The 71,838-nt window shown below is 37.2% G+C and overlaps 5 protein-coding genes and 2 pseudogenes across 8 annotated transcripts in view; 3 read left to right on the plus strand and 4 right to left on the minus strand.

Moving 5' to 3' along the window:
* The window catches only part of LOC132630746 (RNA polymerase II C-terminal domain phosphatase-like 2), an 11,284-nt gene extending 4,606 nt beyond the window's left edge, over positions 1-6,678 (minus strand). The window contains exons 1-7 of one of the 2 annotated variants that reach the window (XM_060346322.1): positions 6,200-6,678; positions 2,970-3,440; positions 999-1,209; positions 491-648; positions 334-404; positions 148-253; positions 1-69 (exon numbers count right to left, since the gene is read on the minus strand). The exon at positions 1-69 is cut by the window's left edge and continues 21 nt beyond it. In XM_060346322.1, the coding sequence (XP_060202305.1) occupies positions 1-69; positions 148-253; positions 334-404; positions 491-648; positions 999-1,209; positions 2,970-3,440; positions 6,200-6,487 (1,374 nt within the window). In that variant the 5' untranslated portion in view covers positions 6,488-6,678. The remainder of the gene's footprint in view (positions 70-147; positions 254-333; positions 405-490; positions 649-998; positions 1,210-2,969; positions 3,441-6,199) is intronic. The other variant, XM_060346323.1, reaches the window with a different exon arrangement.
* Positions 6,679-16,944: 10,266 nt separating this feature from the next.
* LOC132630747 (clathrin light chain 2-like) lies at positions 16,945-33,098 on the plus strand. Its single transcript, XM_060346324.1, has 3 exons — positions 16,945-17,264; positions 31,472-31,625; positions 32,483-33,098. The coding sequence occupies exons 1-3, from the start codon at positions 17,044-17,046 to the stop codon at positions 32,825-32,827; spliced, it is 720 nt and encodes a 239-aa protein (XP_060202307.1). The 5' UTR covers positions 16,945-17,043; the 3' UTR covers positions 32,828-33,098.
* Positions 33,099-33,403: 305 nt separating this feature from the next.
* On the minus strand, positions 33,404-35,374 carry LOC132630497 (polygalacturonase inhibitor-like; annotated as a pseudogene).
* A 1,909-nt stretch (positions 35,375-37,283) lies between these two features.
* LOC132630498 (uncharacterized) lies at positions 37,284-38,392 on the plus strand (annotated as a pseudogene).
* Positions 38,393-41,543: 3,151 nt separating this feature from the next.
* On the minus strand, positions 41,544-42,826 carry LOC132630499 (uncharacterized). Its single transcript, XM_060346069.1, has 2 exons — positions 42,456-42,826; positions 41,544-41,766 (listed from the first exon to the last, which is right to left on the minus strand). Exons 1-2 carry the CDS (start codon positions 42,824-42,826, stop codon positions 41,544-41,546), a joined length of 594 nt encoding a protein of 197 aa, XP_060202052.1.
* Positions 42,827-54,358: 11,532 nt separating this feature from the next.
* Positions 54,359-59,668, minus strand: LOC132630748 (putative serine/threonine-protein kinase). Of its 3 annotated transcripts, none has more exons than XM_060346326.1 (7): positions 59,520-59,668; positions 59,177-59,290; positions 58,107-58,219; positions 57,348-57,558; positions 56,385-56,622; positions 56,150-56,300; positions 54,359-55,265 (listed from the first exon to the last, which is right to left on the minus strand). In XM_060346326.1, exons 2-7 carry the CDS (start codon positions 59,238-59,240, stop codon positions 54,906-54,908), a joined length of 1,137 nt encoding a protein of 378 aa, XP_060202309.1. In that variant the 5' UTR covers positions 59,241-59,290; positions 59,520-59,668; the 3' UTR covers positions 54,359-54,905. The 3 variants fall into 3 exon arrangements, with proteins under 3 accessions (XP_060202309.1, XP_060202310.1, XP_060202308.1); XM_060346327.1 differs by lacking the exon at positions 59,520-59,668 and adding an exon at positions 59,476-59,519; XM_060346325.1 differs by lacking the exon at positions 59,520-59,668 and adding an exon at positions 59,397-59,518.
* Positions 59,669-66,172: 6,504 nt separating this feature from the next.
* On the plus strand, positions 66,173-68,144 carry LOC132630501 (uncharacterized). The gene is made up of 4 exons (XM_060346070.1): positions 66,173-66,205; positions 66,293-66,432; positions 66,637-67,608; positions 67,715-68,144. Exons 1-4 carry the CDS (start codon positions 66,173-66,175, stop codon positions 68,142-68,144), a joined length of 1,575 nt encoding a protein of 524 aa, XP_060202053.1.
* The last annotated feature ends 3,694 nt before the right edge of the window (positions 68,145-71,838 follow it).

Genomic DNA, 71,838 nt, shown 5'->3' on the forward strand with positions numbered 1-71,838 from the left:
AACTTCAGGCCCATACATCCCCTCAGGAATAGGAGCATTCAGATTCCCAGATGACGCAAAACCAGCATCCTTAGAAAAGTAAACCAAACCCTCATCATGATCAGCATTCATTTAAAGTTGAAATTTAAAGAGATTTTAGATAAATACCTCGGACATTAAGTAGTTGCTCACATCAGGTGCCGAAGGTAAATTTACAACCTCATCTTCATAGAAGATTTCAGAGATCTTTCGGAGTAGACATTCATCAAACTCTCTGATTGACAAAGAAAATGGATCAGATAAAAACTACTTAATTGACTCATACTAAAATATTTCTTCTGAGAATGAACTTACTTGAAAAAACGACCTCTAACATCACAAGCAACATTTCTCGCCACACACAAGACTGGAACTGCATTGGCCATCTACTCAATAAAGAAGTTCCCATTCAGTTTTGGTGTGACCGGAAAAAATGATGATATTAAAATCATGTGAAATAGCGAACACACACCTCTGCTTGTGGAGCATAATATGGAGTGAAAGCAGGGACAACATGAACGCGAGGTTGATCTTTATCTTCCCACACTTTTAATCGGTCATCAATAACCATTGCCAATTTTGGATGACAATTGCCATTTTGGAAGACAGTAAGTAAAGACTTCTTTGCCCCTGTGGGATCAATATCATAGACGATGTTATGGGTTAAAGAAAAGACGTTTTATAATTAACAAGTTCAAGAAGAGGAAAGGAGATTAGTCCACTGATAAGAAGCAAGCAGAGTTGGTAGCCTTTTGGATATCACTCCCACTATAACATTAGAAGCTAAAGAAAATACCACCGATGAGCTTAGAACGACATAAATCAAACACAAGAAGACAAATCTTTCATTATTCTTCACTCTAAGAAGAGGTTGATCTTTCTCATGTCAGGGTAGAGAAGAGTTGTGTTACCGTGTATGGAAGAACAAAAGATTATTTTCCTAGGGATTCAAAAGGCAGGAAAGTATTCTAGGTCTTAACCTGATTTGACACATACAACACGGTCCATCAATTGTTTGACATTAATGAGGTGTGACCCAGGGTCGAGTAGCCTCCAAATCTCCAATGCATAATCTCTCTCCGCCATGGTGCAAACATGCACTTCGAACCTTTTCCGACCTTTCGCCGTCAAATAAGTTCTCAACTCATCCCAAGCAGGACGTAATCTAACTAGCACGCTGGTGTCCCGATTCTGCAAAAGAGGTTTCCCATGATAAGAAAATGCATAGAGCTAGAAATAATCTCAAGACGACCATAATGTGTTACAAAATGTCCAACTGAATTCGAGTTCAAATTCCAGCATTACACTGATAACTGTAGACACTGGAAACCTTAGATATTCCAGTGGCAGTTAAGCTAGAAGGCCAAATGTCCAGATACCATTTTCTTTTAAGCTAGAAGGCCAAATGTCCAGATACCATTTTCTTTTAACTATGTGAACATAATAATGAATAAATGAAAGAGCCATAAAAGAACAAAGACCGGAGGTGGATGCTTGCCACTCCTCCGAACGCTTCCTTCCAGCAATTTGCACAGGTAAGGATGCAGATCTCTAAGTGTGATCAGGCCATAGGGATATCCAACTTTGCCTATGCTAGTGGATTAGCAGATGTACATGTGTAAAGACCATCAGTGGCATCAAGTGCACGTATATAATGAACAAAAGAAACTCAAATCCATAGCAATTCATTAAACACCTTCTGCAACAAGGGACCAACAGACACCATAGAATATAATAGAAACATTTTTGAGTGAGGGAAAATGAAATGAGTCACTTAGCCAACAGTATGGTTCAATTTGCTCTTCTCTGCTCTCTTTCTCTTGACACAAGGACACAAGAAGCATCACTAACCTCAACATTGGAGCAAAATGCAGTATAAACTAAACCCATTACGCAAACACGCGCCAAATAAAAAACCAAAAAGGAAAAAAAAAACATGTGATTGAAGACCAACAAATCAGAACACCATGTCCTTCTAAGAAAGGACTATTTGAGACTGAAAGCATATCAGTTACATGAACTTCTGGACATTAGGTTCAAAAGAAAGGTTTTAGAAAGCAAATAACAAGTAATGAAGGGATATTAAGTTTGACACTAAATGGTCTCAGAATGCCTAGAAATGTTGCTTCATCCAAATAATTAAAACAACTTGGAAGTTCATTTAATTATCAATGGCACCACCAAGGGATAGACCAAACAGTATCTCAAGGTGAGATCATCAATAAACTATACACAAAACCTTGTCTACAAGATATCAAATAAGCTTTCTGAAAAGAAAGGCAGAATTGTTGAGTGATCACAGTTGTTCCAAAAAGTTGAAGGCCGTTAACTAATACATCGATAACAGGTTAAATATAAAGACAGGATGACAAGAAATGTTTAAGCACAGAACTTTCAGATACTATGAAGCTACGTAAATCATTTGAACTAACAATATATACTGATACAGGTTAAATATAAAGACAGGATAACAGCAAATGTTTAAGCTCAGAACTTTCAGATACTGCAAAGCTACGTAAATCATCTGAATTAAAAACCCAATCTACTTCCCCACAATAGTACTCCATTTTGTATGAGAAACCATAGAGCATCCTCTACTCAACTTCAAAATTCAATCAATCAACTTGCCTCAATGCACTGCGTACACTTTAATAATATAAACCTAATATACTAAGAAATGAACAGAATAATATGAAAATACAAGAAAATTGATGTCTACCTACTACTAAAAAGTCAATAGCCAAACCTTTACTCTACAAGTATATCACAACATGCAACTCATCAACTTCCACTAGCACCCTAAGGGAACGCGCAAAGCAGGGGGATATTCTCGATGATGCGAGAAGTAGAATAAATTGAGAAATATGCATGCCTTAGATGTGATCATGTGATAGGAATCAATAATTGCAAGGCATAACAGAGAAATGAAAGAAAATTCCCCATCTTATTACCTCTGGATTAATCCGTGTAAGGACCACATTCTTTTCCACCAACCTTATGACTGGCCGAACTACACGCTCTGGCCCTTCAGATAATTGTAGCACCTCCTCTTGCTGAGCTTTATATACTCTCCCACCGTCAACAACAGAATCACTGTCTGAGTACTGCTTCAACAGTGCACGATCATCCACGTACCTCTTAATCTCTGCAGACATTCCAGACAACCGAATTGGATCCGTCTCTCGTGCAAGCCAACCCCGCAAAGCCTCAATTCTATCCTCAAAAGACTTCATTGTATTTGCAACAATTAAAGTCTCGTCCAGATCAAAAACAATTGATAAACACCTCATATTCAACATCCGTAAACAAGCACTATACAGACCAACGGGCACTGAATAGCACCAAAAACAGGGGAACTTTTTCTGCTTACTCGGCATTGCTACCAAATGTATTTCTTCCTCCCCCAGCAAGACTACTGCAGTCTACAAAAAGATCAAGGAAAGTCAACAAAAGTGTCAGACATCTTATTCTTATGGAATACATTATAGCCCAAAACATCAATTACACATTACTTAATGTATAAATTTAGGATTTCGCAGTCCTCTTATCACCTAGTTGTTATGTATACTCCAGACAAAATCACATTTCTCACAATAGCTTTAGAACATATCTTTCTTTTGTAGTGCAAAAATATCAAGAGAACCTATTTACATCTCATATGAGAAATACCAATAATTTTCAACAGATACGGTTAAAAAAAATGCAATATAAGCCAAGCTGCCAAAGTCATCCAGCATCCTCATTATTAAATCATAATACCACAGAAGTTTTCACATATACGTCCACATGAAAATGCCACAGTTACTCCCTTACATATCGCCAACCAACAAACCATAGCCAGATCAGAAAATTTCCGAGTTATTTCGCAAAATAACTGCAAACACAGCACTGCTAAGAAACTTTGCATACACATCTACATAAAATGTCACAAACATTTCTCACTGACAAATATTTGAGCATCCAGTAAATTTCACAATAAATGTAAAATCATCAACAAGCATCATATCTCATTGTCACAAAATTCTGTAAACAACTAAACAACAACTAGCCTCTGGCAATTTCACACTAAATGTACAGTCAGTACTTCACATTAAACATAAAATCAACAACAGGCATTAAGTCTCATTAGCACAATTTTCTGTGTTAACAAAATACAACTACTCATACAGGAATTCGCAGTAAAAGTAAGTTCAGTATTCCACAGTAAATGTAAAGCATCATACAACTGGTAATAGTTCGTTATTCAATTAAAGCTGGCTAATGTCTATAACCTTGAGTTCATAAAGCAAGAGGCATGAAGATCTCAAAAAGCATAATATCTCATTGTCACAAAATTCCGTAAACAACTAAACAACAACTAGCCACTGGTAATTTCCTAGTAAATGTAGCATAAAATCATCAACAAGCGTTAAGTCTCATTGGCACAAAATTCCGTAACAACAAAATAACAACTCGTGCAGTAATTCGCAGTACAAGTAAGTTCAGCATTCGACAGTAATATAAAGCATCATACAACTGGTCATAGTTCCGTAAAACTAAAGAACACAATAAATATAAAATCATCAACAGCATCATGTCTCATTGTCACGATATTCCGTAAATAACTAAACAACAACTAACCGCCGCAAATCATAGTCAGCAAATCACATTGAACATAAAATCATCAACAAGCATTCGGCACAAAATTCCGTAACTACCAAATAACAACTCTGCATTAATTTCACAGCAAATGTAAAAGCATCATACAACTGGTCATAGTTCTGTAAACAACTAAACAACAAAATAAATATAAAATCATTAACAAGCAGTTATGTCTCATTGTCACGATATTCCGTAAACAATTAACAACTAGCCACCGCTTGTGTCGTATTAAATGTATAGACAGCATTTCACATTAAACAAAAACCATCAACAAGCATTTGGCACAAAATTCCATAATACAACTACTCAGTACACTAATTTCACAGAAGATGTAAAACATCATACAACTGGTCATAGAAGAACCTTGAGTTCATAGAAGAACGAGGCATGAAGACTGATCAATGGAGACTGAGGCAAACAACTAAAAAAACAACTGCATTTCAATATAAAATGTAAAATCATCAACAAGCATTATGTCTCATTGTCACGATATTCCGTAAACAACTAACCAACGACTAGCCACCGCTAATGTCGTATTAAATGTATAGTCAGCAATTCACATTGAACATAAAATCTTCGGCACAAAACTCCGTAACAACCAAATCACAACTCGTGCACTAATTTCCCAGAAAATGTAAAGCACTATACAACTAGTCATATCGTTTATTCAATTAAAACCTGGTTAATGTCTATAACCTTGAGTTCATAGAAGCACGAGGCATGAAGACAGAGACAGAGGTAAACAACTAAGAGAAAACAACTGCATCCAGTAAATTTCACAATGAACATAAAATCATCAACAAGCATTACGTCTCATTGTCACAAAATTCTGTAAACAACTAAACAACAACTAGCCTCTGGTAATTTCCTAGTAAAATTAGAGTCAGTATTTCACATTAAACATAACAAGCATCATATCTCATTGGCACAAAATTCCATACCAACAACATACAAATCGTGCAGTAATTTCACAGTAAATATAAAGCATCATACAACAGGTCATAGTTCCATAACCAGCTAAACAACACAAAAAATATAAAATCATCAACAAGCATTAAGTCTCATTGGCACAAAATACAGTAAATGTAGAGTCGGCATTTCACATTAAACATAAAATCATCAACTACTGGTGCAGTAATTTTGCAGTAAAAGTAAATTCAGCATTCCACACAGTAAATGTAGAAGCATCATACAACTGGCAAATATCTACAACCTTGAGTTCATAAAAGCACAAGGCATGAATATTGATCAATGCAGTAATCTCACCAGTAAAAGTAAATTGGTAATGTAAAACAACATACAACTGGTTAATGTCTACAACCTTGAGTTCATAAAATCACGAAGCACGAAAATTGATCAATGCAGTAATCTCACCAGTAAAAGTAAATTCAGTATTATAGAGTAAATGTAAAGCATCATACAACTGGTTAATGTCTACAACCTTGAGTTCATAAATGCACGAAGCATGTAAATTGATCAATGCAGTAATTTCACCAGTAAAAGTAAATTCAGTATCATATAACTGGTTAATGTCTACAACCTTGAGTTCGTAGAAGCACGAGGCGTGTAAATTGATCAACGGAGACTGATCAGAACCAATTGGCGAGGATTTAAACTCATTCGGTTCAAGCTTACAACGAACAGGTGATGAAATTGTTTGAAGAACAGATAGCGGATGACACCGCTCACTATTTGTAGATATATGATGGATCTGTATCTCGTTATTCGGAAATTGAAAGCTTTGATCCTTAACTGGAATAGCATCTAACTCTCCTAAACACGTTTCACCATGAAACACCACCGATTTGAACCCTAAACGACCCATCATTTAGGTTGTGGACAGCTCGATAAAAACAATTCAGTCGAAAAATACAAGAAAATTTTGGAAATGATACAATGATTTTTTTTTCTCTGTCTATTCACTCCATTGCTGTGTTCCTATTTTCTCTCTCTAGAGTCTAGCGCGCGCTCAGCTATGCTTTTTTTTTTTTTTTTTTCTCGCTCTATAAGAAGCGGTTTCGAATGAATGGGTTGTGTGTAGGTATTTATAGAAAGCAATAGGGAAGAAATTGCACGGTTTGCCCTTCAAATGGGCTGGTATTTCATGTTTTGCCCTTTCAAATGAGTTGGTCTTAATTTATGCCTTTTAAAATTGAACTTATGTCTAGCGAAACATAAATTATTTAAGAGTGTGAGGTTTAACTTGTAAAATTTTATAATACAAAAATATAAATTTATGATCTAATTTAAATTGTGAGAAATAAATACCCACTTATGCGCCATGTAGGCGCCACTTAAAAAATAAAAGAGGGAGGGGGGGACAAAGAAACTAACGTTTTGGGGATAAATATGATCCAAGGTTGTATGGGAGGATAAACATATAAAAAAATATAATTTTTTGTTCCAGAGAATACATGGCCAAATATGACCCTTTTTCGAAAAATTATAAACAAATACAAAATAGGGACAAAAGTGCAAATAACCCAAACGGTTAGTTTATATTTGGTCTGGCTTTGGTAAACTTTTACGGAAATACCGGAGGGTTTCGTTATGAGTTATTTGGTTTGAGGTACCGCATGCGATGCGTGAGGTTGCAGGGGGATTCTTATCCTACCCGCTGGTACACGGTAAAGATGGTATAGGTTATGATGTGGAGTGTTAATGACCGTCAGATCAATATGATTTTGATCTGTTGCTGGAGACGCGTGTATATTACTCCCTTATTGAGTCGAGGGTCTCTCGGAAACAGCCATCCTACCTTGGTAGGAGTAAGGTCTGCGTACATTCTACCCTCCCCAGACCCCACGTTGTGGGATTTCACTGGGTTGTTGTTGTTGTTGTATTTACTAGGGAAAAGGGTCAAAAATGCCTATCTACTTTAGGAAAAAGGCTAAAAATATTCTTCGTTTTTTTATCAAAAATATCTCTCTCATCATTAAAGTTTTCAAATATACCCCTATACTAACGGAAATCCCCAAATTTCCCAAAATAATCCAATTTCATTTTTAAATCCGCTCCATTTAAACCCGACCCAACTACATAAAAAAACTCATATTCGACCAACTTGTTCCCGAGTCCCACATCTAGAGCCACTAGGCACTGGAGAAGGTAAACCATATGCATTTTTTATTTAGTTGGGCCAGGTTTAAAAATGAAATCGGGCTATGCTAGGAATTTTCATTAAGACAGGGTTATATTTGAAAACTTTAATGACAGGAAAGGTATTTTTGACCCAAATTTATAATGAATGATATTTTTAGCCATTTTCCTAAAGTAGAGACGCATTTTTTACCATATTCCGTATTTAGTAAGTAGGAATTTTTTTTGTTAGGTTACTCATAAAGATTCAAGGGTAGTAATTTGCACTCCTAATATAGATAAGCCATTAAAGGGTGACTATATTTGTGTGTGTAGGTTTAGATTTATTTTTGCTTTCCTTCTTTGCATTGATATTTTTTCAAATAACATTGTCGAGATTCCAATTATATTACGTACAACTAATTAATTTCATCGTTTATCTAGTTGTTAATACTTTATATGTTACCCTAATCTGTGAAATAAACTATTCAAAATATTGATAAATCAGATTCGATTTTAGTTCAATCTCAATTTCGATTTAATAGGTAAGTTTTAGATTGACGAAATATAAATGAGAAGTCATTACATGATCGACTTCTAGCACGTAACGGTGGATGCAACCCTATTGTCGTATTTATTAGTCGAATTGATGGTAAATAGGATTCGATATCAACTTGAGTTTTACTTTGGATTTAATATGCATCCTTAAGATTACGAGGTATAAATGAGAAGTCAACATGCGGTCAATTTCAGCTTAGATTTATCTTGGTTTTCCTTCTTTGCATAGATATTCTTTTCAAATAACTTTGTAAATAATCAAATTTTATTATGTATAGCTAATTAATTTCATCATTTATCTGGCTATCGATACTTCCTATGTTACCTTACAAAAAAAAGCAATCAAATTACTGATTTTACGACACCTTATGTTACACATTATAAATTAGGCCCACTCGAAAAATAATGATATGCTCCTTTGTCTTCTCTTTATGGTTGCATAATATATAGATAACCCTTAAATTTGCCAGTAAATTTTATTAGACACTCGAATTGCGACATGTTTCAATTGAGCGTATGAACATATAATAAAGTGTTTCTATTAAACACTTCTCACTTAAAATTTTGAAAAAGCTTTTTCCCGTGTTATGAAGCATCCATTACTTAGATAAGTTAATCGCTTAAAAACGCACCAACTACAATAAGCTGTAAAACTTCATGCATGTTCCAACTGATGATGCTGATGATTAATTACGTAATGAATGATTGTGAAAATACACATAAACTTTTCGAAAATATGAGATGAAAGTGTCTAATAAACACAATTGATCATGTGTTCACGCGATCAAGCTAAACATGATATAGTTCAAATATCTAAATAAAATTTATTAGCAAGTTTAAGGGGTTGCCGATATATTCAATCTTTTAACATTTCAAGTTGGTAAGTTATAAGTGTTATTATCTATTTGTCACTCCCTCCGTCTCAAATTATTTTTCGTGATTACCAAAAATAGTAATATCAAATTATTTATCGTTTTAGAAGTTCAAGACATAATTAATTTTTTTTTTCCATTTTACCCTTAGTAGAATTTTGTATTAATGGAGATAACATATAAATAGAGTAAACATTTAATGAAGAGAGATTATAACTAAGAAATAAATAAGGGTAAAGTAGATCAAATATCCCTCTTAATTTATTTCTGAATGAAAAAAAAAGACAAATAATTTTTAACGGACAGTAAGAATCAGAGGATAAGTACATAACAACCACTTCAAGTTCTCTTTCTTAACAATCAGCTAATATGAGTTATTCTCGGACAAAGTTTATCGATATGAAGAACCTGTGGCACAAATAATTCAAGAACCTTACAAGTCGTTAAGTTAAAGGACTTTAGTTTATTTTATATAATATTAATGATCTAATAATGAAAATATGTTATGATCAGACACCTCCTGGTAGGATTTTGCAACCCTAATGTCTTAAAATGTCAAATGTGAAACATGTTTAACTAATTTAAAAGTTAGTCCATCCTGATCCGAAAATGAACTTAAACAAATAAAGTCGAGCTACATATCATGCCCGAATTCACAAATCGTATAGGAGGAAGAGTGATTTAAAAAATTGGGATTCTAAGTTCGCTTATGTTATGCTGGAATAATCCTTTTAAAATGATTGAAATTAGTTATTATCACTTTGTTTAGCACAAAAAGAACTTTGGTTGTCAATTATGCGGTTTCTCAGCAAGGAGGAGATCAACAATTTATAACTGGAGCAGTAGTTGTCAAGCTAGCGTTGCCATTTTCATACTATTATTCATACATATACTTTTTTTTTTTTTGTATATTATTTATATGTATATCTAATAAATTTTTTAGACAAAACGATATCATTCCTCTAAAAACATTAGCCCCTTAATTTTCCTTACATGATCTCAAATTTATCGATCTTCAAAACTCGTATTATTCCATTCTATTTCCCTCGAGATACATTTTAATTGCTTCACATCATCTATTAAATCTTGAGAAGCAATTAAGTGACATTATAATTATAACTCGAATTATACAGGCATTAGCTTGAATCAAATGGAAAAAAAAAAATTATGACATTGTTGAGAGAGAAGGGCAACCTCAACAATTTCCCCTCTTTAATTCTTTTTGTTCCTATCACAATTGGACCTTTTTTCTTTCTTTCTTTTGCAAACTCACAGATTCCAAGTCTGAAATTTATTAAAGCAGCTTGGCTGATTGTTTTACCAACTCACGACATGTCAAACTTGATAAATAATCCAGTTGACTTGTAATTGTAGATAACACAATCGGATACTTAAATTTGGTAATTAATGATTATCAGCATATTGGATGCGTGTTTGGTCTTTTTCACGTAGATAACATAATCAAATGAATTTTATTATCCTTCACGATGATACCAACACGCCAAGAGAGTAGTACAAGTTTGATGTGATTCCTTTCTTTAGATCTTTAATTAAGTTAATATAATAAGATCGATGACCCATATGTCAATGTTAAACTGTAAGGTTAGATATATTTTTTTCCTCTTAATTCTTTAATCTAAAATATCCTTTAAGTTTTTGTGTTTTGTGCTTTTAATGTCCTTTAAATTTGACCTAAGCATTGGATTTGCGGATGCGATCAATGGTTAATAAAGTGAAATAAAAACGATTTATTTCAAATTCAAAACCCAATATAATAAAAAAGTTATTAAGCATTTTTGTTGGCTACCTGAATTGGTTGGTTACCTGAATTTTCACTTTTTCCCACCTAGTAGTCCTCTCTTTCATTTTCCCTTTCTCTATCCCACGTGTAATAAAAAATAAAAGAATGAGATTCAAATGCGACCTTAGGTCATAGGTTACTCACAAAGTTAGAATATGTAAATAATTTTTTAAAACAATTACAAAGGATGATTTATTATTTTCTTTTTTATTTTAATAGCAAAATGCATTTAACAGCCAACCAAGCAAAGTCAATTGCGCTGCTAATAAGCTAATAGGAGCTTTAGAATATTTGCTAATAGCAGCCAACCTGCTTAATTTAAAATGAAATTGATCACCTCACATACACCCTTCACAGTGACTCATTTGGCAGTTTTTTTTTTTTTTAAATGACATGGCATTGTTTCCTTTTCACTGGGCCCACATTATTCCACTACAATGATCCTAGTTACACTCTCCGTACAACTTATTTCTTTTCTATTATATATCAATGGCTAAGGAGGACTAACACCACATGTATCAAAGCTTTAAAGTACACGCAATGAATGCTTATATCAAAAATTATATAATGCGTACACTTTATACAATTAATTTTTTATTTCATATGGACATATGTTATAGTACTTAATATTTATTTCTTTTCCACGTATAGATATATGTACTTCAATTTTAATTCTCCGACACATTTATTTTCTCCGTGCACTTTTATTTGTTCACTTATGACTTTTCACGTTCTTTCTGAATATTTATTCTCTTCTTACGTATAGACTTATGCAGTTCAATTTTAATTCTCCTACACAAATTTATTTCCTCCGTGCACTTTTACTTATTCACTTTTGACTTTTCATATTTTTTAAGAATTAATAAATGAAGTATTCCCTTTGTCTCATATTACTTGGCCACATTACTTGACTTTTCATGTTCTTTAAGAATTAATAAATGAAGTACTCCTTTTGTCCCATGTTACTTGACCACATTAAATACCCAAGGTGGATGAAAGCAACAACAATAAGTTGTACAAAAAGCAACTGAAATTATACGCTAAGCAGAGATTAATATTTGTACATTTCAGAAGTTGAATATTAAATCTACCTCTTTTGTGTTTACTTTTTAATTTCCCACGGGTCCGCAATGTCTTAATTGCCCTTTGATTTCCTTCATTTGGCATATACTCCCTCTGTCTCAATTTAAGCGTCTACGTTTGACTAGACATGTAATTAAGAAATAAAGATAGACTTTCAAATCTTGTGGTTCTAAATTTAAAATGTGTATAATATAATAAAAATTCTTTGAATCTTGTGATTATAAACTTGACATGTAGGATATTTGAATTGTCAACTTACTAAATATAAAAAGAAACTTACATAATCAAAATAAGATAATTTTTTTTTTTTTAACAACAAACTCCCAAGTGGGCGAACACAACAACAAGAAATTGTACGAAAAACAACTGAAATTGTACTCTAAGCTGGGAGTAACATTTGTATATTTCAGAAGTTGAACATTTATTCTACCTCTTGTATGTTTACTTTTTAAGTCCTCGCATGTCCGCAATGTCTCAATTGTCCTTTCATTTCCTTCATTTGGCATATACGGCCAATGTCTCAATTTAAGTGTCTACATTTGACCAAACACGAAGTTTAAGAAATAAAGATAGATTTTTGAATCTTGTGGTTCTAAATTACAAATGTGTATAATATAATAAAATATCCTTTGAATCTTGTGATTATAAACTTGACATGTAGGATATTTGAATTGTCAACTTACTAAATATAAAAAGAGGCGGGCATAACCAAAATAAGACAAATTTTAACAACAATTGAGAAATTAAGGGGAAAATAAGAGGAGAAGAAAAAAATATGGAGACTCACTAAGGAGAATCGCAGTATACTTTGCAAAATATACAAACCATAAAAATACTAAATTGAGTAATCAAATTAATCATGTTGGGTCCCGTGCATTGCACGGGCATAGTTTGCTAGTATGATACTATACATGTGTACATATGTTTTTAGTTGGGAAAAGGGTCAAAAATGCCCCTCAATTTTGGGAAAAGAATTAAAAATATTCTCCATTACAAATTTGAATCAAAATATCCCTCATGTCAATAAGTTTTCAAACATATCGCTGTCTTAACAGAAATCCATAACATAACCCGATTTCATTTTTAAACCAATTTCATTTAAACACGACCCAACTAAATAAAAAACGCATATGGGTTGCCCGTTCCAGTGCCTAGTGACTCCAGATGTAGGACTTGCGAACAAGTTGGTCGCATATGGTTTTTTTTATGTAGTTTGGTTGGATTTAAATGGAGCGAGTTTAAAAATAAAATCGGGTTATGTTGTGGATTTTTGTTAAGACAGGGGTATATTTGAAAACTTTAATGACAGGAGAGGTATTTTTGACCTAAATTTGTAATAGAGGATATTTATAGCCCTTTTCCCAAAGTAAAGGGTCATTTTTGACCCTTTTCCCTTTTTAGTTTGAAAATGTTTAACTCATTGCAATTTCATACATATTCAATACTTTCAAGTATTCCAAATTATAATATTTTTTTAAAATAAATATTTCCCATTGAACTAGTTTCTTGTAAACACCATCTTATATTCTCTCCTATATTTATTAATATATATGTTTTATTTAGAGTGACGGTTATCTTTATGTGTTTAAGCAGTAATTTAATAAAATTAATTTCTGTTTTAAAAACCCAAAAATATGAAAAACTTTAAGAACAAAAATGTAAAAGAATCAGAAAATGTTCGAGTTCACATGTTTCTTTATTGTTCTCAAGAAATTTAACCTCATCACAATTGCCATTAAGGTTAATGGATTAATTCCTACAAGGAAAGAATGGAAAATTATTTTGCAATAGCGGCATCGGTCAAAAAATATTATCAATTAGATCATTTGACCGAAGCCGACATCGAGCCAAGCGACAACAACAATGCGAGGAAGACTCTTTTCTCAACTCTTTAATAACTAGAAGAATCAATTCTACATATAAGCACATAGAAAGTGTTTTCCCTCACCAATGTGAGACAAAGTGCCTTTGCACAAATAAAACTTGTTTGAATTTCATTTTCCACCATTTCTCAATTCACATTACACTCATTTTTAAAGTCCAACAGTGATTAAAATAGAAGAGTCAGCCTTTTAGTCTTTACTCCGAATTTGAAAATCAAATTACAAAATTTTAAATTGAGATTTTCACATAAAAGTAGTACAAATAACAACCTTGTTATAAATTATAGTAATTATATTGAATTTATTTGAAAAAAATTAGTATAACATAATTTAACTCCCGCAATCTAATATTAAAAAAACAAGAAAATGAAATTATCATTTTAAACTTGGTGTACTATTCCAAAAGCCAAGGCCCTCTAGCAATTCGACACGTATTGTAATGACTAAGCTGCGATACACGTGATTACTACTACTTCCTAATGCTTAACAGCACTAAATTTCTTCTTTACTACTTGCCATTGAGAAACCAAACAAACACAACACAACTGAAACGGCGGTAAAGGACAAAAAAATAGGAAGAGTCGTCAGTACATGACTCCGACGCCAGAGACGTGTTTTTGTTTCGGAGCCGATAATGTCACACTCCTCAAGTTATACTTTTGATTCAAATTCAAATATATCCAATACTATTATACTTTACTCTGATTTACCTTTATTTTTAACACAGATACGTGGCGAGCTTAAAATAAATAACTATTTCTAATTTTAAATACTTGATTTACTTTCAAACCCACCCATTTAACCTATTTCTGACTTGGTTAAACGGATAGGTTTGTAAAGTGAATCGAATATTTAAAATTGGGGATTATTTTTTTTTTGTTTCTAAGCTCGCCACGTATCCATTAGTTGAGAATAGGATAAATCCGTGTAAAAATATAATGGAAGGGACATATTCAGGAGTCATTTGGATATGATTTCAAATCATGATAATTTGAAGTTGAAGTTTTGTTTGGATATACAATTTAGATTTCTTAAGTTATATTTTTTTTATATGACATAAAAACCCACAAGTTGTGAAAATAATCAAAATTATCCCAGTTCTTATACAATCTTATCAAATGAGCAAGTCATAGTTCATAACAAAATTAATACACTAGCAATAGTTCATAACAAAATTAATACACTAGCAGAAGACCTTTCTAAAAATACAACATCAATTGATCAAACTGTAGTTCAATAAAATAGAAACTTGAACATGAGTTATAGTGTAAATACTCGTTAATATAATCCTCCACATGATTCGTAAGAGTACATTTACTGTAAATATATTACGAACTTGTAGATGTTTTAATATTTGATATAAATGGTTGATAAACATGATTGGTAAATATATCTACCAACTTATGAATCTATTTTTACAAAATATGAACATATAGGTCAACTTTTACATTTAAAAAATTTGAAATCATGATTTAAAATTTCAAATCATGCATATTTGAATGACTTGGGATTTCATGCATGTCCAAAGGCTTACTAAAACTATTTTGATAGTACAAGGTAGGGGTGGGCATAGTACGGTATTTGAAACTTCAGTACGGTAATTTCGATTCTAAAAATACTATACCATTACCATGCCAAATTAATTCGGTATGTTTCGGTATTTTAAAGTTCGATTTCGATATTTTACGATACGGTAAATCGGTATCATAGTTTGTCCGGCTTCGACTTACTTACACTCATATCGTGGAGAATTATGACTTCCGCTACTGTTTCAATTATTATGTACTAAACACCTTACCCATGTAAAAAATATTCAAAAGAAAGTTCAAGCAATCCCCTTCGTAAATTAATCACACAAAAAAGACATTTAAATCAAGATAGAGTAGTTAAAGTTCAAACGTTTGAACAATTATTTTTCTAGAAAATACTAGTTTATATATTTGTTAGTATTATAATGCTAAAATATATGAATTGCATATGTAATTATATACTTTGCTATGGTGTTCAGTATTTTTTTTATGAATACCGAATACCGTACCGAATATGATTTTTTTTAAAATGCATACCAATTAGCGTACCAAATACCATAATATTGAAACATGTATAATTTTTTTTTAATTTCAGTATGGTAATCGGTATCTATCATACCATGCCCATCCCTAGTACAAGGTCATATTAGATTGGCTGAAGTCATCAACAGACCCTCGAACTTGTCCTGATATTTCATTTAGACCCCCAACTGAGACGTTGACCATATGGACTCTCAAACACAAGCTAAACTGTGCCATTTGAACACATCGTGCCAGCTTGACAAATGCATGCAATACACTGCTTTAAAAAGAGTGTGAGAGACCAAATTTTTCCTTTTTTAAAATTTTAATCATTAAAAATTAATTTTAAGAAAAAATCTATTTAAATAATTAAACAAAAAACTGAAAAACCCAACCCACCCTCTCCAATCTGAAAACCTAGCCCACTTCGCCGCCGCTCCACTTCAAAATCTATTTAAACAAATCTCCTACAAAAAATTGCACATTTTTTTAAATTATTTAAATAGATTTTGAAGTGCGGCGGCGGCGAAGTGGGCTAGGTTTTCAGATCGGAGAGGATGGGTTGGGTTTTTCAATTTTTTTTAATTATTTAAATAGATTTAAAAATAATTTTTTCTTTAAAATAATTTTTTTGTTGATATGGTTTGTTTTTATTGGTCTATTTTTTCATGTCACAGCAAGTGAAGCTCACGCACCACACCTGATCTAGACTGGGTTCAAATGACACAGTTTAGCTTGTGTTTGAGGATGCAGATGGTCAACGTCTTAGTTAGGGGGTCTAAATGGAATATCACGACAAGTTCAGTGATTTGTCGATAACTTCACCTTATTATATTCTTTTCCGTAATTCAAAAGCCAAGGCCCTCTAGGAAGCTGACACGTATTGCCATGAACGAAAGCGCGATGTACCTGATTACTACTCCCGAATGCTTAACAGCACTAAATTTCTTCTTTACTGTCTCGATAGTTGAAAGCAAACAAACAAACACACAAAACTGAAATTGCGGGAACAGGACAAAAAGAAAAAAGAAAAAAATAGGAAGAGTGACAACTCAGACATGTCATCACAGTCAGTACACGACTCCGACTCCGGCGACTTCGAGGTGGTGGACAAGGATGTTACTGAAGACATCTCCGGTGACCATGTTTTTGTTTCGGAGCAGCCGATGATGATGTCTGAAGTTGATCAGTCCACGGGAGGAGAAAATAATGGTCCGATTCTGCCTCCACCGGAACGTATGGTGGCTGAGGAAGGGTTTGCTCTCAGAGAGTGGCGCCGGTCAGCTTTAATTAATTTTTTACTTCTCGGCTTTAATTTCTCTGCATGCAAAAAACATATACTCCCCCTGTTTCAATTTGTTTGTATCAGTTACTATTTAGACAATCAAACGATATTTTTTCATAGCATAGTTTTTTCAAATACTTATTGTGGCTCATCTCAATTTATATCGCACTATCGGAATTTCAAAAGTCAACTAAGTTTTTTCTTCTGACACGGAATTTTTTTAAATGACTTTATATATTTTACGCTGTTAGTTATTGTGATTTATACTGCTTTTAACTTGTTTGTAAATATATAAATTTTATTTCACAAAACTTAAAAGCTTCTACGTCCAAAGTCATGGTCAAAAATTAAGAAATTTGATTATCGAAATTCGAACTGAGACAGAGATAGAGAGGGAGTATATCCCTCCAATTCAGTTTGTTTGGCTTGATTCGGAGTATGGGGATTCAACTAACTAATGTTCGGTATGAATATTTTTTTATATTGAAAAACTAGATAAAAGGTAGTACAAGTCACAATAGTTAAACAATTCAAAATATTTAGAAGTTATTTGAAATAATTATGCCCTTTGACCGTCCAAATAGTAATTAGGAGAAACAAATTGAAACTGAGGGAGTATGTATTATATTCGTATAACCCGATTTGATGGACTAAAATTGACAAATACTGTATTGGATCTTGCGATAATCATGCTTGTTTAGGGCACAAAGATGCTTTTGCTACTCACTTTTGCAAAAAGCAAGTTTACTCTTTTTTTTTTTTTTTTTGATCAGTAAGCTTAGTTCATTGTTGTTTGTCTATCAAAAACTAATTTATTTTGCTCGTTCTCTCCAAGAAACTTATTCACTAAGTTGTTTCTTGCCAACTGAAGCTGCCTTTCCTTTTTTCTATTCTCTTGGAAACAAGATAGTTATAGTAGTTTATAAAACCCATGAGAAGTTCAATTTTCATTTTGTTTGTTTTTCTTTTCCAAGGATAATGCTTTAAAATGATTAGCAAAGAGTCTGATTTACCTCCAATGCCTGTAATTTTCTTACCTCGACCAGTTAGTTGGGGATAATGAATTGGAATTTATTGTCAACTCCTAAGGTAAATTCATAAAAGAAGAAAATTCTGCTAATATATTTGGGAGGCCTATGATACTTAGTGATAAATGAGTTCTTGATGAGATGGTCTGAAGATAGTGGGTGGTCCGAAGATAAATTCGTTGACGAAGAGAATCCTGTTAATATTTTTGAGGAGGGCCTGTGATTACTTATTCATAACTGTGTAGTTTATGAAATAACCTTGCCATGCCATAGTTAGAGCCGGATTCAGGATTTTAAGCAAGTGGTTATGGAGTACCCATGTTGCTCCCAAACGTACACGCAAGTATACGTAGTTGTACAAGTAATATAGACTGTTAAGTCCAGATATCGATCCCACAGAGACTTAGATTCTACTGTTAAGCTAATTCAAATTCGAATGAAACTATTCAAGAAGGTGAAAATCAAGATGTTTGTTGTACTAAACTAAAACTGAAAAGTAACCAATTTGTGATGGGTGTTTTTGTGACTGGGACTACCTTGACAAAGATTGTAAGAATTATCAGACGAGAGAAAGATCTAGGGTTATGGCTTTCGGCAATCCAGTTGATCTTCAGACAATTCCACCTATTTTATTTCCTGGGTTACTAGTTGACGGGTTAATTATACTTTATGATATTCTCTCGAACTACTCACAAACCTGTAGATGTTACTATAATGCCTATATCTCTATGGTCACCAGAGGTAACAAGAACGCATTTATTTCTCCGTATTTAACTAAGTAGGGCTAAAGGGTATATCTCTATCCTCAGTAGCGAAACGATTAAATCGAACAAACTCTATTTATTCTTATTACGTACGTGAATTCCCTTTCTCAAGTTCAATTCGCGCACCACAGATAGTGTCTAACTATTGGCCAGATAATCAAACAATTAAGATCAAGAATAAATAAGCAACCAAAAATATGGAAAATCAATAGGTAATAATTGTCATCAAACCAACTTTCAAGTCTTTCGCCACAACCCTAGAATTAAGAAGTTTAGCTACTCATGATTCGATCATAGACAAAAGAATTCATGAATAAACTAGGGTTGAAAAAGATGAAAAATAAAATAACCTAGAGAGAGAAAAATAGAACGGTGGCTTACAAATCCTTGAATAATCCCACCACACTGTTCTCAGCTATTAAAACGTCTATATATAGTCTAGGGTAAAAAAACAAAAAATAAGTAATCCAAATCCTAGTCGAATCGGGACAACTCTCGCAGAACCTCGCTTTCCTTCCGCATCGCGGAAGGATCGCGCAGAGTACTGGTGCTTCTAGCTTTCCTTCTGCATCGCGGAAGGATCGCCTGATGGTATTGCCTGGCTGGTCTTGTCCGCTTTCTTCACGCGATGCGGAAGAAAAGCGGACCCTTCAGTCGAATTATTTTCCTTTTGGTTCGTCCTTTGTGGTCTTCGACTCGTCACCTCGTCTACTCGTCATATGCTCCAAACTCAATCACTTTAAGCATAGTTTTCCATCAGTTGTCATCGTCGCACCTATACACATGAAATATAACGACATAAGTTCAAATACGACGATTGCATCATGAATTAAGCGATAAAAGTCATAAGGGTAGGATGTAAAATGACACAAAACATGATATTTGTGCCAAATATCACCACCCCCCACTTAGACTTTGCTCGCCCTCGAGCAAACACAAACCAACACCAGACTATACTTCTAGTTCCACTGATTCAAACAGGTCTGCAACGGGATTCAGCTAGTATGGCTATCTCTAAAGAAAGATTTTCAAAACCAAAACAATGACCCAAGTTGCGAAAGCCATGCCAAAGATTTAAAACTTTCAATGTTTGGCACCAAGGACCACCTTCCTGAAAGAACACTTCACTTTTAAAACCAATTGACCCAATGACACCACTTTAAAACATGAAAGCAACCTTATGATCAAGAAATCAACACTTTACCACTCTATTGCTAATTATGTGCCCTCACCAAAATAAAGTAGTCCATATCTCTCAAGAATCACATACGTTTAAATTAATGGACCTAAAATCAATAAGTACGCTCACTCTCACAAAGAATATCACATGTAAAATACGACATACCATAGGCTTGCCCGTAGTGTAACCACTCTACTAATGCAAGTAGACGAACCTAGAATCAAGTACGACTTCGGGGGTTGTAATGTAGGCTAAGGGACGGGTAGGAATTATTTGGATAATAATGACTAACCTTCCTAAGCACTTTAATACATATACTTTTATTATTCTTGCACAATATCTTCATTAGCCCTGATTCGACACCAACCAACCTTTAAATCTCTCCCAATTCACCCATTTTCTTTGTTTAAGCACCACTCCTTTTTTTTTTTTTTAAAAGTCACACAAGTTAGAAGGGAAACTTTTTCGCTACATTTTTTTTTCTTCTTTTTCTTTTTTTCAATTTCCAACTAACGAGTGAATTAATTCTGTTCATTCGGTGCTCTCATTGTCTTCCTAGACTACAATTAACAACCATTTCCCCTCTTTATTTCACATCCCAACTCCCATTTTACATGTAAATGATTAAAGTGCTCATGGAGTGTTTGGATCAAAAATCAAGTTTTATAGAACGAAAGGGTAAAGGCAAAGTAACTGCTATCAAAGAAAAGGCTAAAGGCTCAAAAGGGTTAACTAGGGTGCTTATTTGCAAGTTGGTAGGATAACTTTTTAGGCTTTTTAGTGACTAATCAAAGAAACGCCTCTATCACTTTCTAGGCTCAACCGAACTTCATTTCGCTTTGTGAACACACAGGGCAAGTTCTACACGTCAATACCAAACATGGATTCAAATACGAAACCTTACTCACACATGGCACACAATCAACGCAAGAGGGATCCGGTTGTCCCTCGAATCAAACAATAATGACAATCAACAATGCCAAGTGGGTCATATGAGTCAAACAAAAACCATTTTACGTGCTTTCAAGAAAGGCGATGCAATTTCACGGCATGTTTTCACAAAAAATTTCAAGATCACTCATATGCCAATACTTCACCTAACCCGTGCACCTAGCATTTGAATACACCTATCCTAAGGACTAATTTTCCCTCAAGCAGGTTGTCATCCACCCGTCATCAGGAAACGCCCTTTCTATGACTATAAAAGAAAAAAATCTACCTACGCCCGGTTCAAAGGCCCCCCCCTCGGGAAAGAACCGAGGCCATAAGAAAATCAAAGGGGGTGGATGATGAATGCCTACTAATGAGGGACTTAAGAAGTTATCAAAGAAAAATAAAGAAAATAAAATCTTTTTTTTTTTCCGACACTAAGATGCAAAACTACTAAAACAAAAAAAAAAAATCCTAAGGCATACTAATCATCATCCGCAACCTCAAAACATGTTGTTACAAGCCAGGGACGTATTTTCCCACCCCACACTTAAAATTATGCAATGCCCTCAATGCATATATATTTGAAAACAAAGCGCAAGCAAGGTAAGAAATACTCCCTGGGGCCCACTAGGGCCTAGTCGTCCTCATCGATGTAGTCCTCCTCATCAGCCTCGCCATCATCTGGCTCGGCGTCCTCTTCTTCTTCATTGTCGTTGCCTTGCATAAGCGACTCTACCTCCTCCCCTTCTTCAAATGCAGCCAATACTCGATCAACCGAGTTTTCGTCCTCATCCGCAGGTAACTGAGACAGCTCGCCCACAAGTGCCCGAGAATGTGGAGTGTGGGGGTTCTGAATAAAGACCCTTGAGAGATCAATGTTAAAGTGCTCACTCGCAACCATCATCCCCGAGTAAAACTGGGCTAGTACAGTGGACTGGGCGGACCTCTCCTCTGCCGGAGTCAAATGATGTCCGGATACACTCGCTGGGGCCATGACATTTGAGATGTCGAGCGAGTCAATGGGCGCCTCAAGTACTCTATCAGTAGAGTATGCCAACTCCTCGTCGAGCCTCATTAAGTAGGAAGTGAGAGTGTTTCCATAACTCAGCCTTTTAGACTTGCCAGCCCGCACTCTTCGAATTTCTTGCATCATCCAATACCCAATGTTCACCGGATGCCCTGTCATCAGGAAGTACACTATGCACACTCTCTCCCTTTGTACCTCCGAGAAGTGATCAAGTGGCATGATTCTAGCATTTAGAAGGCGCAACCACACTCGGGCCTCTCTACAAAAATTACTCATGCTCATGCTCCGATGCTTCCGAAGAGGCCCTGAGTATCGTGCCCATTGAGCTTTTGAGTTGGCTCCACAAAGAGTTTCCCGGATAGCCATATAATCGGGCCTTTTGATGAATTCTAGCAATGGTTCAACAGGCACATCCGGGACTCTAGTTACCCCGCACAAAGTTGATGTCGTCAATGGCACCCAATTTTTCTGAACGAATACCGAATCTGGACTCCCACGGATTGGCATGCTAGCGTAAAGTTCCATGACCCAATCAATGTTCACAGGCCTCGGTTGTTCGAACACAGACGTCCATCCCATGGCGACTATACGGTTGTAGATATCCCGAAAATTCTTCTTCAAAGGGACTCGACTGATCGCTCGCTCATGATTGTATCCCTTCGAGGTGTCAAATCCCGCATACCACTCTGCCCCGTCCCCAGAGAGTCGGGGGTGGGGCGTCCTTTTAGATGCCGGAGGAATGATAACCGCGAGATGCTTGCCCTTTCCGGATGTCTGCCCTTTTGTCGCTTTGGACGGGTTTTGTGCTCTCCCTCTTTTTGTGCCTTGGGAGGAGGAGGCGACAGATTTGCCTTTGGACTTGGCGTGAACCATCTTGCTTGCAAAACAACGCGTCACCAAACGAGAAGTACAGGTCAGTAATCAAGAGGGTCGTGGCACAACCCCACACTTACTCCAAACTATAGTACGAAAATTAAAATCAAAGAAGTTAGCTAATCCTACATGACAAAGAAAGCAAAAACAAAGTAAGCTATTTCATGTTGTAGGGCTTGGGATGGAAAAATCACAATTCTCCAATTCTCCTTCACAATTCGAATTTTATGGTGAGAGGAGATGCACAAGGGTTCCTATGCTCGGTTAATGTTCCATTGCCACTCAAGACTTCACAATTTCACAAGAACTTGGTTTAGGACTTTTATCGAACACCTTGTGGGCTTAAAATCGTCCCTTAACTTTTGACAACAATGGTGGGTTGGAGAACCCTCCCTTGTGCAATGGGAGTCACCTTCTAGCCATAATCACTCATATCACACAAGCAATACCAATCCCCGCCCAAGATTCACCCATACCCATATCCCTACTTTACAACTACAAACATCAATAACAAAGGGGAACAGAAAAAAAAAAAAAATGGAAGACGAACCCACTTACCTTGTGAAGTTAATGGGGGATGGATTGGAGCAACTTGAAGTTGTTTTTGTTAGAGAGGGAATAGGGATGGATATTTTTGTTCGTGGGAAAGGGAATGTGGGAGAGAAGGGGACTGTTTTTGTGTGAAAGGGAATGAAGGGCCGCGGATATATCATAAATAAGAGAAAAAGAATACAAACCGGGTCGACCCGCGCGATCCGTCCGCATCGCGGAAGGAAAGCGCGAGACTGCAGTACTTTGCGCGATCGGTCCACATCGCGGGACCGATGCGCAAATCACTGAAGGTTTCTGATTTTTATGCGCGATCGGTCCGCATCGCGAGACCGATGCGCAAATCACTGGGCACTCTGTTTTTTTTCTTCCTTCCGCCCAATTCCTGCAACATGAACAAACGTGACCTATATCATACAAAAAATTGGGTTGCCTCCCAACAAACGCCTTAGTTAAGGTCGTGGCACGACACTTTTTTTTTCTTTCACATGGGTTGCCTCCCGAGAAGCGCCTGATTTAACGTCGCGGGACGACGTAGGCTCTCCTCAAGCCTCTTCTAGATCGATGGAGGACCTCGCGCGGTCAGTGGCCTCCCCGTAGTAATGCTTCACTCTTTGCCCGTTCACCAAGAATGTCTCATCCGAGTTGGGTTTCTTTAGCTCAACTGCTCCATGTGCGGTCACACGAACTACCTCGAATGGCCCAGACCACTTACTCTTCAACTTTCCACCGAAGATCTTTAGCCTAGAGTTATACAGCAAGACTAACTGCCTAGGCTCAAAGTCGCGAGATTGGATGCGCCTGTCATGAATTCTCTTAGTTCGCTCCTTATACATTTTCGCGTTTTCATAAGCATGATAGCGAAATTCCTCCAACTCGTGCAGCTGCAACAGTCTCTTTTCTCCAGCTTGAACCATGTCTAGATTCAGCTTCTTGATCGCCCAATATGCTCTATGCTCAAGCTCAATTGGTAGATGACATGCCTTACCAAAGACGAGCTTATAGGGAGATGTGCCAATCGGAGTTTTGTAAGCTGTTCTGTATGCCCACAGAGCATCATCAAGCTTCAATGACCAATCTTTTCTACTTACGCTCACAGTCTTCTCCAAAATCCTCTTGATTTCTCTGTTCGATACCTCCACTTGACCACTCGTCTGGTGATAAGCAGTCGCTATCTTGTGTTTCACCCCATACTTGAGCAGCAATTTATCAAAGAGCCGATTGCAAAAGTGCGTACCTTGATCACTGATGATGGCCCGAGGGGTCCCAAACCTTGTAAAAATGTTCTTTTTCAAAAATCGCGCCACCACACTAGCATCATTGGTGGGAAGTGCAATGGCTTCCACCCACTTCGAGACATAGTCTACAACAACCAATATGTACTTATTCCCCTTGGATGGTATGAAGGGAGTCAAGGGACCCATGAAGTCAATACCCCACACATCAAACAACTCGATTTCTAAGATGCCCTTCAAAGGCATTTCATGACGCTTGGAGATATTTCCGGTTCTCTGGCAGCTATCACATGCTCGCACAAATTCATGAGCGTCTTTGAACAAAGTTGGCCAGTAGAACCCGGACTGAAGTACTTTTGCAGTTGTTCTATCTCCGGCATGATGTCCCCCATAGGGCGATGAGTGACACTTCTCGAGAATCGCTGAGACCTCTTCTTCTGGAACACACCTTCTGATCAGCTGATCTGTGCCAACCCGGTAGAGATAGGGCTCATCCCACACATAGAAACGACTGTCATGCAAAATCCGCTTCTTCTTCTCGTGATTAGCAACAGGGGGGTAAATCTCACTTACTATAAAGTTCATCATGTCTGCATACCATGGCACCGCAGCTGATTGAAAGGCAAAGAGTTGTTCGTCAGGAAAAGTCTCCTTTGATCGCCACTGCTTCATCCACATGTTCCCGATCTTCTAATCTCGATAAGTGATCTGCTACCTGATTTTCTGTGCCCTTTTGATCAAGAATCTCGATGTCAAACTCTTGCAGCAGCAACACCCAACGAATAAGCCTCGGCTTTGCATCCTTCTTTGCAAACAAATAACGAACTGCAGTGTGATCGGTATAGACAATCGCCTTCGTGCCCACAAGATATGATCGGAATTTGTCAAAGGCGTAGACAACCGCCAATAGCTCCTTCTCTGTGACAGTATAGTTCATCTGGGCTGCATCAAGTGTCTTGCTGGCATAGTAAATAGGATGAAAAATCTTGTCCCTTTTCTGACCAAGAACAGCTCCCACAGCAAAATCACTTGCATCACACATCAAAATAAATTGCAGAGACCAATCGGGTGCGATGATAATAGGAGCCGACACTAACCTTCGTTTCAGCTCATCAAAAGCCGTCAGACAGGCTTCATTAAACACAAACTTCACATCTTTCTCTAAAAGTTTGCACATTGAATTAGCAACTTTAGAGAAGTCTTTGATGAACCGTCGATAGAATCCTGCATGCCCAAGAAAACTGCGCACTCCCTGAACTGAAACGAGTGGTGGCAATCTTTCAATTGCTTCAATCTTCGCCTTGTCAACCTCTATTCCCTTGCTCGATATCTTGTGCCCAAGAACGATTCCCTCTCGAACCATGAAATGACATTTTTCCCAGTTAAGTACCAAGTTCGTTTCTTCACAACGAGCTAACACGGCATCAAGATGATTTAAACAATCATCAAAGGAATCTCCAAAAACAGAGAAGTCATCCATAAATACCTCCACATAATTTTCCACCATATCTGTGAAATAGCCATCATGCATCGTTGGAAAGTACCTGGAGCGTTGCACAAACCGAAAGGCATCCTCTGGAATGCAAATGTGCCATATGGGCATGTGAATGTGGTCTTCTCTTGATCCTCAGGTGCAATCATGATCTGGTTGTAACCCGAATAACCATCCAAAAAGCAATAATAATCGTGCCCAGCCAATCTGTCGAGCATCTGATCCATGAAGGGCAAAGGAAAGTGATCTTTGCTGGTGGCGTTGTTCAACTTGCGATAGTCAATACATATCCTCCAACCCGTAACAGTTCGTTGAGGCACCAATTCATTCTTCTCGTTTTCCACCACAGTCATGCCCCTTTTTTTCGGGACACATTGTACAGGACTCACCCAATTGCTGTCCGAGATGGGATAAATAATGCAGCTGTCAAGCCACTTGATTACCTCTTTCTTCACCACCTCCTTCATGATCGGGTTCAGTCGCCTCTGACACTCAATACTGGGTTTGCTGTCTTCCTCCAATAATATTTTGTGCATGCAAAACGTGCTACTAATACCTCGAATATCAGCTATCGACCACCCAAGGGCTCGGACTCGATCTCTTAGCACTCGTAACACCCGTTCAACCCGCACATCAGTCAAATAAGCAAAGAGGATTACGGGCAATGTGTCTCCACTACCTAAGAAAGCGTAGCGAAGGTGAGGAGGGAATGGTTTCAACTCAAGAATGGGAGCCTCTTCATTAGATGGTTTCGACTTCTTCCATGACTCTGGTCTGTCTAGCTCCTCTACCGGTGTACTTGCTCGTAGATAAGCAATTGAAGTGTCAAGAATGCCAAGACACTCCTCCACTTCTGCATCGGTTGTCAGATCTTCCCCATACGCCAAAGTTGTCTCCAACGGAACTCGTGAAACTAGAAAGTGAGCTAACTCGGCATTAGTGAGCTCGGGTTCCACCACAGAAATCATCTTCAACTCCTCATAATGGGCTGGAAGCCTGGTGGCTTTGAATACATCAAAAGTCGCCTCTTGTCCATTAACTGTCATGGACATCTTCCCATCTTTCACTCGGATCACAGCATCGACAGTGGCCAAGAATCCTCTCCCCATGATGAGAGGAACACTCTTATCTGCCTCATAATCAAGTATCACAAAATCAACCGGCAGAATAAATGGGCCTACATTCACAAGAACATCCTCAATAATACCATCAGGATACGCAAGAGATCGATCAACCAACTGCAACGTAATAGTGGTTGGCCTAGGCTCTCCCAAACCCAACGTTCAGAACACAGAGGTGGGCATCAGATTTATACTAGCACCCAAATCACACAATGCTAGCCCAACTTCAATGTTGCCAATCGTAATCGAAATTGTGAAGCTGCTCGGATCTTTCAACTTTGGGGGAATTTTACTCCTCACTCTAGAACTGCACTCCTCAGTAAGTGTAACAGTCTCAAACTCTGTCCAACGCCGTTTGTTTGCGACCACATCTTTAATATATTTAGCATATTTTGGGACTTCTTGCAAAAGCTCCACCAAAGGTATGTTGATGTGTACCTGTTTTAAGAGTTCAAGAAATTTCTTGCAAGCCGAATCTGCTTTCTGTTTCTGAAGTCGCTGTGGAAAGGGAGGGGGTGGTCGCACCACTTCCTCTACATGTTGCTCTGCGAGTGTTTGCTTTGGTTCAGCTCGCTTAGCAGGGATAAGTTCTGCCTCTGCTATGTTCTTCTTTTTCGGCGGCACTTCTTCTAGCTCTCTACCATTCCTCAAGGTGACCGCCTTGCATTCTTTTCAGTATCACTCGGAAGAGCACCCGGAGGTCTGACATTCTGCATAAGAGCCATCTGCCCCATCTGACGCTCAAGCTCGTGAATAGATTTCTGCATCTCACTCTGAATTTTCTGATTTTGCTGCTGCATCACTTGATTTTGAGCTATGAGCTGCTTCATCATCTCCTCTAAATTGCTAGCTGGCTGAGCTTGAGGTTGTTGATAATTGTTCGGCTTGTGGAAATCCTGCTTCCCAAATGGAGTGTTGTAATTATTTCCATAATAGTTTCCCCGATTTCCAATACCGCGATTCTGCTGTCCCATAAAATAGACGGACTCTGGATTCAATGGACAATTGTTATAATCACGAGGTTCACCGCAACTTACACATGCTGCCTGTTGAATATGTTGAACTGGTTGAATCTGCTGAGCTTGAGGAAACACCCTCAACATCACGTTAGTGGGAGTACCAATATCAACCTGAATAGCTGCAACATCATCAACTTTAAGAACCCCAGTAGCTTTTTGTGGTAACCCTCGGCTATTCTCATGATACTCATGATGACCCTCAGACATCATCTCAAGGAGATCTTCCATCTCTTCATATGTTTTGTTCAAGATCTGCCCTTGAGCTGAAGCATTCAACAGGGCCCTTGATTCATGTTTAATCTCAAATAGTTGCCGATGATCTCCTTTGGCTGCATGTGATGGGGGCAATCTCGCAGATAGCCCTTATACCTTTCCCAAGCGTGTGGTAGAGATTCAGAATCTCTCTGAGTGAAGTTAGCAATTCTTCCTCGCAGCTCCTTTGTTTCTTGGGTGAGAAGAACTTGTCGATAAACTTATTTGATAATATCTCCCAAGAAGTGATCGAACCTGCAGGTAGATTCGTCAACCATTCCCTCGCTTCGCCAATCAGTGAGAACGGAAATAAGGATAGCTTCACATAATCATCGGGAACATCTCTATATTGGAAATTCTCGCTCAACTCCACGAACTGCATCAAGTGCTTATGCGGGTCTTCACTAGACTTACCCATATACTGGCACGTATGTTGCACCAGCCGCACTGTTCCTTCTTTTAGCTCGAAATTTCCAGTAATGTCAGGCCTAACAATAGCCTTAGCAATAGTTGCCGGACTAGGCCTAGCATAACTGGATAAAAGAATCCGTTATTTTTGTGCCCTCGCAGCTGCTCTTTCACCCTGTTCATCGCCGTTTCTGGCTCTATCCCTTTCTGCCTGTTCAAGAGCAAGTCTTGAACAGATTCAACCAGTTCAACATATTCAGCAGGCAGCATGTGTAAGTTGCGGTGAACCTCATGATTATAACAATTGTCCATTGAATCCAGGGTCCGTCTATTTTGAATCCCCGGCAGCGGCGCCAAAAACTTGTTGCTTTGTTAGCCATTTTTCTCTGTCGGTGAAATGTTCTTTCGATTTCGTGATCAAGATCAACTAACGGTTGTCCTGAACTTCTAGTGCTTGGCATAAACCAGAGAAGCCTGAAGTGACACAAGTAGAACAACGAAAAAGTAAAGACTTGAATAGAAAAAAAAACAAACTCAAATTAGAAAAACAGTAAATTTTCGCCAAAAACTTGTTGCTCCTAAACGCACACGCAAGTATACGTGGTCGTACAAGTAATACAGACTGTTAAGTCCAGATATCGATCCCACAGAGACTTAGATTCTACTGTTAAGCTAATTCAAATTCGAATGAAACTATTCAAGAAAGTGAAAATCAAGATGTTTGTTGTACTAAACTAAAACTGAAAAGTAACCAATTTGTGATGGGTGTTTTTGTGACTGGGACTACCTTGACAAAGATTGTAAGAATTATTAGACGAGAGAAAGATCTAGGGTTATGGCTTTCGGCAATCCAGTTGATCTTCAGACAATTCCACCTATTTTATTTCCTGGGTTACTAGTTGACGGGTTAATTATACTTTATGATATTCTCTCGAACTACTCACAAGCCTGTAGATGTTACTATAATGCCTATATCTCTATGGTCACCAGAGGTAACAAGAACGCATTTATTTCTCCGTATTTAACTAAGTAGGGCTAAAGGGTATATCTCTATCCTCAGTAGCGAAACGATTAAATCGAACAAACTCTATTTATTCTTATTACGTACGTGAATTCCCTTTCTCAAGTTCAATTCGCGCACCACAGATAGTGTCTAACTATTGGCCAGATAATCAAACAATTAAGATCAAGAATAAATAAGCAACCAAAAATATGGAAAATCAATAGGTAATAATTGTCATCAAACCAACTTTCAAGTCTTTCGCCACAACCCTAGAATTAAGAAGTTTAGCTACTCATGATTCGATCATAGACAAAAGAATTCATGAATAAACTAGGGTTGAAAAAGATGAAAGATAAAATAACCTAGAGAGAGAAAAATAGAACGGTGGCTTACAAATCCTTGAATAATCCCAGCACACCGTTCTCAGCTATTAAAACGTCTATATATAGTCTAGGGTAAAAAAACAAAAAATAAGTAATCCAAATCCTAGTCGAATCGGGACAACTCTCGCAGAACCCCGCTTTCCTTCCGCGATCGCAGAGTACTGTGGCTTCTCGCTTTCCTTCCGCATCGCGGAAGGATCGCCTGATGGTATTGCCTGGCTGGTCTGGTCCGCTTTCTTCACGCGATGCGGAAGAAAAGCGGACCCTTCAGTCGAATTATTTTCCTTTTGGTTCGTCCTTTGTGGTCTTCGACTCGTCACCTCGTCTACTCGTCATATGCTCCAAACTCAATCACTTTAAGCATAGTTTTCCATCATTTGTCATCATCGCACCTATACACATGAAATATAACGACATAAGTTCAAATACGACGATTGCATCATGAATTAAGCGATAAAATTCATAAGAGTAGGATGTAAAATGACACAAAACATGATATTTGTGCCAAATATCAACCCACTAATTGATTTTGACAATAAGTTCAAACTTAGTATATATAAAAAGAAAATTTAATAATATATCTGCTGTAGCACCCACTTCCTTCAACATTTCTGATGTGTAAATGTGCTGCTTTTTATGTTAACACCGTGAAAAAACTGCGTTTATCGTACAATCTGAAGCTTCACCCAGATTTCTGTAGTTGAACATATCTCAGTGTATGCCTATGAAGTTCCTTATTAAGTACTTTAATATTTATCTTATACCAGTGATGCTTTTAAATCTCACTACTCCCAATTTACTATTGTGTAGTGATTTACTTTTTAATTCCCGTCCTGCCTAATTCCCTATGTTGTATGTATTTGAGATGAAATTACAAGATTACATTTCTGGATCTCCTTAACTGAGAGGTGTAATAGTTGTTTCATTTTTCCAGATTGAACACAATACGGCTGGAGGAGAAGGAAAAAAGGGAGAAAGAAATTGTTAGGGAAATAATTGAAGAAGCAGAGGAATACAAAGCAGAGTACTATAGGAAATGGAAACTTAGATGTGAAAATAACATAGCTGCTAACCGAGAGAAGGAGAAGGTGAGACCTAGAGCTATAAAAATTAAAAGTCTTTTCTTAAGCATTTTGCTTAAATTCAGGGTTTGTTAACCACTTTTGGCATAAATTTGCTAGTGCTGGTTTTCCCAACAGTTGCTTTAGCTGGAAGAAAACTTATCACTGGTCTGGCATGTTGCTATATGATTACCTTCTCTTCCTAATTGTCTCAACTCTTCATAATAGGATATGAGCTTAGAGACAGGGATGATTAACCTAGTAAAAGTACTACCAATTTTAATGCGCGTTTTTCATCTTTTGGCCGGTCGGCCGAAATTAATCACGGGCGGTAGCCAAAATATACAAAACATATACACTAGTTATGTATATTATATGCTTATTTATGTATACAATATGTATATTATATGTATATTTATTATATACGTAATATACAAAACCTATATATTTACTGGCTATTTTGTAAATTAGATCACCGAAAGGCATTGGACTTATCTCTTTTTAATCATGGTACTTCCTACTCAACCAGGGCAGACCCACTGAGAAAAGCAGTTTCTATGTTATCTGTTTACATTTTATATGAGATGGCGCTAGCGTTCGTAAGAGATATATATTAAATTGTGAAAGTGGATATTTTCCAGTTTAACTATTTGGTAAATTTTTCACCAGTGATCAAAATGTGCTAATGTGCTTATAACCTTTGGTACTAATAATCTATGCTTAGTAGTTGTGCTCTGGGTGAGTTTTATTTGCTAATCTGCGCAGAAGTGACATCTTTGGTTATATGAATTGTTAAATCTCTAAAAGTACTTCCACAGTACGGCAAATTTTCCTAGTCAATCGACGTGTTGCAGTTCATGTGTTATCTTTTTCCTTTTTTACAGTTATTCTTGGCAAACCAAGAGAAGTTCCATGCTGAAGCGAATAAGGCTTATTGGAGGGCAATTGGAGAGCTTATCCCAAAGGAGGTCCCAACCATAGAAAAGAAGGGAAAGAAGAAGGATAAGGAGAAGCAGCCATCCATCATTGTCATCCAAGGACCCAAGCCTGGAAGGCCAACCGAACTCTCTAGAATGCGTCAGATACTTGTGAAACTCAAACACAACCCACCTGCCCATATGAAGTCTTCACCAAAACCATCTTTGGAACCGGGAAAAGATGCAAAGACAGGAACAAAAACTCCCGCTGCAGCTGCCTCTGCAAAGCCCCAAGCTACTGCAGCACCTTGAAGGAGCTTTATCTGCTGCTGGACAATGAAAATGCTACTTTGTTGATCTTGTAAAGCAGTCGTCCTTCATGTTAACTTAAATGTTATGAGTTTGAGAATAACTCCTATCGGGAAGTGTTTACTCTCATTTCTAGTTTTAGGAGCTAATATGTGCATAGAGAAAAGGTTTCTGTCTGTTTCTCTGTTTTTACTGTGTTGATAGTTTCTCTCACCTGTAAACTTAACCTTCAATATCTGAAATTTGGAGTTGTATAGTAGCTCGTTCTGTGCAACTGTCTCTAGTTCCTACCTATATATGATCTATGACAATTCCAAGAATATGGAAAACAGGGAGTTTCCATCGAAGGGTGTGTGGAATTATTAAGGTTCCTTCATTTCCATAGTGGAGTTTTCTACGGTGCAAATCTAGATTAGTTGGCCAAATGGATCCAACTTGGATTCCTGGCATTGGATTCTTGAAGGGAAAAAATTTGATTAAGAACATCAAAAGGAAAGTTAAACTTTCGTAAAGGTAAGTAAGACAATTTCGTAAAGGTAAGTAAGACAATCTTGATCACCTAGTCTATTGAATGCATCCAACTCTAGAACCTTGAAACTACTATACAAGAGGGAAATAAGTAGTTAAAACTGTGAAGTACTAAAGATTCTTCCTTCCTTCCTTATCAGCTACTGCTAAGTTTATATTACATGAGAAGGTTTATAAAAAGGGTAGTCTAATGAGAGCCAATACATTACTCCTTGCCATAAGCCGAAGGGGGACTGCCCAATGTTAGCAGAACAACAATATACAAGTATGGCAGAAGTAGCTTGATATCCAAGACAATATAATCATCGATCGAGAGGTTACTTTAAAAGGATAACATTCATAAAGCACATGTTTATGCCTAGGCAGCCTTAAGTTTACTGGCTTATATATCAACATTCAAAGAGAGGTTGAAAGACATAGATAGATGTACAACTACAAAAACACATGAAGTCCTATACACTCTTATTTCTGAAAACAAATTAAATGGCAGAGCCAATACTCATGATTTACGGGGTGGCAGTGGCGCGTCACACAAGCATTTGTTGTGGAAATACGAATAAAGATCAGACCTCTGCATAAACTCACCCTGTTGGATCTTCCCACAAAGTCTGTTATAACTCACATTGAAGAGCTCCACGATTGCTTTGTCAACGCTGTTGGAAGACTCCTGTAAATCTTGTTATGATTCAAATCCAACCTCGCTAAATTCTCCCCAAACATTAGCTTTGAGAAATCGAACTCAAACTTATTTCGATCCAAAATCATTTCAAATGTTGTCTTATCTTTGCCAAACAAGAATGAAATATCCCCTTCAAGCATGTTCCTTGACAAGTCAATTGTGTTAAAGCTCCGACCCACAAAAGAAGTTGGTACAACCCCCGTTATTTGGTTGTGTCCAAGGTAAAGATACCTGAGCTTTGAAGCTAACTTGCTAAAAGATTCCGGGATTGGTCCAGTAAGTTTGTTCCTGTCTAAACGTAGGAATTCGAGATTTGGCAATTCGGAAAGTGAAGGAGGGATTGTACCTACGAGATTGTTGTACGACAACTTGATGTATGTTACCTTTTTCAACTTACTAAGAAAGTCAGGGACGGGTCCTGAAATGTTTGTTTGACTAATTCTCAAGAATGTGAGCTTTGAGAGCTTAGTAATTGTGGATGGAATTGGACCTGAGAGATTTCGCACATTGTTGAAATCTAATCTTTGGAGGTATGGAAGGTCTCCAATGGCCGGCGATATGTGACCCAGGTTATCAATTTTGAAGAAGGATAGGCCAATAACACGATTGGTCTTGTCATCACATGAGAGACTGTTTTCATTCCAATCAGTACAACAATCAGTTTTGGGATCCCAAGTGATCAAGAAATAGGAATACCTAGGCCTTTCTTGATTTCCAGGAGGGCTTTTTTGTCATCTGGATTGCACCTTTCTGAGAGAGATATAGAGAATTGAGAGAGAAACGAGAGAGAGGGCGTTTGGTCATAGTAGTATTTATAGGAATATGATATTCTTGCTTTAAAGTTTTGGTTCTCCCTCTCAATAAAGAGTTACATAAATGTCCTTCCTCTATAAATCAAGCTGTAAATCACGAAAAAGACTAGTTCATTTGAGTGGACATATATAGTAGCTAGTTGTGAACTCGAACGTGTACTCAAGATCCAAGATCAAATTATTGACTTTGTAAACTAATTTTGGACAACGAGTGGACATAAAGCTCCTATTAGAAAGAAGTGGCGTGTCATGTCTTATTTTCATTTTCTAGCTCATTGTGGACATAAAGGTCCTATGCTTTTTCTGGAATCTGCAGTTGCATAGTAGCTAATTCTGTGAGACCGTCTCTACTTCCTACGTAAATATGATATATGCCAAATTAGTAATTGGCACATGCTCTCAATAGTGTAGTTACATTCTTAGGCTGATTACAGAACGATGTGATCTTAGGCAAAATTGGTGTATCAGTTCCAGAATAAGGAGTTACCACCGAAGGGTGTATGGAATGATTAAGGTTCCTTCATCCCCCATGTGGCAAGTGGACAATTTTGGACGAGTCCTTAAATTCTGTACCTAGTTAAATGATGGGAGTACTAGTCAAAGTCATACATTACAGAAAGTTTTAATAGGAAAAGTTTATATCAAGCTGATAAAAAAGTTTTAGTAACTACCCCTCCTACCTCCGTCCCAATTTATGTGATATCATTTGACTAGACACGGAGTTTAAGAAAAAAAAAAGGATGACTTTTGAAATTTGTGGTCCAATACAAGTCTTAAATATATAAAGTTAAATTGTTTCTAAATATAATAAGGTGACATTCTTTTTTGATACAAAATAAAAAGGAAAGGATGCCACTGAAATTGGGACGGAGGTTTAGCTTCTACTTTTCTATATGATACAATCGAGAATCATACCCCAAAAGCTACCTATTGAGGTGGGAGAACCCAAGGCTATATAAGTCCCACATCAACTTGATATTTGACACAAATATCATGTTTTGTGTCATTTTACATCCTACTCTTATGACTTTTATCGCTTAATTCATGATGCAATCGTCGTATTTGACACAATCGTCGTATTTGAACTTATGTCGTTATATTTCATGTGTATAGGTGCGACAATGACAAATGATGGAAAACTATGCTTAAAGTGATTGAGTTTGGAGCATATGACGAGTAGACGAGGTGACGAGTCGAAGACCACAAAGGACGAACTAAAAGGAAAATAATTCGACTGAAGGGTCCGCTTTTCTTCCGCATCGCGTGAAGAAAGCGGACAAAAACTAGCCCAGGCATTATCATCAGGCTTTCCTTCCGCATCGCGGAAGGAAAGCGGGAAGCCTCAGTACTTTGCGCGATCCTTCTGCATCGCGGAAGGAAAGCGGGGTTCTGCGCGAGCTTTCCCGGTTCGACTAGGATTAGGTTTACTTATTTTTTGTTTTTACCCTAGACTATATATAGACGTTTTATTAGCTGAAAACGGTGTGCTGGGATTATTCAAAGACTTGTAAGCCACCGTTCTATTTTCTCTCTCTAGGTTTATTTTATTTTTCATCTTTTTTTCAACCCTAGATTATTCATGAATTCTTTTGTCTATGATCGAATCACGAGTAGCTAAACTTCTTAATTCTAGGGTTGTGGCGAAAGACTTGAAAGTTGGTTTGATGACAATTATCATCTATTGATTTTCCATATTTTGGGTTGCTTATTTATTCTTGGTCTTAATTGTTTGATTATCTGGCCAATAGTTAGACACTATCTGTGGTGCGCGAATTGGACTTGAGAAAGGGAATTCACGTACGTAATAAGAACAAATAGAGTTTGTTCGATTTAGTCGTTTCGCTACTGAGGATAGAGATATACCCTTTAGCCATACTTAGTTGAATACGGAGAAATAAATGCGTTCTTGTTACCTCTGATGACCATAGAGATATAGGCGTTATAGTAACATCTACAGGCTTGTGAGTAGTTCGAGAGAATGTCATAAAGTATAATTAACCCGTCAACTAGTAACCCAGGAAATAAAATAGATGGAATTGTCTGAAGATCAACTGGATTGTCGAAAGCCATGACCCTAGATCTTTCTCTCATGTGATAATTCTTACAATCTTTGTCAAGATATTCCCAGTCACAAAAACACCCATCACAAATTGTTTACTTTTCAGTTTTAGTTTAGTACAACAAACATCTTGATTTTCACTTTCTTGAATAGTTTCATTCGAATTTGAATTAGCTTAACAGTAGAATCTAAGTCATTGTGAGATCGATATCTGGACTTAACAGTCTATATTACTTGTACGACCACGTATACTTGTGTGTGCGTTTGGGAGCAACACAACTTCCTAGTTAACAGATATGGGATTCAAGTCGATTCAAGTCTCATTCCTTGCAATAATATCATAATACTTCATCACGATCTGCTGGTCGTCATAGCTGACGCTTCAACTTGATTGAAGACTATTTAAATTTCGCCTCTGTTTGCAAATCCTGGCGATGTGTGGACACTTAGGACAATTTCAACAGTAATTTGCCTAGAGTTCCATGGCTGAAGTTAGCCAATGAAAAAGATGACCAAGGCAATGCATGTAGACAGTTCTTCGCCTCTACAATGCAATGATTTTAAAGAAGAGATACCGAAAGCCAGTGGAAAAAAATGTATGGAGTCTATGGGATGGCTTATTACAGTTGCAAAAGATGAGGTGAAATCAATCTGCTACATCCCATCTCCGGTGTTCAAATCGAATTGCCCCTTCAAAATACCACTAAAGATCATGCTGATCACGAAACTGACGAAATGTGGATCTTTTTTAACAAGGCTGTTTTATCAGCTAGCCCTTCTGATACATCTGATTATATTCTCATGGTCATTGGGGGAAATTTCAGTTTCCTCAGTGTCTGGAGGAGAGGAGACTTGAGATGGACCAGGATTGACTCTTCCAATGTACATCGCGATATAGTGTATTTTAGTGGAAAATTTTATGCAGTTGATTTTGTTGGGGTGGTTGGGGGGGGGGGGGGGGGGCAGTGTTAGCTTACAATGTTATCCAATCTGGTCCCACTCAAATAGTAGCACAGCTACCATCACTATACATAAGAGCCGAGTTATATATAGTAGAATCACTAGGATTATTAATTGTAGTTGTGAGACATGATGTTTCGCTGAGGCCCATCGAAGGAGAGAACGACAGGATTCCCTTGACGCCAATCGTCTATGATGATTATGAACTTGACGATGATGTGCAGTATACTTATGGGACAAAGAATTTTATAGTGTCTGAGCTCTATTTAGCTGCTGGAAAATTGACGGAAACCAAAGATATAGGGGACAGAGCTCTATTTTTGGGAGCCAATCCATCTCGCTCAGTTTCCTGGACTCAAGCTATTTATTTCACAGATGATTACTTTCAATCATATCTCGGCTTTGTAGAAGGGGGCGGCTTGGATATGGATGTTTTCAACTTAGCAGATGGAAGCATCAAGCCTCACTATGAGGGCATTTCCCTTAGTCTTGTTTGCCCACCAACTTGGGTCACGCCAACTCTTTATTGATTTAGAACTACAATTGTAATTCAGAAGTAAATATACTTATAAAAGACATTCTTCTTTTATGACCGCCATTACTGTGTACTATTACAATCTTTCACCTATATGCCACCATGATCGCAAAGATAGAAATCAAACTGTAAGATGGCATTGTAGACAATAAAATTCGCGTCGAGAAAATAATAATCAAGACAGGAAAATATCGCAACAATCGTTGTATTTGATTTCAGAATATGAGTGTTACAATCTCTATGATTCCTCTGATTCGTCTTTTCAACAATAAATTCAAGGGCTTTTGAACTTGGTCTTGAATCTTCGTCTGGATCTCTAGAACTTCTAGAGAAATACTTGAGTGCTTGAATGCTTTCAGCTTGTAGAAAAATCTGCGGCGTTTGATCCACAAGCTCTCCCTGGCTTCTTGTTAGAATTTCTGTTTCCTTTTCTGAATTATGAGACTCCTATTTATAGTTGTAGGATGGAGGAGTTGTGATAAGGACGAACTCCTTTCGGCCAATCAGATTTCAGTTGACATGACGATATTTGACTGGTCGGAACATGTCACATGTACACATGACGTACTTTCATTGGCCTTTGATTTGACTAGGCTTGTTGTGTCATTTTTGACACGTGGCATGATCTTATAGGCTCCCTTGTTTGACTTGGCGTGCCACGTCATTTGACACGTGGCACGAAGCTGGGCCTCTTGGAAAAGACATCCTCTTGGGTTTAACAAAATGGGCTCATCATTTATAGCCCAATGCATTTGGACCTTTTTAATCAAATTCATATTTATTGGACTTAAACAATTAATCCAATTACATTAGCCCATAATTTATTTGGACGAATATATCTTGAATTTAATATAATCCGAATTTCCTACGGATTTAAATTCAATAAAATTCCATTGTCTACAAATGCCCTCTACTTTAAGGCTTGTTGGACTGTGGACATGTCGAAACCAAAGACGGGCCTTAAAGTATCACGAAGACATCGCATTTAAATATCACGTCGACTTTGAACTCCAACATGCAGGCCATTCATTTGTAATGCATGTTTGCTGCCTGAAATATTTTTCTTCGAGACTAATGTATCATTGATGCATATTTGATTACAATGGCCCATCACCTCCATTTCCAGATTGAAGTTGAGTATGTGTCATGCATTTAGCTTTTAGCTAACCTTCCTTTCTGCAATAATCCACCTACGTCATATTTAATTGCTAAGGGAAATTATACCACCGCCGCTAACCGACCCAATTCATTCAGGAAACTTATTGCATGATTATCCCACATCGAAACTTTCTTCCTTACCTGCTGCCTTTTGAAAACTACATAAAGCCCATACATTGTTGTTATATTGGCTACCTATTTTGGCATATTTGAGCCACCCTAGAGTTTGTGCTTGACGGCTAGAAGGCTAGAAAATATCACTGATCGGGTAATTTCTTTTCTGCGGTTTTCCTTTTTTTTTTTTTTTTTTTGGTTGTTGTTGTTGTTGTTGTTGTTGTTATGTGTAGGTCCAAAACTAATAAAGTTCATGAGGAGTTAGTTTACGATGCAAGAGAATAATATTACCTCCGACATCTTAAGACTGACATGCGGCATTTTTTTATTGATATATTCATGAAGCAATCGGCTTAGGGTGCGAGAGAATAATATTGCCTCCGACACTCTGAGACTGACAAGTGAAGATCCTTTGATGACGTATTCAAGAAGCAATCAGCTTAGAGTGCGAGAGATTAATTTTACCTCCGACACTTTGAGACAGACAATTTGAGCTCCTTTTAACAATACATTCACAAAACAATCGGCTTAGGGTGCGAGAGATTAACATTGCCTCCGACACCTTAAGACGGACAAGTAAAGGCCCTTTTTAATGACGTATCCAAGAAACAATCAGCTTAGAGTGCGAGAGAATAATATTGCCTCCGACACTCTGAGACTGACAAGTGAAGGTCCTTTTGACGGCGTATCCAAGAAGCAATCAGCTTAGAGTGCGAGAGATTAATATTACCTCCGACATTTTGAGACTGACAATTTGAGCTCCTTTTAACAATACATTCACAAAATTGGCTTAGGGTGCGAGAGTTTAACATTGCCTCCAACACCTTGAGACTGACAAGTTCTTGCTCAAGAAAATGGAATGCCTTTACCGATGGAATGCTCTTATTGACGAATACCCTTATCGGTTGAATGTCCATATCGACGGCTTGCCCTCATGATGGAATGTTCATATCGATGGAACTCTCATATTGACAGAATGCATTTATCGACAGAGTACCCTTATCAACGAAATACTAAAGGACAAATCCATGATGCCAAATATCCACATCGACCGAACATCAAAGGACAAATCCAGATGACAAATATTCATATCGACGGAATATCAAGCAGCAAATCAACGACGCCAAATATCCATATTAACAGATCATCAAAGGACTAATCCATGACGCCAAATGTCCATATTGACGGAGAATCAAAAGACAAATCCACAAAATAATCAGCTTAGGGTGCTAGAGACTAACATTGGCTCCAACACCTTAAGACTGACAAGTGGGGTTACTTTCAATGACGTATCCATGAAACATTCAGCTTACAATGTGAGAGATTAACATTGCCTCCGACACCTTGAGACTGATAAGTAGAGCTCATTTTAATGATGTATCTATGAACCAATCAGCTCAGGGTGCGAGAGATTAACATTGCCTCTGACACCTTGAGACTGACAAGTAGAGCTCATTTTAATGATGTATCCATGAAGCAATCAGCTTAGGGTGCGAGAGATTAACATTGCCTCTGACACCTTAAGACTAATAAGTTTGACTTCTTTTATGGACGAGTCCGCAAAAAGGCCAGCTTAAGGTGCAAAGGGATAGAAACTGTCCACCTTAAGACTGGAAATTTCGAAGACCAGCTTGAAGACTATATTTGGCGAACTTTGAATACTTCATCTTGACACATGGTGGATTTGAAACTTTAACTTGAAGACTCGGCAGATTTGAAGGCTTCAACTTGCAGACATGGTGGATTTAAACTTTAACTAGAGGACTTCTCACTTTTTAAGACTTCAACTTGCAAAAATGGTGGATTTGAAACTTCAACTTGAAGGCTTCCTATATTTTAAGACTTCAACTTGCAGGCATGGTGGATTCAAAACTTCAGCTTGAAAACTGACTTGAAGAACTCAACTTGCAGATGTAGTGGTTTTGGACTTTAACTTGAAGAGTTGGCGGATTTGAGGACTTCAACTTGAAAATCGACAGATTTGTAAACTTCGACTTGCTGAATTGACCACTTTCTAAGAGACTACAGTCATCCCGTTGGAGAAACCCATTTCTATAGAGATTTTCCCTCATTGAACCATCAGCATTTGGTGAAGGTCTATATTTCAATGAAAGAATACTTGTATATATGATATGCATGTGCTTGGTTAGGCGGTTTTCATTCCAGCATTCTTTACTCGAACGACACATAGAATGATGTATGTTTAAACTCATGAGATTGAGCTTAGAATAAAACTCTAAGCGGCCTACATACCTCGGTGAAGAGTGAATTCCGTAGTTCAGAAAGAATGAGTTTTTTTTGTGTGTCCTAACTTTTGCCTAGGCTGCCCCTTGCGAGGTTTTTAACCTGGCGGACATTTTTTTGTGTCCTAACTTTTGCCTAGGCTGCCCCTTGTGAGGTTTTAGACCTAGCAGACATTTTTTTTTAGGCCGTGCACAGTTTATACTCTTGCGGGCCAGGAGTTACATGCAGTTTATGCTCGTTCCTTAAGGAGCGTCTTCTTGCTTCAAGGATAGTACTTCTTCAAGAACTTTGCGTTGATAGGACCGATCCTCAAGCCATCCGCATCAACAAGCTTGTAAGCGCCACTTGAATATGTTTCTTGTACGACATATGGTCCATCCCATTTTGAGGTGAATTTTCCCCCAGACTTATGGGAAATGATGATGGGTTTTCTTAGTGTAAAGACTTGATCTCCCACTTGAAAGGACCTCAAGCGAACCTTTTTGTTGAAGGCACGAGATAGACGGGCTTAATAACATTCAAGATTTTGTTGAGCCTCCAACCTTTTCTCATCAAGTGCTTCAAACTCTGTAAGATGCAACCGAGCATTTTCCTCTTTGGTGAGCCCTTCTTGAATAGCAAGTCGTAAAGAAGGTATTTGGAGCTCAAGTGGTAGGACTGCTTTAACTCCATAAGCAAGCGAGTATGGGGTTGCTTGCGTTGGTGTGCGGTAAGTCGTCCTATATGCCCACAAAGCTTCTTCCATTCGTTCATGCCAATCTCGTTTGGACTTGGAGACAACCTTCTTCAACAAGTTACACAAAGTCTCATTGAACGCTTCAGCTAGACCGTTGGCGGCAGCATGATACATAGAATATTTACGCTGCTTGAAGCCGAAGAGATCACAAATCTTGTTCATCAAATGGCTTGCCATTGTCCGTTATTATGTAACGAGGAATGCTGAAGCTGTAGATGATGTTTACTCGGATGAAGTTCGCTACATTCTCCTTCTTCACTTCTTTAAGAGAGACAGCCTCGGCCCATTTTGAGAAGTAATTGGTTGCAGCCAAGATGTATAAGTGTCCACTAGAAGATTTCGGTAACGGACCAACAACATCCAACCCCAAGCGTCAAATGGCCAAGATGCGACGGCCGAGTGTAATGCTTCGGGCGGGTGATGTATAAAATTCGCATGAAACTGACAAGACTTGCATCTTCGAACATAGTCCAAGCAATCTTTCACCATCGTTGGCCAATAATATCCCATCCTTTTTATGTGGAAGCGGAGCTTTGGTCCAGATTGATGTGATCCACATACTCTTGAATGTGCTTCTTGCAAAGCTTGGACTGCTTCATCCTCCCCCAAACATCGCAAGAGTACCCCCTAAAAAGATCTTCTATATAAGGTATCCTTGTAGTAAAGGAATCGAGGTGCACGACGACGATTCTCAGTTCTTCTTCTTGAGTCTTCTGGCAGTATCCCATAACTTAAGTAGTCAATGATGGGTTGTCGCCAGTCTTCCTTTGCAGCTTCAGAAACAGCTACGAGATGCTCAAGCTCACTTTCCGCGCCTTCGTCCTCATTTGGTGGAGGTACTACCCATTTTTGGCAGATAGTGACTTGAGTTTGATCTATCAGAGTTAGTGTTGAAGCTAGAGCAGCTAAAGCATCGACTTTCTTATTTTCCTTCCTTGGAACGTGCTGAAGAGTCATATCACCAAGCCATCCTATCAGCTTCTAAGCATAACCATGATAGGGGAGTAATTCAGGCTTCCTGACTTCTTAACTTCCCAGGAGTTGATTGATCACCAACTGAGAGTTACCAAACACTTGTAACTGCAACTAGGGGTGGGCGTTCGGTTTTTCGGTTCGGTTTTATCAAACTTCGGTTTGGCTATTTCGGGTTCGGTTTTTTGAAGGTGGACACCGAACACCGAATCAAACTAGTTCGGTTCGGTTCTTTCGGTTTCGGTTTTTTAAAGTTCGGTTCGATTCGGTTTCGATTTTTTCAATTCGGTTTTTTTGATATGATATTTGAAGCGATTCCCTTGACACTAATTCATATTCTCAAAAGCAATAAAACATAAAACTGATAAATTGAAATCAAAATCAAACAAACAGGATATACAAGAATAGAAAACTATAACCATGATATTGGATTACTATGTGTTATATACATACTGTAAGAATAATTAAGAAAACACGTAAAGGACATACATTAATCCTAAAGACACATCCTAGTTGCCTTCCTTAACATATTTGATTTTCTCAACTGAAGTAGAAAATTAGGGATACAAATGCAAAAGAGGGCTTGTTACAATTGAGTTTTTTTGGCTTTAAATTTAATGGGCCTGGACTAATTTTAATTTTTTTGGGTAATGTATTAAATTTCGGTGTGTGTTCGGTTTTTCAGTTCGGTTCGACTATTTCGGTTTCGGTTTTTTGAAGGTGGACATCAAACACCGAACCAAAATAGTTCGGTTCGGTTCGGTTTGTTGAAGTTTCAGTTCGGTTCGGTTTTTCGGTTTTCGGTATTTATGCTCAATCCTAACTGCAACTGCTTCATGTCGACTGCCATTTCAAGTCCAAGTATTAGTGCTTGGTATTCAGCGACATTGTTAGAGCAACATTGTGTCAAAGTAAATGAGTATGGTAGAACTTCTCCTTATGGAGTAACAAACACCACACCAGCACCAGCTCCATCACGTTGTGAAGCACCATCAAAGTACATTTTCCATGGAGGTTGAATTTCAACGACCATTGCATCTTCATCAGGAAGTTCACCGGTTAGCTTCCAATCATCAGGTATCGGGTAATCCGCCAAGAAGTCGCCAATGCCTGTCCTTTTACAGCCTTTTGAGGGATGTATGTGATCTCAAATTGTTGAAACTGGAGGTACCACCTTGCTAGTCGATCACTGAGGACTGGTTTTGACATCACAAACTTAAAGTGATTTGCCCTGGAAATAAGATGAACACTATGAGCTTGAAAGTAGTGCTTCAACTTTTGAATCGAGAAGACTAAAGCCAAACACAACTTTTCAATTGGCGTGTAATTCAGCTCATTTGGTGTCATCATTCTGCTCAAGTAGTAAAGAGAATTTTCTTTCCCTTCACTATTCTCTTGGGACAATAACGCTCCAACCGATCTTTCTTGCGCTGAAATGTATAGTATCAATGGTTTTCCAGGAACAGGGACTTCTAAAACTGGAGGCTTCATCAAATACGACTTGATATTCTCGAAGGCATTAGTACATTCTTCGTTCCACTTGAAAGGGGCGCCTTTCTTCATGAGACGACTGAATGGTTGGCACCTTCCAGCTAAATTTGAAATGAATCTCCTAATGTATGCTAGCTTCCCTTGCAGAATTTTTAACTCATGAATATTTCGAGGCTTGGGCATTTTCAAAATCGCATCAACTTTGGCTTGATCAATTTCAATCCCTCGATGTCGAACAATGAAACCAAGAAATTTTCCAGAAGTAACTCCAAAAGCACATTTCAATGGATTCATTCGAAGTTGATATCTCCGAAGTCGCTCGAACACCATTCTCAGGTCTTGCAAGTGGTCGCTCCTCTTTCTTGATTTTACCACCAAGTCATCCACATAACATTCAACATTTTTGTGGAGCAAATCATCAAAGATATTCTGCATAGCCCTTTGATATGTGGCACCAACATTTTTCAAATAGAAAGGCATCACTTTGTAACAATAAATACCCTTGGGTGTACGAAATGCAGTAAGCTCTTAATCTTTTGGTGCCATGCGAATTTGGTTATAGCCGGATGAACCGTCCATGAAAGACATCGCCTCATAACCAGTGGTAGCATCAATCATCAATTTTGGGATGGAAAGCGGGAAATCATCTTTAGGGCATGCGTTGTTAAGATCCCTGAAGTCAACAAAAACTCGAATTTGGCTAGTCTTCTTTTTCACGGGAACAATACTCGAAATCCATGTAGGATATTTAACTTCACGAATAAAGCCAGCTTCAATGAGTTTGTTGACTTCATTTTCGATTGAAGGAACCAAATCTGGTCTGAAATGCCTTTGGGCCTGCTTAACAGGACGGGCAGCATTCCTGACCGCTAGATGATGGACTGCTACGTTGGGATCTAATCCTGGCATATCTTTATAACTCCAAGCAAAAACATCCCTATACTCTTTGAGTATTTCAATGTAAGTGTCTTTTTCATCAGCTGTTAGAAAAGCACTTAGGTAGGTGGGCCTTGGGTCTTCATCAGTACCAAGATTAACTTCTTTCAAGGAGTCTACTGTGGTCTTCACCCCTTCTTCAAGTTCTGGAGGAGCATCTCTAGCATCTTCATTCTCTTGAGGATCACCATCATTGAAAGATATGTGGTAACACGCGGAGATGTCCTCCAACTTCTCAGCAAACTCCATCTGAAATGAAGTATCTTGATCATTTTGTGTAGTAATATGCTATGAAGAACCAACACTTTCCTCATCTTCGTCACGCTCCTTGGTATACACCATAGTGTGAGACTTTGCTTTTAGCACCTCCCCACATGAAACCACAAGGTTTGTTTGTCGTCTCATTCTAGAAGGAATCAAACTTTGTATATCCTTCTGGGTTCTAAGCAAAGCGAGCGTTTCAACGCTTTGATAATCTCTGTGGAACTTGTTCTTCCTCTTCTTCTTCAGTTTCAACGACCCCAATCTCTCAAACACAAAAGCTTTTGTGGCCGACTTTCCAAGACGATCAAATACTGAAGGCCTTTTGTTGGAAGCAACAGACTCATCTTCCGCAGTGATGTAGTTGGTACTTGCCCTTCTTATGGAGATGCGAAAAGGCGGAGGTTGTTTGTATCCCAAACCTTCACGTGATTGCATCATGGTAGCTCTTGATGGAAGTTTCCCTAACTTTGAAGGCTTGTTAGGGTTATACCCAGCCTTGACAAATAACTTGTAAGCATTTGGATCAAAGCCTTCATTTGTACGTTTTGTAGGGAGTGCCATATTTTGTGGCGGATTCTAAACCATGAAGTCTCCAAGTAACTTTGAGAACAAATTTATTGCGTCAATTCGTCGGATAGGGAGAGTTAGCCCCCCTAGCACGTTTTCTTGAGCTTCAGATGGTTGCCCTTCCTCTTTCTTCACCTTTGGAACATAGCGGAGCACAGGAGTTGCTTTTTTCTTCTTTAAAGACACGATGTTCCCTTTATTGGGACTGGAATACGGTACCTCAGCACCAACTTCAACTTTTCCAATAGTCTCATCAACTCTTTTAGTTGCCGCCTTATCACTCTTGGTCGTTGCGATGTCATCGACTTTTACTTCTCTCACAATGTAGTTCTTCAAATAGAACTTCGCATCGACGAAGTGTGACTCAGCTTCAGTAAATGGCTTATCATCAGCAACTATCTTCTTTTCGACACTGCTTTCGAGATACTTCAAACATTGATAGTAGGAGGATGGGATAACTTTATTCTCGTGTATCCATGGCCTTCCAAGCAAAATATTGTACGAAGTCTTTATGTCGATGACATGCATCCATGCACTTGATCGCAAATCTTCGATGGTGATATCTAATTTGATAGCACCTATGGCTTGTTGCCCCCCTTGATTGAATCCTTGTATCATCAAGCGGCTTCCAGAAAGTTCATCAGTTGTGATACCAAGTTCCTTCATTGTGCGAATAGGAAGAATGTTAACTCCAGATCCATCATCTATCAATATTCTGTTTATCCTCTTCTCGAGGGCATAACCCACCATGTACAAAGGACGATTGTGTAGTGTTTCACCAAGTAGAAGATCGCCACTCGTGAATGTGATTCTTTTATCACATGTGTGTACCTCTTGGGAAGAAGATTCAACATGCTTTTCAGAAGACGATAGAGACAGTGTTGATAAGCTTTCATCCTTTGCTTCTTCTTTATCAGTATTGAAGCATGATGCCTCAGTGTTGTCTCGGGCAGTCATATTGCGGAACCAACTCGGTAGGAATTCCTCCAAAGTCATGGGACGTCGTGGTTCTTGGTGGTAGTTCACTTCCACTTTTGCTTTCTTCGGACGCTCAACTGATTCTTGCTTCCTTGGTTTTCTAACCATCCTCTTCCTAGTTGGTTGTTTAGATGATTCTTTTCGCGGACTTGTTTTTCGGCGTCTCCGCCTAGTCACCAGAATCCAACCTTCATCATCGGTTACCACAACTTGGGTTTTATCTTCCTTCAATGGTCCTTTCTCATGCTCTTCAAAGCTGCATATCTGGACCGGATCGAGAGAACCAATGGTGATAGAGACTTGATTCGAACTCTCCTTCTCGTCTTCAAGAAAAATCTTATTTTCATTAGCCAACTGCATGACTTTGTCCTTGAAGACAAAGCACTTATCAAGAGGGTGACCCACAAGTCGATGATACTTACAATAGTTCGGGTCGTTTGTTTTTCCAGCTTCATTGGGCCGCTTCATCTCTGGTAACTCAATGAGTTTCAACTCAAGTAGTTCATCAAAAATTTCAAGGACATCAGAATCTAGGAAGGGGTATTCTCTTTCTTGCATCTCCTTTAAGGTCGACTTTCGGCTTTTGTTGGCTTGGAAGGAAGTTGCTTTCATACTCTGCTTCTTGCTCACTTTCGTAGTAAACTTTACAGGCGAGACATTGACGTTCATGGATTCTTTGTTGTCACTCTTGGGAACGAACTTACCCCATTTCTTGGGTTCCTTCTTGTCCTTTCCTTTGCGAGGGTCGTAGATAGGCATTACTTCATTAGTAGAAGACATGCTCAACTCCATGTCATGAGCACGAGTAGCTAGTTCTTCAAAAGACCTTGGCTTAATTCCTTGCAAGATTTAGTAAAGCCCCAAATGCATTCCTTGGATACACATCTCTATCGTAGAAGCTTCGCTGAGTCTATCTTTGCAGTTTAGACTTGCATTTCTCCATCGATTGATGAAATTGATAACTGGTTCGCCCTTTCTCTGGCAAGTGCTTGTAAGTTCGACCATGCTCACGGTACGCCTTGTGTTATGTCCCGTGTTTTCGTATAATTGAAAATCGAGAAATAATCAAGACTTGTGTGTTATAAGGAAATATTTTTGATTTTGGTGAATATGACTATGTTGGTTGTGGAATCATTAATGTTAAGACATCGGGGAAGGCCGAGGGTAAATTTAGAATTTCGGAAATTAGTTTCGGGAATTACAAAACGGGACGTTTTATGAATTGGGCCAAGAAAAATACAATACAATTCAGGCCCAAAATTTGTGAGGGTGGCCGGCCTTAGCCATGGCCCAAGCCCATCCTTTTAATGTCATGTGCTATGCACATGACTCTTAAATGGATATATATCATCTACACTTAGTAGTTATCAAGAAAAAAAGCAAAAAAATTCAAGAACACCACAAAAGGGGGTTCGGCCGAAGCTAAAGGGAAAGAGAAAGAAAAATTTCCAAGCTTTGTTGTTGATCCAAAAATATTAGTTTCTACATAGTTGTGAAGTGCTCAAGACCCTCTTCAACGGGGTATAATTAGTTTGGCACAAGAGCTTCGTTTGCGACAAGTCGGAAATTCAAGAAAAGGTAAGAATTTTGCCCCTCTAATGTTATAGAATTGAGATGAATGTGCTAAGGATTGAGAATAGACGAGAATCCCGTAACCTTGATGTATATATAAAGCCGTGAGTGTGTGTATATATTGCATGTTGGCCGTGAGCCCTAGGAAGAAGAAAGTGATGTGAATTGATCTTGTTTAGTTTGTATAATGTGTCGTTGTGACCTTCGTGTCGTAAATGATTGATTGATGAATTGGATTGGCGTTGGAAAATGATTTCGGAACGTTATCGGAAAGTGTATACCTTTGGTATAATTGTGTATATCATTGTATATCTAGGGTGCTAAAGACTTTAAATGTGATTTATGGTTGATGTTAATGAATTCGGAATGAAACGACGCAAGTTAGAATGTTCGTCGTGACTTTTGGTGTTTTGAATGGAATATGGGAAATAATGAATTTCGGGAACTTTCGTATATGGTGTGGAATATATTTGGGATGTGATTGAATGATCTTGAATGAGTAAATGAATATAATGATGTGGATATAGATTTGGAGTTTTGGAAGTTTGAATGAAAAGTTGCCAACTTGTGTAATAAAGTAGAACTTTGAAGCTAGAGTGATTTGTATTGTTTGATGATGTGTGGGCTGTTGTTGTTGATGTATTTTGAGCCGCGTTAGGTCTCGGGGGTGTTAGATTTATAGGGGAGGTGCTGCCAAAATTTCGGTAGGCGAAAAATGAAGTTAATGGCATTTTTAAGCCTAAGAATCTCAATTGGTAACTTTGACCATTTGCAGATTTCAGACGAAACGGGACTTGACTTTTGGGAGAGCATACGACGTCTGTAAGGTATGTAAAGCTTCCCACTTCTTCGTTTGGCATGTCTTAGTATGCTAGGTGAATATTGGAACCTCCGAAGCATTTCTGCTCCTCGAAACCCGATCCACAGAAAAGTTACTATTCATTCAATTCAATTGAAGCCTAAGGGCTCTATTTTGGCTAGAATGCCACCAATCGTCCGAAACCTATCGAAATGTGGTCGGGTATCTTAGAAATGATTATGTATGAACTTTTGGCCCCTAAATGTTCGTAAATTATGTTCGCCACCTCAATTCGACTCGAGGTGGACCCGCTAACCCCGAGACGCCCTATTTGTCTTATTGGGCTGTCCTTTTGAATAAAGTTTGATATGATACTTTCGGTTTTGGAACTTCCTCCTACGAGATATGTTTTGAATATTATGATATGCTAAGTTACGTTTTGAGCCATACGTAATATTTTGGAAACGTTTTGTGAAATGAAACTTTGTATCGACTAAGTATTCAATTATTTTGTACTGTGAAATGACTTATGAGACTACTAAGTTTTGAAAGGCTATTTTGAAATATGAATTGCATTTGTTTGCTCACGACTCCGCTCGTGCCTTATTATGACTTCGTTCACCGGTTCCCGGGCCGGTTATGATTCGTGCGCCTTATGATGATTCGGCCGTATGCTGTGTTGCGGTTCCCGAGGCTTCGCCATAGGGCCGGGTTCCGTTTGGAGTTATGCTGTGATATGGCTCGTGATGCGATACGCTCACCTATGTTTGTGTTTGTGTTCGGAGATACGGAGATTTGAAACCTTCTGGTGTTATGCTGTGTGTGGCGCCAGCGTCGGAGTGGCGACCACGTTCCTAAGCGTTTGCATGATTTCGTTTGCATTATGTATACGTATATGATTTTGATACGGATTTTGACATCCCGATTTGTACTCCACTTTGTTATCTGATTTGCTTTCAGTTTTGATCCATATTTCTGTACTCCGTGCTTTACATACTCAGTACATATTTCGTGCTGACCCCCTTTCTTCGGGGGCTGCGTTTCATGCTCGCAGGTACAGACATTGGTGATCCTCCACTGTAGGCTTCACTTTCTGCTATTTTGGAGTACTCCTTCTGATCCGGAGTCCACTTTTGGTACAGACTCCTTTTGCTATGTATATGCTCTGTATATTTGACGATTTGGGTACGGCGGGGCCCTGTCTCGCCATATGTCTTTGTTTGGAGTTCGTAGAGGCCTGTAGTCATATATGTGGGGCGAGGGTCCTATATATGTTTGTTTGAGTTTGTTTTCTGGTCTTAAAGCGGTCCGTTTGTTTTGATGGCCCTAAATGGCCCTTATGCTTATGTTGCACTTTTGACCGGCGATGTCTATTCCGCTGCTCAGTTTGGATTCGATATGACATTTTGATTTGTGCGACCGCTTAAGTCATATTTCGATAAGTTATGTTTGATATGAATTTTATGAAACTCTGAAATAAGTTTGGATTTGATAATAAACATGTGATTTGGTCTGGGTACCCAGATAGGGTGCCAGTCGCGGCCCACGGGGCTGGGTCGTGACACCTTGTGCTATAAAAGCGATTGAGGAACTCCTGCTCTAGTTGCTCCCAACTATCGATAGAATTAGGCTCAAGATCGGTGTACCAGTCAAAGGCATTCCCCTTGAGGGAGCGGACGAACTGCTTGACAAGATAGTCTCCATAGGTCCCAGAGTTATTACATGTTTCAACAAAGTGTGCAACATGTTGCTTTGGATTTCCCTTGCCTTCAAATTGTTGAAATTTGGGAGGTTGATAACCGGCGGGCATCTTGAAGCTATCAATTCTTGTAGTGTACGACTTTCCGTAAGTAAAAGAAGACTTGGTAGCAACTTCGTACTTATCCTTGATAGTCCATTCGATGAACTCGTTTAGTCGGTCGAGTGGAATCATCCCTTCAGAAGAAACTGAAATTTCCTTAGTAGGCGGTACTTGTTTTGCACGAGGTTCAGTCTCCTGTGCTTCTGGACCCTTCCCAGGTGCGTGGCTGGATTCTCCTTCCATTAATCCATCCATCTTGTCCATCAACTTCTCAATCCGAGCGTCTTGATTTTGCACATGCTTGGCTAAGCCATCAATCACCTTTGCTAAGTTTGCTAGTGTCTGCTCCATCGATGAAGCGTTAGTTACCATTGCTTGCATGATTGTTGGGGATGTTGGAGAATAGCATGGATTATCGCATAAGTTGATCTTTGACTGGCCTGCTTCATGTGGTGTGAGTGGAGAAGATCTGTCACTTGAAGTATCATCATCTTCCTTCATAGTAGAGTTCTTGGATCCAGAGAGATCAAGTAGAGCTAGAGTCTTTTTAATCTTTTCGGCAATGCTGCTTCCTTCCTCCGATGCATCAGTAGAGGATCTCGCTCCTTTTGGAGATGAAGATCCAAAAACAGGAGTTGTTACAGACGACACTTGGAGTGCTTTTTGTCCCAACATGCTTGCTTTGCTCCTCGTAACTGGTCCAATTCTACCAAAGGTAATGTCGAGGATGCTTTCCACATCAGCAGAGAACTTGGAGTTAGCAACCTTGGAGTTGATCTTCTCTGAAGTCATTTCAATGTTCTTGAGCTTTGATTGTCGAAAAGTTGAGATGAGAGGTAGAGCTTGTCAATTTGTTTGTAATAAATTTGATATACGGAAAGTAAACTGCAACCACAAACAAAATATAAAGAAACAGGAATATTTTATTGATAAACAGTGCAGGTACAAATCTGTTTATTCCCTTGATTCTTCTTTCCTAATATTTCTCCATAATTCGAGGGTTGTTAGTAGCGTATTTCTCGAACGTAGGATGATTTGGACCTCCTTGAGATATATTTGATCACCAAGAACATCAGACAACACTTTGGTATTTCATGACAATATTTGATGTCTTGATCTCTTTGTGAATACCCATGAGTTTATGAGATATTTGAGATGCCTTTTTAAGGGAATATGTATCCTTTTATATAGGCGTGAGCTAGGGTTTAGGGTAGAGTAGCCTTCAAGAAATCCTAACAGATATTGGGCTCAACTTGTAAAGTCCCACAAAATTTCAATGTCTACAAATGCCCCCTACTTCAAGGCTTGTCGGAGTGCAGACTTGCCGAAACTCAAAGACGAGACTTGAAGAACCCATAAAAATGGAGTTTCTATCTTTGGGGTCTTGTGGCTCCATATTTTGTAGATCTGATTTGTGAGAGAAGAGATGAAGGGCAGATATGGTCCCACTGGGCGTGTCAGAATTTGTAGACAATAAAATTCGTGTCGAGAAAATAATAATCAAGACAGGAAAATATCGCAACAATCGTTGTATTTGATTTCAGAATATGAGTGTTACAATCTCTATGATTTCTCTGATTCGTCTTTTCAACAATAAATTCAAGGGCTTTTGAGCTTGATCTTGAACTTGATGGATTTGATTTTGACTTGGACTTGAATTCAAGGGCTTTTGATCTTGGTCTTGAATCTTCGTCTGGATCTCTAGAACTTCTAGAGAAATAATTGAGTGCTTGAATGCTTTTAGCTTGTAGAGAAATCTGCGGCGTTTGATCCACAAGCTCTCCCTAGCTTCTTGTTAGAATTTCTGTCCCCTTTTCTGAATTATGAGACCCCTATTTATAGTTGTAGGATGGAGGAGTTGTGATAAGGACGAACTCCTTTCGGCCAATCAGATTTCAGTTGACATGGCGATATTTGACTGGTCGGAACATGTCACATGTACACATGACGTACTTTCATTGGCCTTTGATTTGACTAGGCTTGTTGTGTCATTTTTGACACGTGGCATGCTCTTATAGGCTCCCTTGTTTAACTTGGCGTGCCACGTCATTTGACACGTGGCACCAAGCTGGGCCTCTTGGAAAAGACATCCTCTTGGGCTTAACAAAATGGGCTCATCATTTATAGCCCAATGCATTTGGACCTTTTTAATCAAATCCATATTTATTGGACTTAAACAATTAATCCAATTACATTGGCTCATAATTTATTTGGACGAATATATCTTGAATTTAATATAATCCGAATTTCCTACGGATTTAAATTCAATAAAATTCCGTTGTCTACAGGCATATCGTTTAATCTACAAAAGTACCTGTACAATCATGTGTAGGAAAAAAAAAAAGATTTTAGAATCACTTATAGGCTGTTACATTTCAAGTAGCTAGAACAATACTTACAAGGTAGAATGTCCTTGATCCTGTCAACTGGATATCTGCTAGCGGTGCAAGTTGCACTGAATTTGGGTGGGGTTAAAATGTGCTGAAATACTAATAAATTGACCTGCTACGGTGCAAATCTTGATTAATCGGGCTAGTGTGGATTCTGGGCATCCGATCCATGAAGGAAAACAAAGAAGTTGATGAAGAACATCAAAAGGAAAGTCAAACTTCCATAAATCCAAGTAAGGTATTCTTAATCACCTAATCTTTTGAATGCATCCAACTCTGGAACCTTGAAACTACTATACAAGAGGATACAAGTAGTTAACTCCTTTTGAAGTACTGAAGATTGTTCCTTCCTTCCTTATCAGCGACTGCTAACTTTACATTACATGCGAAGGTTTATAAAAAGGGTAGTCCAATGAGAGCCAATCTATTACTCTTGCCATAAGCCCAACAATATATAAGTATAAAGAATATGAACACTAGTTAACATTATCTAGGAAGCATTTGGGTGACACTCTGAAAACTATCAAACTTTGTCGATGTTGCAAAAGGATTTACAGGTTGCACCCCTTTCTTCCCCACAGAAGATGATTTCTGTAGACTACCATAACTGGATCTTTTCGAGCTATGTGGTCTATAGACTCCTGGTTCAGTTAACAACTTCTCATTGAGATTGACTTCTTTAGACAACATCTCAATCACTTGTTTCATCTTAGGTCTTTGAGTAGGTGCTGCTTGTGTGCAAAAGAGAGCAACTTTGATGAAGCGCAGTAATTCAGCTTCTGGATACTCTGTTAGCTCTGGATCTACGATATCCAGAAGCCGCCCTTCTTCTCTTAGCTTCCATACCTGCAAAGGATAAACCTTCAAAATTAAAGTAACATTTACAATGTTTTTGAATTCAGCTAATAACTGGCCGATCTTCTTTGTATCCAAACCTATTTGGGGACTCACAGACTTCCAAGGGTGTGGTCTAGCGGTCAATATTGAACTAAGTGAAAACCACGGGAGGCCAAGGTTCAAATTTCAACAGAGACAAGAAAACACTAGATGATTTCTTCTCATCTAGCTAATCCTTAGCGGACATAGTTTATCTGCTACATGTGCTGATGGAGATAAAGGGATCCGGTAGAATAGTCAAGATAAATGCAAGCAGGCTCCGAAACTACCATTCTAATAAAAATAAAAATAAATAAGTATCCTGTCCTTAACTTCAACAGGACTTGTTCAAGAGTTCTTCAGCTAATGCAAGACCTTCAGAATCCATCTCTTAGCATCTTAGTTTTTTCTTCCCGTTTTCCACACAGTGAGTAATCATGAATTAATGGCGGAGCCAGAAATTTCATTAATGGGATTAAATTTTTATAAAATATGTTATATCAAGCTCCTCTTTTAAGTCATGGGGATTCAACCTTGTATTTATCATGCATTTTATTATTTTTGACTTGTAATATACATGTATAATAAGTAAAAATTCTGAGCAAAAGGGATGTCATATGAACACCTTGCTTGGATATGGCTCTGCCGCTAATCATGATTTAATATTTACCATTTTCATATGATCTGTGATTGATCCAACATATATTAGATTAAGTTGGGAAAAGTTAAACCATGTAAAGTCAGTGCCGGAGACCATCAGATACTGATATCTAGTGATTTTTAACTGACTTGCATCTAAAACATTACTACTACTGAAGAATCTTGAAGAGATAAAGCCAAAAGTATAGTCCTACCCATTCCACCAGAACCAAAAGTTCCACTCCAAATGCTGCTTTACTACTGCTTCTTCCACTTATGATTTCAAGTACAAGAACCCCAAAACTGTAGATATCAGCCTTTTTCGTGAGTTGTCCAAACAAGGCATACTCGGGAGCAAGATAACCTCTGAATATAAGAGAAGATCGATAAATTAGTGAGACGAGACTAGAGAGGCAAAGTGTTATTGAAATGAAACTCAATGGAACTCACATGGTTCCTGCCACTTGCGTACTAAGATGAGTCACATTTTCAGGAAAAAGCTTCGCCAAACCAAAATCTCCAATTTTAGGATGAAGGTTTTCATCTAGGAGGATATTACTGGCCTTAATATCTCGATGAACAATTGGTGGTGCTGCTTCCTCATGAAGAAATGCTAAACCAGATGCTACACCTAAACATATAGCAACTCTCTTTGGCCAATCCAGGGAAACACGTTTACTTTTAGAACCTGCAATGACAAATTTACATGTTGATGGTTAGTCATAAACTTGGATGACATAACTTGAGAAAGTGAAAGAAATGATAATATATCTCAGAAAACTTCTAACAACTCTTATGCAACAGCCCAAGTCCAACTGTCAAGGTGTTGTTTACTCTAGCCTAACCTCTGGGGCCTCATGGTTTGTCCTTTGGGACTTTAACCCAAATGGTGTCTCAACAGTTGAATTCGTAATCTCGTCTTATATGGCCCATAACTTTCCTCTCACATTCCAGTGTGGAATTTGCCTAAGACGAGAGTTCACAATGGATCTCTTTTGAATTCAACCACTAGCGGTTCATGGGCTGTTACATTTTCTGCCTATCGACCATATCTTCATGAATTGTCATGGAAACCCATAGCTACAACTTGGGGGTGACAAAGTTAGCCCATGAAACATGACCCACGCAACTATCCCAAGTTTGGAAATGACCGCTCATTTATTAACTACGCCCATTTTTCCCCGTCGAGATTCAGTCCAATCCGCTCATTTACAACAACATACCCATTGTAATCCCACAAGTGGGGTATGGGGAGGGTAAGATGTACTCAGACCTTACCCCTACCTTTTTGGGGTAGAGAGGCTGTTTTCGATAGCACTCGGCTCAAGTCCAATCCGCTCATTTGACACCCCTAAAATCACGATGACATGTTCTTTTGGTTAAAAATAAGTTTTCCAACTTTGTGAAAATTACCAAGTAAAGCACTGGCAAGGCTGTTATTCTCCAAGTATTCATATATCAACATTCTATTGCCACTTTCAACACAACAACCAATCAACTGAACAAGATTTGGATGTCGGGTGTTTGAAATCATATTAATCTCTGTCAAGAATTCCTTGGTCCCTTGTTTTGATTCAGCAGAGAGACACTTAATGGCAATGCGAGTTTCATCTCTCAAAGCTCCCTACATTTAAAGAACAAAGTTGCATTATAGATAGACTAAATTTAATGGAGCAAAAATCAGAGAGTGGAAATTACTAATGATTTAACTTATATATATTCTGATATCAAAAAACAGTTTTCACTATCAGTGTATTTTAAGTTGTAGCACGTAATCTGCCCCATTTTTTAATTTTTTTTAAGGGTGATTTTTAAACCAACTTATATGCACCTCGACTATTTCATCGGGTACCTACTATCTCCCACCAACACAGGTACGAGGTAACTCTACCAACCAAGGCTTAGGCCAACGAAAAGAAATCATTTAGTGTTTAATTTTGCATCCAGTGGGATTTGAACCTAAAACCTGATTATGTTCTCCACTTCATTAACCATTAGGTCACACGTTTGTGTGCCCTTATTTTCCAACCACTTCTAATGCACTAAGTTGTTTATAATTATTTATAGGTGACTTGATAGTAGACAAATTCTTCTAAATTGTCAATGTTTAGAAGTTAAACTCATTCCTTAAGGACCATTAAAGGCATGACACCACAAACAAGAGATGATTACCTTGTAAACAACTCCAAAACCACCACCTCCTATCTTATTAGATGGATGGAAGTGCCCTGTTGCTGATCTCAACGAGTTATATGAAAAAAGTCTCACATCGTTGGTTGTAATCTCTAAACAATTTGAACACAAGAAGAATATGAGAATGTGAAGTACTTCTCAAACTTGAATGTAATAAAGTACAATAGAAAAGAATTATGGGAAAATACACAAATAAAAATTAAGACTCAGTAAGACAGTAACCATTCAAACAGTACAACATCTTTGGATGCAGAGAAAAATATAGAGAAGCGTTTCTTTTAGTGTTTTGTGTCCTACAGAAGGGATTCAACATCGGAAAATTCAGAGAAACAATCGCAGACGGTCTGTACAATTTGGAACCACTCAATCAGTAATAAGTTCCACGTTGTAGAATTTAAATTCCAACTCGAGTTTGAAAAGCTGGTTCTAACCACTATCAAGTAAATTTTTTTCTGTCACAAAACTTCAACATTTTTTCAAGTAAAATACATATTCAAACTATGTTGCTCAGACTCTTCAAAAATGCAGATATGTGCGTGTTGGATCCTCCGCAATTAGTGTATTTTTGAAGGATTTGACGCCGGTGCGGTTACATTTTTGGAGAGTCCAAGCAACATAGTAATCAAACACAAATTCAATTTCCAAATACTCTTTTTAACTTCAAATACAGTACCACCATATTCCCAAATGCCTACTTAGAGACCTGGAGAGGATAAGTATTGAACACTGCTCCAAAACAAAGTGAATACGTATGTTATTTCTACACTTGCACGGCTTTTTGTCCCGAGATCACATGTTATAATATGAAACAAAGATAGGAAATGTATGACAGGATCTACAACAATTCTAACACTCCATTAACTATTTTAGAGTTTTCAAATAGAAAAAATCAGGCTTAAAAATCAGTCAAGTTGAAATATCTTAATTCTAACTCTAGAAAATAAAAATTTAAAAGTACTCTAGTTAACATGATTTTGTTTTTTGTACCATGTCACTAAGAAAAATCTTGAAAGACTACAAATAGTAAGAGTTATGACTGCAGTACTTACCTTGGACGTGAGTCTCTCTGTTGTCTTTGCATGATTGCAATACTCCAAAGCAACTCCAGCCCATTGTTGAAATATTCAAACTTTTTAACACTTAGCTTCTATAACCTAGCTTCTCTGCAAAATTCACCAAATAAAAAAAATAAGGAAAGAGGAAAAATAAGAATCAACTAGGAGATTTTGCTCAATGGGAAAAACTTCAAAATTTTGAGACTAATATAACTGATTTCTTGGTGTCTTTGAAAATTGAAAGCCATTAGTGAGAACAACGTTGAAATAAAAGCATTCTGAACGACACATACAACTTTATAGTTGAGAACAGATAAGTTTATATATAACTTTGTACCTGGTAATAAATGCTACTCCTGCTATAATTAAATGTATTTATAGTTTCTTGTAAGAGAGGGAGTTATAAACTGAGAGAGAGAGAGAGGGGTTGTCAATATGACACAAAAGGGGAACAGACAAGCTGCCATTGAGGTTGACTTTGTATTTTCAATTTGTATCTTTCTTTTTCTTTTTGGAAAAATTAAAGAGGAGTACTTCTTCCGTTTTAACTTATGTGATTTAATTTTTAATGTAGTAGTATATTTTTAGTGTCTAACATTATTTTGTCCTTAGTGACAACCCCTTAGGGGTCGTTTGGTTAACAACAAAGTTGTCCAACCTTCTATTTGGAATAACTAATTGTATGATTTGATGTATATTTTATCTTAATTTTAGCTAATACTCACAGTTAACCATCGGACAAATTTGTTCTCAAATTCTAGACTAGGATAATCTCCTTAATCCCAGTAATTAAACGCCGCCTCATAGGAATGACATGACATATTTAACAAAATAAGATTTAGATATATTTTTGATATATTTTACTTATACACATCTTTAATTTAAATTTACAAGATTCAGAAATTTCTATATAATTTATATTTTATACTCAATCAAATGAAAATACATAAAATAAGCGGAAGGAGTAGTATATTTCAGGAAGAGAAATAAATTTCTCTTTCTTGTTATTGACAATCTTTATTAGGATTCCTTGCCATATCTAAGAGAGAAAAGCACTAGATTTGGTCCACCTAAATAAGTCATTTTCAACCACCAGCTTACTTTATGTGCCTCTTGTGATGATTGGAAGCAGGAAATACCGAATAAAAATCCTGCAAATGTCAAAGCACAAAGCTAACACCTTTTTGTCTTGATTCAAAAAAAGAAAAGAAAATTCTCATCCTAATTTAAATCACACAGTACTATTTTTATTTATTTCGATACAATTTCATTAGTATAATAATTATTTTATACAAACCATATCATAAGTGAGTCAAATTAATATTCAAACTGTATATTCAATCCAATAGTATATGATTACATAAAATAAAACAGATAAAGTATTTTAAATAAATAAAAGAGAAAGAAGCATTCAAGGGACAGAACGCGCAAAGATGGTATATTACGTGACTACTAAATTTTCAGCTATACGTTTTTAGAAAAGAAATTTAAAAAATTGCATCATTCTTAATTCTTTAACTAGATTGGGTAACCATATCCATCTAAGATTCATGCAATACAAACCAAGATGTAATGTTGGAATGAACTTTCCATTTCCATATCTTAACTCTGTTAGCATAGTTTCTCACGAATTAGATCTTGACTTGTGAGAGTAATTAAACCAAAGAAGTCAATTATTCACACTGACATGTTTTTTTTTCTTGTCTTATTAAATAGGATTGATAATTAAAGGCCTAAATCTTTAGGTTAGAGACGCAAGTAGTTAGATTAAGTAAAAAAGTTAGGTTCTGACTTAATTATGGTCAAACTTCTTATCTTTCAATATTCCTTGAGCAAATGAACAAGAATAGTTTCTATTCGATCCATATCACATGATGTTTTTAGTTTGAATACATCTCTTAAGAAATCACTGACCTCTAGAAATTAAGAAACCTTTTCACCAAACTACCCTTAAAGTAAATAGTACCAATTTTAATATGGTTTCTTGATTACATAAAAATTCACTAATCTAAAGAAAAGGTAAATTTGGGGAAAAACAATAAATATCTTTTTGATTATGTAAAGAAATATTTATCTTGGACTACAGTCAAACCTCTCTATAACAGCATTGTTGGATCCGAAAATTTTCAGCTGTTATAGAGAATAACTGTTATACACTTACAACAACATTGACATTTAAATAATATTTCGCTGTTATAGGCAAAAAAGATGCATAAAATCTAATTTTCATTTTTAATTGTCAAATTCTAAGCTTAATCACACTTGTATAATGAAGGAAAATCGTTTGAATATATATATATATAAGTAATTACTTAAACTATGTGGTAAAGTTTTTCTAATAGATTTTCCTGATGGTTTTAATTACATATTCTGGATTTATTATATCTAATTTACATACGATCTTGTTATTTTTCCAATGTTTTAAAGGTTTTTCTCCTATAATTTCTATTTCATCTAATATTTTTATTATATTATCTAGATCTTTTTGATCTTTTATTACTCCTATTCTCTCTATCCCTGTTTTAAAATTATATAATTCTTTTCTTGTCTTCTTTATGGAGTTATTTTGCTTTTTCTATAGCAATATTTACTTCAAAATATTCTTGTATTAGTTCTATATTCATTAAAGTTGATTCAATAGTTTCATTTTCTTCTAGAGTACTTTCTTCTTCTATGTCTCTTTGTGGTGTGTAATTATAATTGGTAAATCTTATTGATGCCTCTCCTCTAGAGTTAATGTACATTAAGTGAGACTCTGGCTGCAGAATCGTTTTCTTATTATATATATATATATATATATATATATATATATATATATATATATATATATATATATATATATATATTTTGTTTGTTATAAATAGTGTGTTAAATGATAAAATATTTGGTCAAAATCTTTACACTTATTATTGGTAATCATAGATATTCTATTTTTGTACAGATGGTTAATTAGATATTACCAAAAAAAGAAGATAGCTGTTAGAAGGGGTTAACTTTACAAAGAACGTATTGTTTTAATAGTTGACTGTTGTTGTTATAGGTGAAATGTTGTTATAGAGAAGTAAAATATAACATAAAAAATCGGTCCTGAAAAAACTTGGCTGTTATAGAGAGGTGCTGTTATATGCGTGTGCTGGTATTGAGAGGTATGTCTGTATATATAAAATCTGAAAATACCATATATATGGGCCGGTGGAATCGAAACTAGAAAGGGAATTTCAGATGACTAGTTAGTTTACTTAACTACATCCTTTTCATGAGGTAATTACTCCCATCACTTACCAGTATAGCAAAGTTTCTCGCGAAATTAGATATTGACTTGTGAGAATAATTAAACCAAATAAGTCAATATGCATTATAAGTTATAGCATGTTTTTTTTCCTTCTTATAAATCTTATCTTATTACATGAACGGGTAAAGGTCTAAATCTCCAGTTAGGTTAGAGACAATCGTAGTTAGATAAAAGTAAAGGAGTTAGGTTCTAAATTAATTATGGTTCAAATATCTATCTTTCGATATTTCCATGATCAGCAAATGAACAAGAATAGTAGAAAAAGGGAACTTCACATGATTACTAGTTAATTTACTTGAGTACATTTTTTTCATGAGGTAATTACTTCACACGTCGTAGGCTTTGGTATCTTATATGAGTACAATAATCAAGAATTTCTATAACTTTTTTTGTTACACAGGGAAGGTATGTAACTTATAATGATAATAAGAAAATGATTTAAGTTATATATTGACTACGTAATGAAATTTTCACACCATTATATTATTTAACATGTTATAATAAGTCCTATACCATTTATTCAAGGTAACCAATCAAAGCTATAAAATAAAATTATTTGTAATTGTCTTTTAAATAACATGATTATATAAATGTTTTTTTTTTGTGTCTATGCATAGAACAGATATTAAAGAAAAAGACCAAGTATCAAGTTCCCCTACAATCACTTGAGCCCCCCTACTTTCTCTCAGAATAAGTAAACTTTATGTGATGCTGCCACAGTTATAAAACCAATTTCAAGTGGGCATATTTAATGCTTCCTTTTATTGATCCGGTGGATAAGGGGCACTTGACAAGTTAATCAAATGGTTGGCAGCATTCAATATAGTGGATAAAAGGGAACTTTACAAGTCTTGTTTATATGGGCGATTAATTTTTTAAAACTATGACATGATCAATTAATTAGGAGCTTTAATTTTCCCACGTAAATTAAAGTGATATTAGTTCGACTCCAACTAATCAACATAGGTTAGGAGATGTTAGCCCCGTTAATTATGCAAATTTTATGTGGCATAAAAGCTTTTAAGTAATCCGGTGTATGCATGACTCTAGATAGGAAGGTTTGAAAGTCAAGAATTAGGATAGAAGGTCAATGTGTAGCCAAGTATTGTAGCACTTTTATATAATATTACTATTTAGTACTTGCACAATATCTTTTGCTTTGTTTTTATTTGTTACCTGTTGCTTTATTGGTTGTGTTTATCTTTCCACTTTGTTGTCATTTTTTTTTCCTTTTTAACCTGTTTTGGTAAGTCGAGAATCTATTTGAAGCAATTTCTCTATACCAAAAAGGTACGGTTATGATCTGCTACTTTGCGTACATCCTAGTTTCCACTTGTGCATGGGATTACACTGAGTATGTTGTAGTTGTTATTCGTTGTTGTATGCATCAAGTTAAGTGATTATGTAATTCATGGAGAAGTATTAATTCGTCAGAAATTGAGATGAGATAGGAGTAGCCGAGTAGGACATATGATTAATCTTTTTCCTTCTCATTTATCATAAATCATCTTAAGGACTGCTAATAATGTGTTTTACTCTACATTTGAATATGTTTTCTTTTCATATTGTAGGAATGATGTGTGATCACACCATATTTACACAGAGTATAAAAGTAGATGAATAAATATTGATTTTTTCCTTATATTTTTATTTAACATAATGTGACAAGCAATTATTAATCAATCGAAAAAATGTTAGAACATATTATGCGTTTATCAGTGTGTTTCGTAACTACACCCATTTAAAGATTTGACAAGTTCAAAAGAAATTTCGTTTGCAAAGGCACAACAATTTGAATAAAAGTGTTACAAGTTTGAATTATTGTCCAATTTGATCTTTTTACCTTCTAAATTCAGAGTACCTTTTTCCTTAAGTCTCTATAAAAAGAGAGTATTATTGTACAAAGTTTGTAAACCCCTTCTTTTTCCCTTTCATTTTTCTCTCTTCCTCTTCTTCATGTTTTTTTTTTTCCAAAAAACTTTCTTATCCCACTTCTTTTTGGTAGTCTTTTGGGCCGTCTTTAAGAAGAAAATGGAAGTTGGTAACGAAGGCTTATAGACAAAAAGTTTGAAATTTAAGCCACATATAAATAAGTAAGCGCGTTGAAAGATTTTGAAAAATATTGACTCCACTTGGAGAAAATGAGCTGCTTTTAATATTATTATCATCATATTATTCAATTGCAACTTACCTATCATTGCATTTTCAAAATAAATTCAATCGATACTCTAAGAATAAATTAATGTTTCACATTGTGGCACATAAAGGTATATATCATTCATTTGGCTACTCAAGTACGAGGTGTCGTATTATTCTACTCATATATTGAATTAGTCTCGAGTTGATTCAATACTTAAGTTTGAGAAACTTTCTTCTATGAATATTGGATCATCTAGTTAATGATGATTTTAAAAAAATAAAAATAAGTGTCCTGAAACAACTCATTCATGGAAAAAGATCCAGTCAAGTATAATTGTGTCAAGTAATATTCAATGGTCTTGTAGATCCATGCCACGTGTATCTTTTTTTTTTTTGGTAAATAAAATTTTTATTAACCAACTTGAGAATTACAAAGACAAATAGGTACAGACCACCTATTTCCTGAATATAAGAGACCTAGAGCAAACATATGAATAGATCATAGTTGCTATTTTAAACAACAAAACGAGCTAAACATATAAGTATTACAATTCATCCTGTAGAAACTAAGCTAAAAGGAAAGTAAGGCCCTGTGTTATGGAGCCATTGTCTAGCCTTCTACATGATCAAGGCATGGTATTGAGAGTCATCAAAGGTCCTTGCCATTTTTGAATAAGTTTGCCCTGAATGTGGATATGGATAGCAATTTCCATGCATACTCTATCTGGTTGAAACAATCCATTGTTGAACCTGATGCCATTTCTTTCCCTCCAAATAACTGCCACACACATAGCAAAAACACAACATATAATTGCACTTCTTCCAGACTTCTTTCTAGCAAAATTGTTGGCCCAGGTCACTTCATCCATCCACTCACCAATGGTTCTGGAAACATTCAGCCACCTCAGCAACCTCTGCCTTAGGCTGCTTGTGATGGGGTATCTAAAGAACGGGTGGTCAAAAGTTTCTACTGTTTTATTGCAGAAGACACAGGTTGGTGGCACTTGAATCCCAAACTTGAGGAGCCTATCAACTGTTGCCAGCCTCTTTTGTATAGCAAGCCAAAGAGTAAACCTGTGCCTAGGATGGATGGTTGGGTGCATAGTTAAACATTTCCATAGGATTTTCTTGAAGCTTTGCAGAAAGAAGGTGTTGGGGAACAAGGAGTAGATCCTGTTGAGGATGAACTAATACTGCAAGTAGAGGAGGTGAAAGCTAACACTGTAGGGTCGAATGCTAATAGAGTGGAAGATAGTTTTGCTGCAACTAAAGTCAAGGAGAAGGAGGACAAGGTCGAAAAGTTTGACATAGTGCAACAACTTAATGCAGCAGATCAAGTTCAAGAAGTTGTGCCACCTATAGGTACATCCAATATAGAATAAGGAGTAGACAAGGAGGAGAAGATCATAGTACATAGAGAGGAAGTTGAGAACAAAAGGTAAACTGGAAAAGTTCTCAGTAATCTAGAGGAGGTGGTAGTAGATCATGATAGTATATTAGAAGTTAGTAATCATTCTCCTTCTAATAAACGGGGGGACAGGGTGGATAAGGAAAATACTATGGGAGGAGATGTGGTGAATGGAGATAGTGCTGTCATAGATGGTCCAGGTGGAAGTGGATTCTATTAACCTCAACCAACTGCTGAAAATGCTAATGTTCTCAGCAGTCCATTGGCTCAGCCTTTACATTTATCGAAGACTGATTCCCCCATGCAGAGGTTACATGATATCGTCTCCCATAATGCTGGAAAAGTTGAAAGTCATTTGGAGGATAAAGAGGATTGTCAAATTAATGAGGATGATCTGGAGGAGTCTGTTGAGTAGAAGCTTGAGCAGTTATGCAAACAAGTAGATATTTCTCCAACATCAAAGGTCAAAGGTGGAAGGAAAGGCAAGAAACAGATAGAAGGAAAGAAACCATTAGGTGCAGAGCCACAACAACCTACCAGGGTTGTGCCAAAGAGATCTGCCAGTACTAAGTCAATGTTTTAAATGATAATTAAAACATTTATTTGGAATATTAGATCAGTGCAGACACAACAAGCTTTTCACAGACTTCAAATGCTACATAGATATCACAGGTTTATGTTAGTTTCTTTAATGGAGCCTTTTCAACATGTTAGAAAGATTCAAAAATACAAAAGGAGGTTAGGGATGCATCAGGATGGTGCAAATTGTAGTGGAAAGATTTGGTTCTTTGTAGAGGAGAATGTAGATGTGGAAATTCTATATGATACTGCACAGCAGGTCACCTTGAAACTGTTTCTTCAAAAGCACAATAGATATCTTATAACAACCATGGTTTATGCTAAATGTGATGAAGTAGAAAGAATGCCTCTTTGGGATAGTATTTATCAGTTAGTTGGCTCCTATGACATGCCTTGGCTGGTAGGGGGAGATTTTAATGTAGTGATGAATAAAGAGGAGAAAATAGGTGGAGTTCCTGTGGTCCCTCAGAACTTTGAGGATTTTGCCTTTTGTATCAACTCATGTGATTTATTTGAAACATGTCTTAAAGGTAGCCCTTTTACATGGTGGAATGGCAGGGCTGGAGATGATTGTATATTTGAAAGATTGGACAGAATCTTCTTTAACTCACGGTTTCAACAATGGTTTGGTCACATTGTAGTGGAGCATTTATCCAAGACCGAATCTGATCATGCTCCACTTCTTATCACTTCGGGTGAGGAAGTTCAGACTTTCATAAAACCATTCAAGTTTTTGAAATTTTGGACTGAGCATAAAGATTTCTTGGACATAGTAAAGCTGAATTGGTCTGTGGAGAGTGTTGGCAATCCTTTTTTTTTGGTTTTTAAACAGAAGATCAAGATAGTAAAAAGGGCTCTATCTGCTTGGAGTAGACTGGCTTTTGAAGATATCTTCAAACAACTTATCATCAGGGAAGATATAGTGAGAATTAAGGAACAACTGTTTGAAGAGGATCCTTCTGCAGAAAATAGAATAGTCTTGCAGCTTGCTCAGGCTGAAATGAAGAAGTATTTACATTATGAGGAAGAGTTTTGGAGACAAAAAAGCAGGATACACTTGGTTCTCTGAAGGTGATAGAAACCCCAGGTTTTGTCACAATTAAGTAAATGGAAGGAGAAAAAGGTTAGAGGTGAATAGAATTCAAATATCTAATGGTGAGTGGATAGAAGATAAGGAGCAGCTTGTAGCAGAAGCAGTTAACTTCTTTCAACAACAATTCTCTCAAGAGGAGGAGGCTCTAGATTTCGGCATGTTAAAGCATATTCCACAGATGCTCTCTTCTGAAAGCAATGATTTGCTTTGTGCACTTCCATCCCCAAAAGAAGTAAAGAATGTTATCTTTGAACTTAAAGGAGAGACTACTTGTGGTCCTGATGGATTATCAGGAACTTTCTTTCATTTATGTTGGGACATTGTAGGAATGGATGTATTCAGAATGGTTCAGGCTTTCTATGAAGGTCATACTCTCCCAAAATCACTAACTAATACTAATTTGGTGTTGATCCCTAAGAAATCAGAAGTTCACACTTTTGGGGATCTCTGACCAATTAGCTTGAGTAACTCATAAACAAGGTCATTTCAAGAGTGGTTCATGGAAGACTAGATAAGATTCTACCAGGTTTGATCTCTAGTAACCAGTCTGGTTTTGTGAAGGGAAGAAGCATTATTGAGAATGTGTTGCTCACTCAAGAAATTGTCACATATATTAGAAAGAGAGGTAAACCTGCAAATGTGGTGATTAAGTTAGATATGGCTATGGCATGTGATAGAGTGTCCTGGCTATATTTAAATAAGGTGCTGAGAAGAATGGGATTTGCAAAAATCTTTGTGGATCAGATATGGAGGCTGTTGGCAAATAACTGGTATTCAGTTTTGTTTAATGGCCTATCTTATGGTTTTTTCCACTCTAGAAGGGGTGTGAAGCAAGGTGATCCACTGTCACCTGCTCTATTTATACTTTCAACAGAAGTGCTATCTAAAGCACTTAATTCTTTATTTGATCATGATCAGTATAGGTGCTTTGGTATGCCTAAATGGAGTGCAAACATTAATCATCTTGCTTATGCAGACGATACCATCATCTTTGCATCAACTGATAAACTATCATTGGAACTGACAATGAATGTTTTGATAGATTATGAAAAGATGTCAGGTCAATTGATAAATAGAGAGAAAAGTTTCTTTTACATGCATCAGAAATCAGCAGTGCAGTTATGTCAAGAAGTTGAGCAGGTAACTGGTTTTACAAGAGGCATGTTTTCCTTTAAATATCTTAGCTGTCCTATCTTCCACTCTAGAAAAAGGAAAGTTTATTATAATGATCTGATTAAGAGGGTGAAAGATAGGCTGCAGAACTGGAAAGGAAGGTTGTTTTCACTTGGAGGGAAGGCAGTTCTTATCAACAATGTTTTACAAAGTATGCCAATGTACCTTCAATCTGCAATGGCACCTACTAAGTACACACTAAATGAATTTCCTAAAATCTTTGCAAGATTCTATTGGAGTAACAAGGAAGAAGGCAAGAGTAGACACTGGTCAGCTTGGCTGAAAGTGTGTGTTCCTAAACAGGAGGGAGGATTGGGATTAGTTCCCTTTTTGATGTATCAAAAGCTTTATTCACTAAGCTATGGTGGAGATTCAGAACTTCTGGTACCCTGTGGTCAACATTCATGTGGAATAAGTACTGTAAGAAACATATTCCAACCAGGTTTCAATGGAAAGGAGGCTCACAATTATGGAAGAAGATGCTAGAATCAAGAGATGCTATAGAAGGAGAGATCTGGTAGGAACCAAGAAATGGTTATGCTAAAAAATTATGTCTATAAATAGAGAGAAAAGTTTCTTTTACATGCATAAAAAATTAGTAGTGCAGTTATGTCAAGAAGTTGAGCAGGTAACTGGTTTTACAAGAGGCATGTTTCCCTTCAAATATCTTGGCTGTCCTATCTTCCACTCTAGAAAAAGGAAAGTTTATTACAATGATCTAATTAAGAGGGTGAAAGATAGGCTGCTGAACTGGAAAGAAAGGTTGTTATCATTTGGAGGGAAGGAAGTTCTTATCAACAGTGTTTTACAAAGTATGCCAATGTACCTTCTATCTGCAATGGCACCTACTAAGTACACACTAAATGAACTGCATAAAATCTTTGCAAGATTCTATTGGAGTAACAAGGAAGAAGGCAAGAGTAGACACTGGTCAGCTTGGCTGAAAGTGTGTGTTCCTAAACAGGAGGGAGGATTGGGATTTAGGTCCCTTTTTGATGTATCAAAAGCTTTATTCACTAAGCTATGGTGGAGATTCAGAACTTCTGGTGCCCTGCGGTCAACATTCATGTGGAATAATTACTGTAAGAAACATATTCCAGCCAGGTTTCAATGGAAAGGAGGCTCACAATTATGGAAGAAGATGCTAGAATCAAGAGATGCTATAGAAGGGGAGATCTGGTGGGAACCAAGAAATGGTTATGCTAAATTTTGGTTTGACAACTGGACTAAAATTGGTCCTCTTGCTCAGCTTATGCTAGCTAATTAACCTATGGATGACAGTATTCAGGAGGTTGCAGATGTTATGGAGAATGGGACTTGGAATTATCAGACATTGCAACAAACTGTGCCAAAAAATATTACTGATCATATAAGAAAGGAGATGCACATTGACACTAAAATATGGATAAGTCCTGGTGGATGCTCACTAGTTGTGGTAAATATAATGTTAGTAGTGCATGGGAAGTAATAAGATAAAGAGGTGCCTCAAACTGGTGTTATAAGCAATTCTGGACAAAAGGTTTGCCTTTCAAGACTGCTTTCTTCTTGTGGAGAGTGTGGAAGCAGAAGTTACCTGTTGATGATGTACTTGCAAAGATCGGGATATCTATTGTGTCTATATGCAGGTGTTGTGCTCAGCCCCATCAAGAAATAATGAGCCATATGTTTGTGACAGGTCAATATGCTGCAGATATATGGAAGATGTTCTCAGCAGCAGGTGTGCAAGGCCCTTTTATTCAAGTTAATCAAACTATCAAGAAATGGTGGGATACAAAGTGCTCTTCAAAGCTGAAACCATTATATCAAGCAGCTCCTGCAATCATACTTTGGCAACTTTGGAAAAGAAGAAACACAGTTTTGCATGGTGGTAACATGTCTAGGCATAGGGTCATATATGAGATTAACCTTAATCTTATTCAACTGGACAAAACTTGATATCCATGGATGATAAATTTGCCAAACTCTTGGCCTCAGTTGGTACAGCATTTGGAACAATATAGGCCTCAGATACAGTACATACTAGTTCAATGGATTAGCCCTCCTGCAGGATAGTTCAAATGTAATAGTGATGGTGCCTCCAGGGGAAATCCTGGTCCTAGTGCATCTGCATTTTGTATGAGAAACCATGAAGGAGATTTCATTCATGCTACTGCTAGAAGGATTGCAAATACAACTTGTCTGTGTGCAGAGGCAAAAGCAATGCATGATGGAATTATATTTTGCGTAATACACCAACATCTACCACTGATATTGGAGATTGAATCACTTGGTTTAATGAAGATAGTAGAAGGGGACAGGGAAGTTCCATGGAGTATTAGTATGAAGGTGCAGAAGATCAGAGAATAGAGGAAGAAGGGACTGATACAAGTTAGACATGTACTGAGAGAGGGAAACCAGCTTGCTGATTTTTTAACTAACTATGTTTTTTATTTTGCTGGTACTCTCGACTTTGAGCTATTTACTGAACTACCAATTGCAGCTAGGAGTAGCGTTGTTCACGGTTTTGGTTAAAATTTAACCAAACCGAATTAAAAAATCGATATTTGGTTTGGTTTGGTTTTAAATTTTAAAAATCGATAATATTTGGTTTGGTTATTGCTCTATTAAAAAATAACCAAATAAATAACCGAACCAAACTGATAAATTATATACATAAAATTTATAATTATTTATATGTATAATATTAGTTTTTCATAATTAATTATAAATATTTTATACCTTTTAATCATTAATTTGATTTTTGGTCTACTTATTTAATTTCACATGATTGTTTAAGGTCCATGTTTTTAAGAATATGTCCAAGCCCATGTCTTTAAGTCTTTTAACTCTTTTAAATGTTAAGTGTAAACTTACTAACAGAAGCTCACGTTAGATCTAATGTCTTTAACTTAATTTTTTAGCCTTTCTTTGTCAGCCTTTGATTTTAGGTTGTTTTTTTTTTTTTTCCGAATTTATAGCTTTCTTTTTTTTTC

This window comes from Lycium barbarum, chromosome 3, assembly GCF_019175385.1.
Source record: "Lycium barbarum isolate Lr01 chromosome 3, ASM1917538v2, whole genome shotgun sequence".
Classification (NCBI taxonomy): Eukaryota; Viridiplantae; Streptophyta; class Magnoliopsida; order Solanales; family Solanaceae; genus Lycium; species Lycium barbarum.

Bases quoted from the DNA above. Each gene is read 5' to 3' on its own strand.
- LOC132630747 (XM_060346324.1), top strand. From the start codon at position 17,044: ATGTCATCACAGTCAGTACACGACTCCGACTCCGGCGACTTCGAGGTG. The intron at 17,265-31,471 runs GTCAGCTTTAAT...TCATTTTTCCAG, and splicing joins GCTCTCAGAGAGTGGCGCCG to ATTGAACACAATACGGCTGG. The intron at 31,626-32,482 runs GTGAGACCTAGA...CCTTTTTTACAG, and splicing joins CTAACCGAGAGAAGGAGAAG to TTATTCTTGGCAAACCAAGA.
- LOC132630501 (XM_060346070.1), top strand. From the start codon at position 66,173: ATGGGAGGAGATGTGGTGAATGGAGATAGTGCT. The intron at 66,433-66,636 runs GTAGAAGCTTGA...TTGGAATATTAG, and splicing joins GATCTGGAGGAGTCTGTTGA to ATCAGTGCAGACACAACAAG. The intron at 67,609-67,714 runs GTATTTACATTA...AGTAAATGGAAG, and splicing joins GCTCAGGCTGAAATGAAGAA to GAGAAAAAGGTTAGAGGTGA.
- LOC132630748 (XM_060346326.1), bottom strand. From the start codon at position 59,240: ATGGGCTGGAGTTGCTTTGGAGTATTGCAATCATGCAAAGACAACAGA. The intron at 57,559-58,106 runs GTAATCATCTCT...CTTTAAATGTAG, and splicing joins GTTTTGGAGTTGTTTACAAG to GGAGCTTTGAGAGATGAAAC. The intron at 55,266-56,149 runs GTAGGACTATAC...TATCCTTTGCAG, and splicing joins TTTTGGTTCTGGTGGAATGG to GTATGGAAGCTAAGAGAAGA.
- LOC132630499 (XM_060346069.1), bottom strand. From the start codon at position 42,826: ATGGCAAGCCATTTGATGAACAAGATTTGTGATCTCTTCGGCTTCAAG. The intron at 41,767-42,455 runs GTTGGAGGCTCA...ATTGAAATATAG, and splicing joins GAAGCACTTGATGAGAAAAG to ACCTTCACCAAATGCTGATG.